Source organism: Pinus tabuliformis, chromosome 9, assembly GCF_031772625.1.
Source record: "Pinus tabuliformis cultivar Carrire ecotype Pingquan chromosome 9, CPIR1, whole genome shotgun sequence".
NCBI lineage: Eukaryota > Viridiplantae > Streptophyta > Pinopsida > Pinales > Pinaceae > Pinus > Pinus tabuliformis.
In genome coordinates this window covers 1,411,471,810-1,411,543,898 of record NC_142307.1, presented here as the reverse complement: position 1 = coordinate 1,411,543,898, position 72,089 = coordinate 1,411,471,810, and the positions used below count along the sequence as shown (strand labels likewise).

At 37.7% G+C, this 72,089-nt stretch overlaps 1 protein-coding gene across 3 annotated transcripts; it reads right to left on the bottom strand.

Annotated features, from left to right (window-relative positions):
- Nucleotides 1-27,140: 27,140 nt before the first annotated feature.
- Nucleotides 27,141-61,899, bottom strand: LOC149153833 (protein CYTOSOLIC ABA RECEPTOR KINASE 7-like). Of its 3 annotated transcripts, XM_089440964.1 has the most exons (10): nt 61,647-61,899; nt 61,391-61,550; nt 61,171-61,229; nt 58,565-58,668; nt 35,383-35,636; nt 35,060-35,186; nt 34,678-34,951; nt 27,984-28,116; nt 27,810-27,896; nt 27,141-27,645 (listed from the first exon to the last, which is right to left on the bottom strand). In XM_089440964.1, the coding sequence occupies exons 4-10, from the start codon at nt 58,656-58,658 to the stop codon at nt 27,514-27,516; spliced, it is 1,101 nt and encodes a 366-aa protein (XP_089297090.1). In that variant the 5' UTR covers nt 58,659-58,668; nt 61,171-61,229; nt 61,391-61,550; nt 61,647-61,899; the 3' UTR covers nt 27,141-27,513. The 3 variants fall into 3 exon arrangements, with proteins under 3 accessions (XP_089297090.1, XP_089297089.1, XP_089297088.1); XM_089440963.1 differs by having other exon boundaries at nt 61,391-61,899; XM_089440962.1 differs by lacking the exons at nt 61,171-61,229; nt 61,391-61,550; nt 61,647-61,899 and having other exon boundaries at nt 58,565-58,676.
- Between the last annotated feature and the right edge of the window lie 10,190 nt (nt 61,900-72,089).

The following is a 72,089-nucleotide window of genomic DNA, read 5'->3' as shown; positions in this document are numbered from 1 at the left end:
TCCTCTTAGCATACTTTGTGGAACAAAAGAAAATCGTACTTCGTGGCCTCCGGTAAATCCCTGTCAATTATGGGGAATTGACTATCCTCCGGCGATTCCCCAGCCATGAGAACTATGGACAGTAGAAGCCATGCATAGTGGAACATTTTTCCCTATTCCTGAGCTTTGCGACAATTTTCTAAAAACTCCTTATAGAGGAATTCGGACTAGTTAAACTGGACCCCCTCCGCACACTGCTCAACCAGTGCTACCACCAGCGCGGGTACTTCATCTGCGTGGCACTTGCGCATAACCTTTCCTACCAGGGTTTGGGTCACCACGCATACTGCTTTCTCCTTTATGCTGGAGATGGTGTAACCCCTCTTCTTCTTTTCTAGCTTTTACTTTTTCTTCATGGCCTTCGTGATGGCCAAGTCATTGCCCTTCCCTTCCGAGATGTTCGCAAGGTCCTCTCCTTTTCATGGAAGCTAGGAGATGCAGTGAATCAAGTTTGCCATGATGGGGATGGGCTCCTCTAGCCACAAACACCCATCATGCACCAGGTAGAGTAGCTGCCTAATGATGAAAATCATTATTGGGATGCGGTGGAAGTGCAACACCTAGATTAGGTTCAGTATCCCATCTTTTTCCACTCCGCACAACCACTTTTGCGGCTCTAGCTCTGTAACCCCCACCGCGGTGTTCTACTTGGGCTTCATAAGGTTCCTGGTCTCAAGGTGAGGGAACTTCTCTTGGTCAGCGAGGTCCCAATATTTGAATTTCAAGCTTGGCATGCGTCCCAGGTGTGTGTCCTCAAACATAAGGTTGTCGGGGAGGAGCGGGATTTGGAGCGAGCTCTTGGTCTCATCTAGGTCCTTGGGCACTTTAGCCTTCCCTTTTCGCGGGGGGACATAGGCGGGAAATTTTTTCATGAGGTTCATAGGTTGAGTGTCCTCCTCCATGCCTTCATCCTCATCCTCGATGATGATAAGATCCTCCAGATATTCTTCTTCATTGGTTTCTATGGTGACAACTTTCCCCTTCTCCTCCATAGACAGCTTGGTGCACAGCGGGTTCTGTGGGGACACATGTACGGGAACCATTGCTTGCTTTTCCTTCTTAGGTCTTGGCATGCACGATGATTTCTAGATTTCTGCCACAATCCCGACACCTTCCAAAGCATCCTCCACAGTCAGGGCCTGTGTGCCATCCTTGGTGGTTCTTTATGTTATCTCCATAACATCCTTAGCTATTTCCATTGTATCTATCCAGACATCTATCACTCGCAATCTCAGGGGCTCAATCAATGCTCGACACTCAACAATCAGGGCTCTACTCAATAACTCAATTCAAAAATGACCAAGTGTTGTTTGTTGGATAGCCCTTTGTAATTTATAGCACTTTTTGAATTTGAATTCAACTATTCCCCCCAAATCCGGTTCATTAATGCTCCCTTGGCGACAGATTTTCCCAAATATTTCCCATAAATTGCATCTTAAATGCCTGTCGCCCGCTCCATTTGGCCTCAAGTCAAGCATCCCATTTTGAATAGTGACTTCAATGGTCACTTTCTAGTCAACCCGTGCGGCAGCACAGCCCACCATGCAGTCATAAACCTTGTGACTCTTTGCTTCTGCATGTAGTTCCAACATCGTGCAACTCCCAAGAAAAATAGTTTATAGTCCCACGCTCCCTTTCAACTGCCAGGGGCACTAAGACTATTCCTTCCTTGGCTAGTCAGGTGACCGCGCCACCTGTGTGCTGTTTCCTCTCGTCATCCAACATTCTTCGTAGGAAATACCTACCTTTTACCATTATTGGCAGCATCAAGCACCTTATCATTTGCAGTGCATCACCCTGGTTGATTCTCTTAGCAATATGCGGTCCAAGCCAAGGCATCAGACTGATCAATTCACGTCGATAGTGCTCAAACTTGTAAGCGTGATTGTGCACACCCTGTTTTATCATCCTGTTCTTCTTATTGATAAAATCGTCCCTTATATCATCTTCCAGCTTCTTGACTTCCACTTCTACCAAAGTGCTTTTCTTCCTTAATCGCACCCTTTCTTTTTCAAGTTCTTGGAGCCTTAAATTTCCCTATTGGATTTTTGCTTCCAAGGTTCTGTGAACTGTCGTAGCTATTGGTGCGATCATGCACGGTTTAAGTTCTCCAGGTATTATAGGGCTTACTTCAGTTGCTTCATACTCCAGCCTTGGCGGTGCTTGTGCGGTCAGGGTTTTGCACACGGTCCTATATGCCCAGAGAACTACTGGTACGCGCAGGTCCTAGTCAGCCCGCTTCACATGGTGGACCGTGTTCAGTGCTTTGCGTACTTTGTCAAAAGCTTCTACTTGAATATTTTTTTGTGCACTTGGTCTTTCCATACTTCTTGGTCCTAAACAGAAGGGTCGTTCGTATCATTGTCTTGCCCACACCTGCATCTCAATCATGTCTCCTACCGCAAGTACTGTGTGTATTCTTGCAAGTTTCGTGCCATATGCTTGTACCCACTTGGAAAGGTGGGCGTGTGGGCCGTTTCATCCGTCATACTTGTCTTTTAACCACCTCTGAGGCTTCCCAATTCATAGGCACATCATCCTTCGGCAGTCATGTTAGTCCTCAAAACTCTTCTGGTGCATACCCCACCACTTTGCAGGTGTAGCGTGTAGTACCCATTTCAAAGTGTCCAAACGCTATTGTTCCGACACTTATTTTTCAAATTTGTTCAGGAACTCCTCAACTTCACCTAACTCATTGTACGTAGGCAGATCTCTTACCTCTGTTGTTACATATCACAATGACATTGTCATCATGTTACAATTGAGCGTGGTTACCTTGTGTAACCAGTTCTGCCATCATTCTATCTCCTCTTCATAATCTGATGTACAGGAGCTTTCGCGCTCCCATGAGATTCGGCCATCTGCAGTTAGATTTACCCAGTCTTGCTTGCGTGCAGTTATCTTATAGATATAGTCTAGATCGTCGTTGCTGTCATAGTCATGTACTAGCTCTATGTGTCACGATCCTTCCACAGGGTCTAAAGGTACCACTATGCGTAATGACCTTTTCTCAAAAATCATCTTGCGCTTCTTGAGATTTATCACTCCATTCATGTCAGTGGCCCAATCTATTCTCAGTAGCGCAGGATAGGGATTGTTGTCATTAACAATCTCTATCACTTTGAAATCTGCTAGCGTGCTCACACCTTCGATATCTACTGTGATTCCGTGCAATCTCCCTATAGGTAGGATCTTTTGTTGGTTCACCATTCGCAATTGGATAGGAAACCATTGCAGTGCAGGCCTGCCCAAGCGCTCACATGTCTACTTTGGCAAGACATTTGCATCCGATTCTAGATTTAGAATCACTTGATCCATTTCATATTCCTCGATCCACGTGGTCAATCTCATCTCCCTTCCTATTCACGTCATGTGCTTCTCGAGCTTCCATACTATGCGCGTTTCTCCTAGTGCGGTCCCAGCGCATCTAGTAATGAGTTCTTGCATCCCCTTTACAACCTTGCTGTCGTGCAACAGCTTCATGTATGTTTCCTAGAATGTAGTGAGCATCGATGGGTCCATTTCCGGCTCCAGTCTATCTTTACTTCCTGAAGTGGAGGCATCAACAAAGCTCCTCTTAGCTTCCATGAAGGGCCCCTTAGTGCTCTCCAAATCAAATTCTGGTTCCTTTGTTGGAGCCTCGTGAACCCTGGTACTTTCTTCAGTCTACTTACCTTTGTCATCCCCTATCGTAATACCACTTCGAAGCACGATATTTACATTAGGGTCTTCCTCATGCGGCTCAGACCTCATCATTTGTAGGCTCTGAGTTGGGGGAGGTTGGAGTGCTCCTTTATTGTTCAACCTCGCTATCAGTGTTGGATAGTCCTCTATCTCATGATCAAACTGTGTACAATATAAGCAGGATGGCCTCGTTGGATTTGTACAATCACGGGCATAATGCCCCAGTCCTTCGTAATTGTAACATATTAGCTGTCTGCGACCTCTTCCTGACCCCATTCCACCTCGGCCTCGTCTGTGCCCCTGAAATCCAGTGTGTGTCATTCCTGCATTTTGATCGAGGGCCTGCATTTCAACCTGAACTATGTAGGTAGGAGTCTGTTCCATCATCAATTCATAACTTCTATAGGTGCGCTCATCATGTCCTACTAACCTACAGAAATTACAAAAAAATTGTTGGGAATTCTGTGTATACTTCTGTAATAGATGGAAATTATCTGTAGCATGCTTCCCTCATATTTGACAAATCGCGCACCACAATGCAGGTATCGTGTTTGGTCCTGATTGTGCCTCCAGTCTCAATGGCATTGGTCCTCCTCCTGCGAGGTAATTCATGAACACCAGGCGGTGGTCCTTATCATGCCCCTGGCCCTTGCACTTTACGCACCATACCTTGTCGTGCACTTCTGGACGAGTTGTCCTATCTTGTTTCAAACTCTGCATCTCAAGGCACAAGTTTTTCAACTGCGCGTGAATCTGTTGGACTCCCAGGTTAGGATCTTATATCGAAGTCTCGTGCAATATCATCGCGACCTCCAAAGCCTCAGCATGAGTGGTTAGCCTTTGTTGCGACAACGTGTTCTGTAGATGCGGTGTTAACGAGGCCACAAACCATTCACGGTGTTTCCCATCTGTTAAGGTCATGTCCACTTCGTGAATTGTGCACTTCAGTCTTTGATCCAACTCCCACGGGATTTCACCTGGTAGCATTGATATTTCCTTGAATCTAATGATTGATTGTGCCTCCGACTTTGGCTTGATAAATTCTTTGTTTAGCATAGTCTGGATATCCGCTATCCCCAGATTTTGATTGTCATTGGAATGCTTAATGTACAAAGTCAGCGTGCGATCCTGCAGAGCACTAACCAATGTTGCCTTCCTTATATTATCGTCTGTGACACCCTATGCTTCCCATACAACTTTTATCACGAACCAAAATTGGTTCGGATCTTCATTCTATACTCCCTTAAACACTGGTAGCTTTATCACGCTGGCCATATTGCTTCGCGATGGTGGCGGAGGTGGTATGAGTGAAATTGGGGGTGAAGATGGTGAAATTGGTGGTGGTGTGGGTGGGGGTGGTATGTGCGAAATTCTCTGCCTTATCAGATTGATCACACTTCTTGGCGAAACCTTCGCAAGCTCTTCTTCGCCCCCTCGCGGAGGTGATATCAAGGGGATAGTTTCTAGTTCTATGCTACTTTCATTTCTATAGATTCTCCCACTCCCCGTAGCCCCGAACATCAATTTATTTGCATAACCTACTTTTCACACAATAGCATTTAAATCCAAGTGTTCAAAGATTTAATGTACTTACCACATGGTCCCTTGAGGAAGCGTCATTCTACCTCCCTATAGCTAACTGAAGTATCTACCATGAATTCAATGATGAATCCCCATATGATTCAATCCAACCAGTGATTGGCAACATGCATGATCTTATCTTACAATGCTTCCAGTCTGTGCACCAATTCTGCAGTCCACACAATAGTTTTGTCAAGTCTACACCTTCCTTGGCTATTTGCTAGCTTCGCGATCCACTCGTACAACTAAGTAGGGAAGGACGCAAATAAAATTTCATAGATATTCGTATACAAGTAGCAATCTAACCACTCTTCGTTTGATAGTTGCATATTCCTGTTTTCTTGCACCGCGGACTCGTGAATCTTTCTGTCCAACCACTCTTTAATTCCTTTCTTGGTCGGATTCCAGTGATACGACATCAGACATCTCTATATATTAATCATCAAAGTCACTTGTCATTACAATACGATCTTGTTCTTCAGAATCACACTTCTGTAAATTAAAATTACAATCCAAGTAAAAGAAGATAAGTCTCCTCCTCTCTATTCTCTCCCTATTCTCCAATTCTCCCCATATTATCCTCCTCTCTCTTTGATCTCTGTTCTCATTTAAATACACAGAGAGCAAAGAGAAGTTACAAAAAATCTGATTATAAAATTATTTCCATTACAAATTTGGATTTTGCAGAACAAATTGATCAACAAGATCATATCTGAAAGATCTTTCCATCAACATTCAACAAGAACAAGTCGAATTTGGTATTGCAACTGGAATAATTTGGAAAACGGCCGCAACAGAAAATCTAAGAAAATCATCTTCGAAGAACCTTCATTTTCTCTTAATACAGACAGAATTTTGGAAAACTACACATCACAAAACTAATTCGGTCCGTTTTGGACAAAACCCATGTTTCGGATTTTCTAGATTCACCTTCATTTTTCTGAAACGTCCAATGCAAAACCATCACTTCTTATTCCATCGAATTTCTGATTTGGAATATTTAATTGTGGGTTGGAGATTAAATTTGCAATCTAGAAAAAATCTTGGAGGCTAAAATCATGAGTGATGCTACAACAAAACCATTAATAAATCATCATTGGTAAAATCATGCATAATAATCATCAATTTATTAAAAATAAAGAGAAAAATAATATTTATCCATATGAGCATAAATAATTATAAAATGGAACTACATGATAAATTATGATAAATGAGGTGATAAAGAATGGTATAAATGGGTGAAATATGCGTCAAAAAGTGATAATAATAATGACAAAGTAGCGGCCCAACAGTCGCATTGGACCCCAATTCATAATGGGGCAGCAACGCCGCCTGTAAAATATTTGCTGCAAGGCGGGTCCAGGGGGGATAGTTGTGACATTTAGGAGCCCCCCCCCCCTAGTGGGGGGATCGGGGGCAGCACCCCCCGAAGCTAAAAATAGATGTAAAATTGCCTTCTAAAATGTTGTAATTTCGTAGTCAATCTGGGTCGTTCATTAGGCGGAGATATGACGGTAGAATTATGTTTAATTTAGGGTCTTTTACCCTAAAGGCAACCCCCTCGCTATATATGAGGTAATTGTATTGCGTCTATGTAGATATGTATTCTGAGTGAGGATGAGAGAGGAGATTGAGAGTGAAGAGAGAATTACAGTGAATCTGTTGTAGATTGTATCTCTTCAGTTTGCTGGATAATATAAAAGGAAGGACTAGTTGTTTCTCCGTGGATGTAGCCCAAACTAGCTGAACCACGTATATCTGTGTCTCTCTTGTTTTATGCGTTTACTGTGTTTATATTTCTACAATATTTTATGTGTTCCATTGCTGTGTAATATATAATTTTCTAACAACTAGTATCAGAGTCGAAGGTGTATTTGGCTGATAAACTCGCAGGAGAGAAGGGTTCCTAGTTCGAGTGGGAGCAATGGTGGAAGAAGGTAGGTTTAGGGTCAAAAAATTTAACGGCCAAAACTACCAGCAATGGAAGATGCAGATGGAATATTATTTGTATTAGAGAGATCTCTACCAATTATTGAGCGAAAAGGCAAAGAAGTCGATGAGTATGATAGACACATAATGGGATATTCTCGACAGAAAGGCACTTGGAACAATACGATTGTGCCTAGTGGCGTCAGCAGTGTTTAATATTTCAAAGGAAACGACAATAGAGGGTTTAATGTCGACATTGGCCAAACTATATGAAAAACCCTCGGCCTCAAATAAGGTATTTCTTATGAAGCGTTTATTTAATATGAAAAAGTCAAAAGGTGGATCTATTGCTGATCATTTAAATGAATTTAATACAGTTACCAGTCGGTTAAGTTTTGTAGGGGTAACTTTTGATGATGAAGTTAGGGCTCTATTATTTCTGTGCTCATTGCCAGAAAGTTGGAATGGTTTAGTTAAGGCCATTAGTAACTCTGTCTCTGGATCTATTACTTTAAAGTTTGATGATGTTGTTGGTGTAATCCTTAGTGAGGAAATGTGTCAAAAAAGCTCTAGTGAGACATCAGGTAATGCTTTGACTGCAGAGACTAGGGGAAGAAAAATGGAAAGAGGAAAGAGCCCAGGATATCGCAATAAGTCAAGGAAAGGCAGATCCAAGTCCAAATCAGGAATAGTGTAGTATACCTAGGGGGGATAATATTGGGTACAAAGGGAGGTACCTAAGGGAATAATGTAATAATGGGATGGGCCATAGTAATAAATAAGGTGGTTAACCTGTATCATGTAAGGGACCACAAGTAGTTAGTAATAATGTAATGGGCCTATGGTATTAGATAGATGGTATTGAGGGAACCATGGTAATGACCCATGGTATTGTATGTATGAGGCCTATATAGAGGCTAGAGACTCCCCATTGAGAGATGTCAAGGAATATTGTATGAACAGGCATATGGCTTGTGGAGTGTTCTCTTTCCTTAAGGAGTGAATATATGGTGTTGCCCTACCTTAAAGGTTTGATTAATAAAGTGAAGAATTTTCTATATTTCATATCGTATTATTTCTGGGTTTGTTTCTATTGTCTTATATTTCCAAATCAGATCTATAACAAAAATACCACTCAAACCTCCATGCAAGCACTAGAGTACGTGCAACCATCAACCCACGTCCAACTGCCAACCTGTTGAAGTTGTTGAACTTCCAGACCACACTTCAGTCACGTACGCTTCCTACAAACCGTGCACAGTGGCCCATCAATCCGTTCAGAGCTAAAACCAGGTATTTACCCAAAATCACTGAGAAACCCTGTTTAATTCCCAAACCTTTAGTCAATTGCTTTAAGTTATTAAGTAATTAAGTAAAACAATTACCCAACAACTCCAACCATTCTGAATTAAACCAATTTCGCTGAAAACCTTTGCCCCCGTCCTTGAATCCACAAGAACTAAGGATGGTTGCTCCAGTTGCATTGAATGTCCTACCAATTTCTATTCCCCACAAGGATTTAGACCATCTCTCGTTGGCAAACAAAGACTTTCAAATCAAAGACACCTCTACCCAAGAATCCCCACTAAATCTATACTGCAGGTACAGAGACCAATACTTAAACCACGCAGTCAAAATAGGTCTTTGGGAATCAGATTTTCCCAAGTACCAATTCCCTAGAGTTCATATCTTCCCAGAGACAGTCCACTATTATGATATGAACTACAGTCCCAGCCAAAGAGAAGTAATGACTCCTAACCATACTGTATTATTTACCATCACTGTTGAATCCATCAATGAAATGTTGCAGTTGCAACCAGGCCAAAACCTTACCCCCCTTTCTGTTGGAGACCTGCTTAACATATTCCCTACAGTCACCTCCATCAAATTTGCTCAATTATTCTAGACCTTCATTAGGGAAGAACATTACATTCCAAAGGACCCTCCCCCATACATGTGGACCATATTCTCTGAACTTGGTCGAGACATCATAGCAATGTTATCCAGTGTGTTAGACCAGACTACAAGTGAATTTGTTGATGATATTATTATAGCCTTCATGTCCATTTACACTCCTGGACAGCCCCCTGCCATCATGTTTGATTATGCTAAGTTCATTGCAGATAAGATCCATGATCAATTCATGAGAATGGACAATGAAAGAGTATTCAAATATTCATCAATTTTATATCATCTTTTCCTGTACTATCAAGTTGACAAATTCTCATTTACACTCCAAAAGCTTGATACCAGAGGCAACCCTAGATCAGTAGTCTTCTAGACTTCATTAATCCATCAACATGACTCTCCATATACTTATACAGATTTCATAAATCTCTTTGTGCACCCAGTGGCAACTATGTTGTTAGGAAGTCCTCCCCCTAGAATCAGTGCAAATATCAGGAGGGTCCTACAGTTGTCCAAACAATACAGAGTGGGAGATTAGTACTTGTACCACAATCACACTAAAATTGAAACATATGGTTTTGAGTTAGCACCCTACAAACTACCAAGATGCCTCCCTATGAGATTGTTTGCTCTGGAATACTACAGGCAAATGATTAATCCAGATGAGGTACATTTTGTGAAGGCCAAGAATAAAGCTCAACTCAGAATAAAAGACCAGCTTGGCCCCTTTATATGCAACAGTAGGGAAGTTGGAAAGGAAGTAGAAGAAATCCTTCAAAGGTTGAAAATGAAACAAATTTTCATATGGAGATATGACCCTTTAGATTTCATCTGCAATAGAAGACAAAAGAACAAATTATCTCCCTATATCCACCACAGAATTCCTGAAATAAAACAATATGCAAATCAACTAGAATGGGTGGAGAACACTTTAGTAGACTGAGATAGCACAGAAGTTGTTGTCAATAATGTGTTGATTGATCTAGAAAGAAGACTTGATGAAGATTCCTTTGTACAGGTGCCAGGAGAATCATAATCCCAAAGGGAAACACAAGAACACAGTGAGCAACTAGCAAAAGAAGGACCTCAAGAGCAAGAAGAATCAGAGCAACCAGACATATCAGAAGAGCTGGCTCAGCCAGAACACATCATGAGTAATCCTCCTATTGTACAAACTCCTCTAAATGAGGAGAAGAATCCCAAAAGAGATATAGAGGAGGCCACTCTTTCTAGCAGACCTGTTGCACAGACTTATGTCAAGAAGCAAAGGTTAAATCGTTTTTCAGAACAAGAGTTAATAGAGGAAACAGTTGGAACCACAGGTACAGAAAGAGCAGAAAGTAGGCATACCACTCCCTCTGGAGGTACACAAGAACCTTCCACTTCATAGGCTCAAATGCTAGAGAGACAACAGAGCGTGGAAGTATCCTCATTCAGGGCTCCAACTGGCCAGAACCAGGACATTAGAGAGAAATACAAAGAAATAAAGGCCAGAAATGAAATATTGAAGGCCCAAAGCTATGCACAATACCTTAAAATGGCTCCCACTAATCAAACAAGGCTAATGTCAGCCTTTGATGTAAAAGAAGGTAAGATGCAAATGACTTTCATGAAGCCTACCACACAATAGCCCAGGTCTATAGCAGATTACTTGAAGACAGATTTTGAGGTGTTGGTGAAGGATATACATCCTATCGACCAAATATAATTACACAAACAGACCAGGGAAATGGTCTATTCCACATTGACCAGCAAGGCCATTGCAGCACATCAATTCCTAAATTTGTTGAATAATATATCAACGCAATTCCAATTAGAGAAAGCCTCTTCACAGGCCAAGGATACCAGGATAAAGTCCTTAGAGGACTTAATCATAGAGATGAGGCATGAGCCCAAGGATGTAAAGGCTGCAGAAAAGCTAATGAAAAAGAAAAATGATGACATAGTTGCCTTCAAAAAGCAACTTCAAATCCCTCCTTTGCATCATCCACAAACCGTTGAAGTATTAGAAACTCGAAAGGAAGAGGAGCTTATGGACTTAGTCCTTAAGCTGAATGATAAACTAAAAGAAATAGAGAAAGAGCTAGATAACTTGATACAGTGTAGACAGAGTGAGTTAGCCACCACTCCACAGACTATCATTCCTACAATCTCTACAGCAATGCCCTCCACATTGGCTGCTTCCTTAACACCAACAGTTCCACCAACTACAGTTATGTCAGTCACAGGTACATCTACAAGCACGGGTACATCCACAGAAAATACAACTGAATTAGTAAAAGCCATGGAGGAAACGACCATCCAGGCTATTGAGCTTAAAAAGCTTAAAGAAAAAGTGTCAAGTTTGATAAACTGATTACAAACTTGCACAAATACAACAGAAAGAAGAAGCTCAGAAGAGTCAAAGAATGGGAGAAAGGATAAAAGTCCTTGAAAAGGACTTGACATTGCAACAACCACTAGGAGATATAAAGGAAATGCTCTGGGCCAACATCATTGACTCTGCCAATGATGTTTGGCCATCTATTCAAGTAATTTTTTAGCAAACTAAACTGGTGAAAGTGGCCACTGAAGCAATTCATAAGACAAGAGAAGAGTTGGGAGACAAGCCTGAAGAGGCCAACCAATTGATAGCACTCTTGAATAGAAAGAACAGGTATCAACTAGATGAACTAGGCATAGAAGATAGGATAGGGACCATCATAGAAATCAAGAAGATTCTTACCAAAAGGAACCTTATGCTCAATCTTGAGAAAAAATGCCAAAGCATCCAAGCTGATATTGATAGATTTATGACAAAGTTTGGTATTTTAAGGGAAAAAGGACTCCCCAGTCCTATGGTAATCCATGACAAGCTTATGACCCAAGATGACTACGTTGAAAGACTAAACAAGTTGGCCAGCAGCCAAGCTAGTACTTCAAGGGTAAAAGCTCTACCCACGAGAAAGGTATTATATGATAATCTGGAAAATCTGTTTTTTCTAAAGCATGAGATAAAGCACCTGTTCATCAACAAGCCAAATTTTTCCAAGTACACCGAAGCTGATGAGATATATAGAAAGATGCTAAAGATGAAATTACCTGAAGGTGAATGGTGGATGAAATTAACAGATTTACTATAAAGTTACTGCAGTAAATCTATATGGCAGCCAGGTAAAACAGATGAAACAAAGTCAAAGTGTAGCAGGTAAAGAGTATCAGTAGATTGAAGACATAAAGTGATTCCAACACACAGGTATCAAGCAACTGAAAGAGCCAAATCCGAATTACAACAGCCAGCACAATCACAATAAAAGGGACAGCAAGAAGGCAGTTCTCCATCTGTCTCTATCTTCATGCTTGAAGATATTTTTGGTTTCCTAGAATAATTCTCATATTGTTATGAGATATTTTGTAACATTTTTTGTATAAATACTTCACATTTTGAAGTAATTAGGGTGGATTAAAATACATTTATGTAGACATTTTATATCAAGCTAAGGAGTTATTGTATTCAAGACTGGACTGGTTTTGTTGGGTCATGAAATAAAGCTAAAGACATTTCACTGGATTCTTGTGCACAGTTGGAACCAAATAAGTATTATCTCTTCATGTTTAATTATTGTTTTCTCGTCATGTTATAAATATTCACATGTTTTCTCTATGAAATCTGAATAGTAAACAAGGAATGATATTTCAGAATTAGCTTTAATGCTCTCTGTCTTGACTGTTTACTTTCTCATTGTTTTCTGCTAAACTATCTTGGTCTGGGAATTCTTAATTGCTCCCTTACTTCCGTAGTTCCCCCCCTTAGGTCCATAGTAAAGGATTCTTAGTTGCCCTTTGCTATTGATCTCCTTCTCTTCTTTATCTTGATCTCGGTTTAAGGATTCTTCCTTGCCCTTTTACCCTGGTTAGGACTACCTCATCCATTTGACCCTGTAAATTTACTTTTTGTTGTGCTAGCCTGCCCCGTGAACTCCTCCTTTAGTAACTGATCTGACCCAGTTAAGCCACTCTTTGATTGACTCCATAGCCCAATGGCCTGAATACTTGATCTGTCCATCTGTTCCCTTAAATCCACCACCCAATCAAACCAAAACATCATGAGCATTAAGAACTAGCCTGAAATCCTACCTAAAACAAAGTTAAATTATAAAGAGAGAGCCCTCTCTAGACTTAGGTTGGCTAGAACCTGAGTCTCAAAGATTAGATTTGTGGTTACCTCGAATTATTCCTTCTTTTTATAACTTCTAGGGAAGACTTTTGAGTGATAACACGGTGTTAAGCCCAATGTATTCAATTATGGCATTTCAAGAGTTGTTAAGTTGAAAGCCTCCTATTCAAGTTTCAACCAGTGCGATTGGATTTTCCATTTTCTCTTTGCATTTCCAACATTAAATTTTCTAGCTCATTAAACGAATTCATTTAATTAACATTGGTTAATTGGTAAAATATATTATTAATCCTAAATGAAGTGTTGGATCCTTTATAGCCAATTTGATATTAACAAGATATCAAGATCGTAATTAATATAGTGGTTTTGCAGCTCCTATGATCATCTCTCATGCTACCAAAGCTTCCCAATTTAACCCTAAAATCGAGTAACAACTTCATTGTCATCTTTCTCTCTCTTAATAATGTGTGCGCTTATATGGTTTTCTATCCCTATCCTTGCATTACATGAGGTAGTACTTCATTTATCAACTACAAGTAAATTAATAATGGTATATTTAATTATCCAATAAATTATCTTACACATTTTTAGCACATATATATTATACGTATAAATTTTAATAGCCATAAAACCCATTCTTACTACTTACATCAAAATGTAAGTCTACATAAATTTATGGTCAAATTAGTGAGTTTACCTAAATTTATGGTCAAATTAGCGATATAAATATCTGCATTTTAGCTATTAGCCACAAGCATCTCAATAGTAAGTTAAGAAGGCATCACCAGGTTTAAAGTATCTTACATTGCAAATCATTCTTTTATAAAGCTTTTATTATATAGCATATGATCAATAAACCAAGATTCAAATTAGGGTCATTTGATTTGCTAGAATTTTTTTCAAAACAATCTTGTTATTTGATGTTACTCTTCTCACCCAGTTGTGACATGTTTGTCTCTTGTGAGCTAATTTATTTGGTCAAACAAAATAATACCTCAAAGGGTTAGCTGGCTGATATTTTTTATAATTAGTTAATTAATTAATTACTTTTCTGAGAAAAAAGTCTACAATTGATTTGTAAACACAAAATTATAATATAGTAAATGTTGTATCTATTTAAAAGAGCATTTTCAACTTATTTATAATTTTGTTATTGAGCCATTTTATCCTACTCTATATATATTTTTCCAAAAACAAAAGTTTTTCACAAAAATAACTAAAAATATATCATTTCAATATATTATTTTCTAGAATTGTTTTCTTTACAATAAATAGAAAAATATAATGAAATATACAAAACTATATCTAAGACTCATGTTCATATTCTAGAGTGTGTAATTCCTATTGAATAGTTACTAATCAAATTCTTCAATTCAACTCTACACCAGTTTTAAATAGTTCATCAATATCATGTTGTTATCCTTGTATATGAGTGAAAAGATATGTGTGAGAAAGTTGGCAACAATACTTCATTAAACATGAGTGATAATTGTTCCTCCTGAGGTTGAAAATATGCATGCAATATGTTTAAAGTCTATACAACACATTTTAATGGTGAAGTCTCTTTACCTTCAAATAGTTTTAGGTTCCTAGCCAACCAAACTCTCTACACATAGTTTAAGGGAATATCTCTAATACTTTATGTATCCATGTTAGCATAGCATGACCTTAGCCACTTCAACATCCTCACCCTAAAATTTTGGATCCCTATCATCCTCTCCATTTCTTTCCATATTCCTTTGTAAAAGTGTAAGTCATAATGATACATGCATATGTTTCTTTTGCTTTGTGACATTAATTGCAACAATGGTCCTTTTATCTACTATCTCACATGGAGGACCCCTATTGTTAATACCAACCACAAAAATATTGATTTGGTTGGATATTTCAGTTTCCATATTATTTTCCACACCATTCATGTTGTTTCTCTATTCCTTTCTCATCTATTGCTTTACAACCTACTTTAGGGACATAATCCCTTGAAAATTTTATAGATCATAATAGGTGATCATCCTTCTCTTTTATCCTAACATTGTTGTCTTTCAAAAAAGTTGTGTCATGTTTCCATTCAACAACAAACTATTCCTCAAAAGCTAATTCCCTCCAAGCCATCCATTTATGCATTCATATGTTTGATCTAATTTCCCTTTTGGACACCTATCTTATCATATAGTAACCTATGTCCTTAACTCTAAAATTAGTTGTAATGATAATAACTCTCCATTTACTACCTACTCATGGATCTATTCCTATTTGCACTCTATCATCTTTGTCGACTTGCCATACCATTGACTTTCCCACCAAATGGAAAGCAAAGATTCATGCTTTCCACATTGTTGAGACATTTTGTGCTCACTTTGTAGGTTTTCTAACCCATTCCTTCAATATAACCAATGCAAAGTATTTGGATTTGATTACTTGAACCCATAGATAGTTCCTTGAATTAACCTCCAAATATTTGTTTGCTCAATGCTTTTGAGAAGACAAATTGTTTTTTAAACTCCATTCACCATTTGCTTTTGGAATAGCTAGTTTCTTCCATCAGGCAAAAGCAAAACCTCTTTTCTCAATGTTCTTAGACCATATGTATCATAATCCCTCTTAGGATCCATGCCATAGACATCCAAGAAACATGTATTGCTTCTTGCATAGTGTTTACCAGTACCAGGCATCCTCTTGAGAGATCTACCTATTACATGATGTGTTTATCCTCTTTTCCACATTTGTTCTTCAACACTAGTAGTCTCTTTTTTAATAGTTGTTTGGCTTCAAATGGAAGCCCAAGTTCTTCAATTCCATGTCTTGGTCTGCATTTGAAAGGAACAATTCGCAAAATATAATTCATTTCCTACTCAAGAATACTCCACATTAAGAGGGTTAATTCCTCTATATTTATTTTCATTCCTGTTGTCTTTTACAATAAATCCATTAAGAACTTGAATCTCACAAAAAATAAGGATGACATCAATAAAAATATGCATCATGTTACAAGATTGACCAATAATACACTCTTTGAAGCTAACGTCTAAAGCCTCCTTTACTAACTTGCTCAAACCTTCAACAATCAAGAGGAAATGGAGAGGGGATAGCGAGCATCCTCATCTTAAGCCTCTTCCTAGCTTGAAGGAGGGTGTTGCAACCCCATTAATCATCAGAGCAAAAGAGGCAAATATTAAACAATTCATTATAAATACCTCAACTAATGACAAAATCCTAAATGAATAAGAATAAATCTAAAATAAATCTAACTTAACTTGTCATATGATTTGGAAAGGTCCATTTTCACCTTCATCAACTTTTGGTTCCTAATTTTAATGGAATAAATCCCTTCCTAAGAAATGCCCACTATCATGAATTTGTCTTCCTTCTAAGAACGCAAATTGTTCATGAAAAAAATCCCTTGCCAAAACCTTCTTTAGTCACATTGCAATTATCTTGGACACGATTTTCTAAATATAGTTGCATAAGGAAATTGATATGAATTTGTCAAAGGATGAAGGATTATCATCTTTTGGAATCAGTACAAGAATCACAGTATTTTAGGCTCCAAGCATCTTTCATAATATTCTAGAAGCCACAACCACCCTTATTAAATCTTCTCCTATATACTCAAAGCACGCATAAAAAATTTGACAAGTAGGCCATTTGTTCCTGAGCTTTTATCCTTCAAGAAAATTTGAAGAATCATATATCATTATTTCCCAACTTCCTTCATCAATGCTGAATTGTCCTCAACATTTACAAATCTTAGGGATGAATATGACAATTACATAACCTCAATATGGTGAGTTAAGTGTCCTCTTTGAAGAGAGATGAAAAGCAATATACCCCTTCCTTTGCTATCTCCTTAAAATTGGCTGCGGTGTACCATCTTCCCTTTCTATTTTCCAAATTGAGTTAATATTCTTCCTACAGTTTGCATATCTATGGAAAAACTTGGTGTTGTCATCTCCTGCTCGAAGCCATAAGACTACTTTTTAGCCTCCATCCCTTTTCAAAAATCAATTTCCTCTATTTATCCTCCAACCTTTTTACCTCTATCTTTTCTTCCTTTGTTAAATATCCAAAATCTACATCACTATAGCATACTTCCAAAGCTTCCTCCACATCCCTATGTGTTTTTTCAGCCTTCCCTTTTCTATCTTTTGCTTGGGCTTATAGCTCTCTTATACCCGTTTTTAGATTTTGATGGAACTTATTGGGAGGAAATTCTCTGAAGTTTCCACCAAATATAGCACCATAACTCTTTTAACTTATTTATGAACTCATTTTACTTTATCTATTCTAAATTCAATTTGGAAAGGGTAGCAGGATTCTCCTATACAAGGGTTATTTCCAACGTGATTGAATGATGGTTTGAGTCCCCTCTTGAGGAGATCCATTCTTTAATTATGGTTGCTTCATCAAGGAAAGACTCAAAAATCAATAAATGGTCAAGTCCCTTTGCTATACAAACCTCTCTAATACTTTTATTGGTCTAGGTAGCGGTTAACTTTGCAAGTTTGCAAGTTCCACATCTAATAGACCTACTTCTTCTACATTTTAAAAAGTATCCCAAGGGACCATCCTCTTGAGCTATTGGTCTCAAAATTTCTAAAACTTGCAATGTAAACCTTACATCTCTTCCCACTACCACTAAACCAAAGGGTAACCAATTGAAGAATCTATCCCAATAATCCACTTTGTCCATGTACAATCCACATATAATCAAAATTGACTCTTTCTTTTCCAAGATCCCAGAAAACAAAGTTATCCCTAGTCCAAAAGTAAAACCCCTAGAATTTGAAAGGATAAAAGGACACTTCTCCCACCTAGTAATATTCCCTCTGACTTCCCTATAGCATCAATATAGCTAAATCCCAAATTTGTAAATCAATTTAATAGCACCTTTTTAAGGACCAGTATTTTTGAGAGGTTGGCCAACCCTCAACAATTTTAGGTCGTCATAATCATTTTAAGGACATAAACAACTTCCTTCCTTGTGAGGGAATTTTGCATTGATTCATGTGACCCAATCCCCCTTTCACTTTCCCTATGAAATCTAGGGTTCCTTTAACCCTCCATCTAAGATATATTTCAATAATTTGATTGAAGGGAGGTTTCTATTGCCCTCCATACTTTGTAAAATTTTGCCACTCATAGTCAAGGGCCTTAACCCTAAGGTCCCTTCTTCCAAGCCCTCTTCTACCCCATGAACAATGACAAGTGGAGGTTTCTATTGCTCTCCATGAATAATTCCTCTATATTTATTTTCATTCCTATTGTCTTTTACAACAAATCCATGAATAATAGCCACTCATGAGATTAAAATCCAAATGATTTCACATGAAACCTATATGTGCCACTCGAAAAAGGTGTCCAAGTGATAAAACTATACAACACTATCATTACTCTCTTCTGGAGTTAATGTGTCATCAAAAAACATTCACCACTTTCCTCAAATCCCCATACTCTCCAAGTTATTGGGTCCATGCCCAAATGCCCTCCAAATATGGCTTGGCATAGTTCTTAATAGGCTTTCCTAACCAACATTTATGATTCACGATGAATACATCTCTTGAAACCATAACCCCATCCTTCATCAATTCTCCAATGCATGCAGCAAAATCGGACAAGGATTGTGCAAATCCTCAATAATAGTGAGTCTCTCCTTACAATAGATTAGACCCTGAAGGGCTTTCGTGGATCTGGCCGATATCAGGATGGTTTAGTTTTGAGTTGGGCCCATATTTGTTAACCCTGCAACGGGTCATTCAAATAATCTATAACTTCCCCTAGAATCAAAATGGAGATAGTATCCCTAACCTCCAATCACCCTCACCGCTATTGAAAGATGTATGTAATGGAAACCTTATTCCTCCATCCATAGGGGTTGCTCCTCCCCTCAACTGAGTTTTGTTGGTCTGCATTGAGAGGTATGACATCCAACCACTTCATGAATCTACTTTACATAGGTTGAAATATTTTCACTCAATTTAAAGTGCCTACAAACTTCTTGTATTGACATCACATTAAGTAATGGCCATTTTATTCCATCATCAAATCCATCAAGCAAACATGAATATGATAATTTAACTCAATGTTGAAACCATGGCAAATTCACTATAATAGCTTTAACTACAAATAAGATAGCATGTGTCACAATTTCACAACATAATATGCCATGGAATGTTTGTGACCTCTCGACTTCTTGTGATGATCATTCAAAATGAATATTTAGGGTGTAGCAACTAAGGAAACCCTAGCCATAAAGCATATTATTTGGACCATAATAAAGGCTTTATCTCTATGTTGGTCCTTGGAACCTCACCCAAATGTCTTGCCCCTTGTTATAATCATAAGGGCACCCAAACATCTTGCCCCTTGCTATAATCCTAATAGCACCCAAACTTCTCGCCACTTGCTAGAATTCTAATTTCCTTTTGTTACAGTTCTCTTCTCAAACACCCATTGCCCTTGTTGATTTGCCCTAGTTGCTTCCAACATATAGCCTAGATCCCATTCTCATTCTACAATGCTATCACTTCCACTTCAGTGTTGCATAGCTTGCACATGTTGGCGTAAAATTCCATGCAGATTACACTGTGTGCATGTGATACCTATTCTAAGTACTATGTTCCAAGTTAAGCCTCTCCTAACTCAATCAATTTTACCAAATTATTGGACATTTTGTTAGTTTCATCTTAACAAGGCCCTGATTCAAAACACTCTAGATAAGACAAACTATTCCACGCAGCTGGTTTTACTAAATGGCATTCACAAATATTGAGTAACATTATTGACACTCTAGATGTGTGTCGCAAAAAAAAAACACGCCAATGATTTATTAACTATCTTAACATTATACCACTAAAACACATCATATAAAGCAAAAGTGTAAAGCATATTACACCCAAAGCTTTAAGCAAAGTTTGGCACCTAAAACTTGTTAATCCATCTCAAGACATCATATATACATAATTTATCAAATTTGTCTTTATCAAATTCCCATGAAATTAGCGCTAGCGCTATCAAGAAGCAAGAATCATACCTCACTTACAACCCCTTGTCATCATTTCATATACCTCACTTACAACCCCTTATTATCATTCCATATGAAGACATAATATGTCTTGGCTAGCATCTTGAATATCCATGATACTCCATAAATTTTCCAATCATAAAACAGTGCGTTCATTAAAAGAGATTTTACGTCTCCAACCTCTGGAAAATGAAAAGAAATGAATATATATTTGGTGTGTGAATTTGATGATTTTGATGGGTGGTTGGATGTGTATTTCTTTGTGGGTTGTGAAAGTTTTGTGCGGGGAATTGGGGTTTCGGATTGGACATAATACTTTATAATAGATATTAAAAACATCATCTGAGTCTGTATTCAAATTAAATCTGTACCATGTGATTCCATTAACCAAAGCGTATGTCTGTAACTTTCACAACCCACAAAGAAATACAGATCCAACTACCCAGCAAAATGCAACAAATTCACACACCAACTAAATAATATAAGTTCAAGCATTTCAACCTTTTGATGTAATATCTGTCTTCGTTATATTGCCTCAATATAATACAATTAGGCTTTTCCGATCTGAAAAAAAAGTATAGAAAGACCCTCAATAAGCGTATGGATACAATTAAGTTGTTGCAAAGAGAAAATTCATACTTGAAATCCTCTGTTCAAGGCTACTTAACTTCCTAACAAGAGAAACTTTCCATGCCCACGGGAATTGAGGTCTAGTAATTTAGATTTGACATGCGATTTGTAGTCCATAAGAAAAGATATTGGTTCCTTTCAATCTGGTTTTAAATAGAACTCAATGCTAACAACTTCCAGTATATTAACAGAATTTGAAAGAATAGAAGCCTGAGCTTCATTGCATAAAAAAGATACAAAAGTAGAATAAATATTTCTCTATAGCATGTTCAGCCCAACAACAACGGTGCTTTTGGAATTCCATTTAAAGGCTTCATATCATCAAATGTTAGCATTTGTTCACATTGGACTAGTACAGATCCATCTTAACTCTGGAGTTATCAAACACTGAGTAAAATCAAATACCTATAGATGTAAACCTTCTCTAAAGTTGTTGGTTCATAAAATTTGGTATCAAAGCAAAACTATTTCTGGTTTCCACACTTACCAGCTATACTTTGTATGGTTTTATACATACTCTTTGCTCGTAAAACTAAAAATAAAGAGGGTTCAATAGAGCACACTGACCATTTTTCAGTCCAAATTGCATAAGCAACGGCACAGTGGTCTCCGAGTGCAATGCATACAAAGTATTCTGTTCAATGTTCCACCCAAGACTCCGGAACGGGAGACGCACAAGGGGACGTGTGGGAGTACCCTCAAATTTTAAGGAAAATTATGGGAGATGGGAGGATGTCGGGGTATATAATTTCAAATTCATATTCAATAATGAAAGCATAAATACAATGATACATACTTAATTGAATTAAATAATGATAATATATTGATCCATATTCATCATCCTTACTATTAGATACATGATTCATCCATAGACAACGAGATTCAATAAAATACTCTTATCTACATTCATCATTCATTATTCACCATTCTAGAATCTACATTGATTTAAAAATTAAATTCATCATTATAGATTCTAAATTGATTTAAAATTGAAATCTGTTATTCATCATTCTAGAATCTAATTAGTACTAAGCAAAATAGACCATAACAGATGCTGAAATATGAACACTGGAATAATAAATTGATATAACTAAAACTCACAAACAGTGGATTGATGAGTCTAAAAGTCACTCTAAAGTACACAGAGGGCTTGGTGCTCTTGATTAAATACTAATTCCATACCCTTGTACATGAAAAAATGCAATGGAAGCACTACAATCCATCGAATCCTGAATTCCTAAAAAATTGTTAACTCCGTTGGATTTTGAGTGAGATCTAAAATTCTACTTTCTCCATATGAAATCCAATGAGGTCGGAACCACTCTCAAACATCTTGAGTCACTTCATGGTAATATTAAAAATTTAAGTAAAAGGATGAAAATGAAAGATAAAGGAGAATGTCACTTTTACTTTAAGAATTTAACATTACCATGAATCGCATAATATTAGTAGGGCAATATGGTCATATACTACGTTTCCCATGTCATAAATCATTGTCTACAAGCAAATTTAAGGGGGGCGCATAGCCCATTTTGAGGGACGCAAAAGCATCCCCCTTTTGGGGAGTCGTGTCCCCCACACTAGGGAAACGTCCTCCCTGTGTCTCCCCGTGTCTCCCCAAAAGGGGGACGTGGGGAAACGTTTCCCCAGATATTCCCCTGTCCCGCGTGCATGGGGTGCGAGGGGTGTGCACACCCGACCCTGGGGGCACGTCCTCGTGGAACACTGGTTTTGTTCAACCCTGAAACCAGGCTATTTGAAGTTTTCGATGTCCATTTGAAGTGAGACCAAAGCCATTCAAAAAGGCCACAGCAGGCTATCACACGTCCAAATATCAGAGGTTAGCGCGAATGGAGAAATTCTTATGTCTTTAGTAGTACAACTTTGCTCTCCAGAGAAGGATCAAAATCTTCCATTTTCAAGGAAAGTGGCCAAAACTTCTCACTGGCAACTCCAGAGTCCAAATCATGGTTGCTTGGAGCAGCAACAGAGAGCGACATTTGCAAAAACTAGGTCAAGAGCGAATGGGAGTGGATTTTTATATAATATATATTTTTATATATTTTGATGCATATATGTCAACAAAAGCATGTAGAATAATAAATTAGATATAAAAAGTATAAAAACATGGATTAAACCATATAACATCAATCATCTAGAAGTTATAATCTTCATCAACCACATGTCCACAAGTTACAAGTTCTCATTTATATAGCATGTAAGGTTGCACATAACCAACATAGTATTGAGTGCAATCCATCTCTGAACCAAAATAAATCAACAAATAGGCTCTAGATGGCCTCTAACATCCAAAAAAATCATGCTACAATAAATACCTACATATCATCGAAATCATTGCCTATCTTGGGATTTTTGTTATTAATATCACCCTCTAAGCATCAACATAAAATAGAAAAAACGTAACATGTCAAGTCAAGATTTTGCTTGAGTGATAGGTATATCCTAGTAAGGTCATGACTATCTTGGAATCTTTGTTATTAATATCACCCTCTACGCATTAACATAAGATAAAGAAAACGTAGCATGTCAAGTCAAGATTTTGCTCGAGTGATGGGCACATTTTTAGTAGGGTCATGATAGAAGAGTTTGACAATCAATGTCGCTAACATCACGGCACATAGAAGGCTTGGTGCTCTTGATTATATACAAGTTCCATACCCTATCACATGACAAAATCCAATGAAAACATTGCAATCCCTCAAACCTGAAATCCTGAAAATTTGATAAGTCTGTTAGATTTTAAGTGATCTAAAATTCTATTTTTGTTATATGAAATCCAATGAGGTCAGAACCACTCTCAAACATCCGAGTAATTTCATGGTAATGTTAAAAATTTAAGTAAAACTAACATTCTAAAGGAGAATGTCACTTTTACTTTAAGAATTAAAAATTACCATGAATTGCATATCAATACTAAAGCCATAGCCTTAAATATTAGACTGCTTCACTCAAACACTTATTTCTTTGAAAAAAATTGTGTTTGGAACATTCGCTCCACTCAAAACGCGCTTCGAGGGGAGAAGGTGCTCCCCCACAACCCTACTCCAATTTGAGTGAAACCTATCACATTGTGGAGGAAACATATTATGTCTTGAATCAAAATTTGAAACCAAGTGGCAGAAATATATATTAAAAATACAAAAATAAAATAAATAAATTAAAAAAATATAAGAAAACAAAACAAAAACCCGTCAGTCCAAGTTTGACCTGCAACACAAGGGACCAAAGAACGGCTTAAAACATATATTTAAATTGAAATTTGCATCGATTTTGATTGAAGCTCTAGTTGAGGCGATTATAAGTTGTTCGAAAGAAGAAATAGGAAATAATATATCAATAAAATGCTTGAACAATTTATGATTAATATTTGGAAGAGATAGAAGTTGGAGGTTAAGGGTTTTGACGACAACCCAAGCATACGAGGGAAAAGATGTCGATACCATCTTGTTTTTTTTTGTGGCAGGCGCGGTGGCTAGGTGTGGGGTTCATCCAATAACATGAGCTAATAGTATAAAGGAAAATTGTAAAACTCATTGGTATTCAATTAATTGCGGTGGCTAGGTGTGGGGTTCATCCAATAACATGATCTAATAGTATAAAGGAAAATTGTAAAACTCATTGGTATTCAATTAATTACTTAGCTTTACGGGTTAAGGTTAGAATCAATGGAATACTCTTGATAAGGGCTTTAGACTGTTGCACAAAACTTCTGGGAACCTGGCATTTCGGAACGTACTCATACTCGAAACTCGACTGAAACTCGACCATAATGTAATCATCTATGAGAGTTAATATAGACTTGGTTTTCCTTCTAAATTGTCATCTATGGATCTTATTCCAATAATGTGTTATTCACATGTTTATAAATTTGTTTTTATATATATAAACATATATAATGTCTCAATTGACGTTTCTGCTAACGTTTCCATTTTTGGGAGGTGATGTTTTTAAACGTACTCGTCTTGAAAATTCCAAAATGTTTCAGCGCTTCATGCAACTTAGGCCCTAAATGATCAAGTGAGCAGAATTTCAAAACCATGAAATGGATTTAGGGATATGCAGAAAACCATGAGGCAGATATAAAGAACTTTCCAAATAAGAAAGACAATGAAAAACTAAAAAAACAGCTCACTAAGAAGGAAAATGAGTTCTCCAAGATGCAGGACCACCTCATTAAGGTGGTTAAGAATAAGAAGGAAAATGAGTTGTCTAAGATGCAAGACCTACTCATTAAGGTGGTGAAGAACTTGAAGCAAGGAAAGATGACAAAAATGATAATTCAAAAGAAAATTTGGAAAAGGACAAAAATGATAATTCAAAAGAAAATTTGGAAAAGGAAAATGAAGATATCTACAGATTACAAAACCATAATCAAGCACTTCTAAACATAAACAAGAAAAGAAGCAATGTCAAAATCAAGACAATGCAAAGATCTCAAATGAAGAAACTACCAAAATAGTTGAAATGGAAGGATTGGATCTCTCAATGCCAAATAGATTGGAGAATAGCATGGATATGAAATGGAAGGATAGATTGGAGAATAGGATGGATATGAAATAGAAGGATTGGATCACTCTCACTGCCTAATAGATTGGAGAATAGGATGGATATAAGTTGGTGTAAATAACCATAATCAAGCACTTCTAAACATAAACAAGAAAAGAAGCAATGTCAAAATCAAGACAATGCAAAGATCTCAAATGAAGAAACTACCAAAATAGTTGAAATGGAAGGATTGGATCTCTCAATGCCAAATAGATTGGAGAATAGCATGGATATGAAATGGAAGGATAGATTGGAGAATAGGATGGATATGAAATAGAAGGATTGGATCACTCTCACTGCCTAATAGATTGGAGAATAGGATGGATATAAGTTGGTGTTGTTATTTACAGAAATAATATTTTTAGGATATAAGCTGGTGTTGTTATTTACAAAAATAATATTTTTAGGATATAAGCTGGTGTTGTTATTAACAAAAATAATATTTTTAGGATATAAGCAGGTGTTGTTATGTACAAAAATAATATTTTTAGGATATAGGCAGGTGTTGTTACGTACAAAAATAATATTTTTACGATATAAGCAGATGTTATTTTTTAAAAATAATAAAATAATAGAATAATTTTAGCATATTTATACCATGTAAGCATATATTTATACCATGTAAGCATTATAAACATGACACATTTCTATCAATTGGGTCGACTTGGCTGGTTAAGAGAAGTTATCCTTCCCACCTAGGTTCAAATCCCACTTGTGGCATGCTTGCCATGCTTGCCCCTCAGCTGAATGGCACTAGCAAGATACTAACAAACCCACTCTCAATTGCTTCAAGGTGGGATGAGAGTTTCCAAACATTTTAGCCCACTCTCAATTGCTTCAAGGTGGGATGAGAGTTTCCAAACATTTTAGCCCACGGGATTAACTCAATGGATCATCACTAATGTTGCCAGACATTTGGCTAGATTTGCACCAGCAAGTGCCAGGTTTGAATCCCCTTCGGTGAGGCACACTAGCATATGTCTAGATTTGCACCAGCAAGTGCCAGGTTTGAATCCCCTTCGGTGAGGCACACTAGCATATACACTAGCATATGTCAACGGTTAACTAGGGATGCCATCCACGAATGTAAGGAAGCATCCCGTGGGCTACCACACAAGGTCCCTCACAGCAAAACAAGTTTGAATAAGAAAATTGTCAACATGCACCACATATGCATTACAGATGTGACACGTGTAACTGAGATGTAGAAAGCCCCTTTCAGTGCTAAGATTTACTTGGCCTGTAGAAATCCCCTCTCGGCAAAATAGATTTTAAATTGTTTTAACCGACATGTGCCCTGTAAGCATTACAGATATGACATATATACCTGAAGTTGTAAAAAACACCTCTCTGCACAACTATTTTACAAACTTCACCTCAGCAGCTCTAAAAATGAGCACAAGTTATTCTTCAAACCAAACTTCCTTATCAGTAATCAGCTAAGTTCTTTCTCGATAGATAAATATGACTCTACAGACATTACATACCGTTCCAACATTTCAAGAAACAAAGCTTAACCGCTATTGTTATGACATTGCATAAGTTCATGAAGAAAACAGTGCGCATAATCCCAAACTTTTCAACGTGATATCTATATACATGAACTATGTGAAAGTAGAAATCATAGAAAACCAAAACACAAGTACATCCTTGTCCGCCAGTATTAAAAAATAATGCTAGAACTGTAAACAAAACACATAAGTTATAAGAACTATTACAAACAAATGATATGTTGCTTGGATCCGACTCAAGTGACCTCGAGATTACAGTACAAGTAGAAAATTCCTCGTAGGGAATGAAAGAATGGGAAATCAAAAAGAACTTAAAAATGTGAAGCACATATTCCCAACTCGTGGAAAAACCTGGAGGATGGAATAATATTATGGCTGGCTTAATCTTGGAATGCAATCTCTTCAAATACTGCACTCACAGTATTCCACTGCACACTTTAACCCGACTCTGAACGAAATTTTACAGAGGTCTGCTAGATGAAAGGTCATCAGGTCTGAGGCTCAGATGCTGGAATTGCTGGTCTTGGAGTTAGTAACGGTTGAAGTGCTTTCACAACTATACTCATATTGGGACGGAAATCTGCTTCATACTGTACACATAGAGCTGCAACTGCAGCTAACTGCCATCAAACAAAAAATTGATTGAATTAGGCTATAAAACACATGATCTTCCAATTAAGTGCCACCTAAACAACATATATAAGCCTAGCATTTTCTCTCATAACTTTTTGCAAGTGACCTGGATTAAACATTTTCTACATAGACAAGGGAAAAATCCTGGCACCTTAGCTACAGCTTTGGGAGGATACTCCCCCTTGAGTTTTGGATCTACACACTGCTTTACTTTATCTTCACTCAATCTTGGAGTTGCCTGTATACAAGACAAAAATGAGGATATGCAACGAAATGTTACAAAATCTATGACAAGAAAATCAGAACCAAAGCTTGAGATCATTACCCAAGTAACAAGACTCTGTTGTCCCCGAGGCATTGTGTGATCTACAGGTTTTCTACCTGTCAGGAGTTCAAGTAGAACTACCCCAAAGCTATATACATCACTCTTTTGAGTCAACTGTCCAGTCATGGCATACCTAAACAGGCATCAGACAATAATATTAATAAGATTTCAAGATGAAATCTCAAATGTCACAAAAATTGAAGAAACGAAATAACAGAAGCAGCCAATATGAAGATTAGTGTTATCCAGAAACACTACCCTCATGGACCAAACTCTGACATGCAAAATAATACTACCTAGTGGATAAGCAAGGTAACTTTTAGAAAACTAACAAATACAAATTATGCTGAATTTGATTTTCGTATGAAAAACAGTGCAGAGAAACTGTTAATAGAGGAGAGTGAAACTGAAAAAATTAAACAGATTTCACAAACGTGAGCTGCATCTTAACTCAGGGTCTTAACTTATAGATATATCATATACTATCTTGCAAAGTAATTTTATGTCCCAATTATTTTGAGTCTCTCTGTGCATTCCTTGGACTGTTCTTCGTATCAAAAAAATTCCATAACACTGTTTGATTGAATTTTTATATATTTTAGTCTGTTTTGGTGCATTTCTGTTTTCATGATGTAACGAATAAAATATATAAATAATATAATGATTGAATTTTTATATATTTTAGTCTGTTTTGGTGCATTTCTGTTTTCATGATGTAACGAATAAAATATATAAATAATATAAATATAATGTAAAAGATAATAATCATAAATAATAGTTAGTTAAGCTAGTAATTAAGTTGAAGAGGCATGTCTAATAGGACATGACTCTTCATGAAGAGACATTTGCTTGGTATATAAGCAAGCCTCTCGTTTTCATTTGTAAATCATTCATTCATTCTTATTCTTATTCATATTTAATATATAATATTTGTATCCTCATAGATATCTTTATATTTCAAGTCGTTTGGAGCAATTAGAAGGAATTTTGTTCGCTTCATTTGGTAACAGAGCCACGTTTGGCTTATCGCCAGACCTTTGGCTATCAACCTATCATCAACCTTGTTGCTGTCATAATTGAAGCGTTTCTCCACATATTGGGAGATTCTCCATTTTTTAGGTCTTTGGCCATTATTTAAAAAAAATTAATAAAAAATAAAGAAGAAGGGTATATAAAAAAAAAAAAAGAGGAAAGGAAATAATATGGTTTGAACAAACAAACAAAAAAGGTGAAAAATATATATATATAAAAAAAGGTTTTACATTATTGATAAAAAGTGCATAATAAAGATAAGCGGGAATCTTTTCAAGTATATTTAAGACTTTTTAAGTGGTAATTGCCCGTGGTTTTAGAAACCAGTGGTAATTTTTTGTATATTTAAGACTTTTGAAGTGGTAATTGCCCGTGGTTTTAGAAACCAGTGGTAAGTTTTACATTTTATGTGAAGAACATTAACCGAGGTTTTAGAAACTAGTGGTAAGTTTTACATTTTACGTGGAGAACATTAACCAAGGTTTTAGAAACAACCCATGGTAATTAACCATGGTATTTTAAAAACCAATGGTAATTGCCCGTGGTTTTAGAAACCAGTGGTAAGTTTTACATTTTACGTGGATAACATTAACCTAGGTTTTAGAAACAACCCATGGTAATTGCCCATGGTATTTTAAAAGTAAAAGATATTTTGATAACATTGGAGAAAAAATGTGTGATCTAAAATGGTTTTAATTGTTCAAATCTAAAGATTGTGAGCGTACCAAGAGTCACATATATATTAGATTTTTATTAGATTTTTATAAGAGAGAAGTCGAAATATATTTTATAGAAAAAAAGAGAAGAAAAAAAATTATAGATATATTAAAAAAAATTATATAGAAAACAAAAAAAAAGCTATATATAAAATAAAAAGAGAGATAAAAAATAATATATAAAATAAAAAATCCCAAGTTCATCTTAACAAAGTAAAAATGGAGTCAACTGTTGACGATAAAGAAATTGAGTGTAGTTCAAAAATGAAAGAGAGAAGATTTTCTAAAACCTTTAATAAATGTGTTGATACACTATTTAAAATCAAAGGATCACTCGTAGGAAGAGATATCATAATCTCTATCAGTCCTGTTGAAAAAAATAATTATGTTACTCCTAAATGTGCTAACCAATTGGTGATTCCTGAATCAAATATAGTTGAAACGAATATTTATGGCAAATATGACAAACAATATGAGATAAGCAATCTACAACTAAGTATTGGAGATTACACTTTTACCTCGCAATTCACCGTGAAAACCTTATTTTTTGATGATAGTGACATTGTTTTGGGATCACCCTAGATGGAAACTATAGGATTTGTCATCTTAAATATGAAGAAAAAGTTTTTAACATTTTCTTACAAGAAGAAGAAAATAACGCTCCAAGATTTTACACTAAAACCAAATTCAGTGACACAAGAAGATATCTCAAATATTTCAAAAGTAATGTCTCAAGAAGGTAAAAAGGTATTACAAAATATGCAACAACAAAAAAAGTTGACAAAATCAATGTTGACAAAAATGAAGAAGTTTCTCGATTTAAAAACCATAGCGCAAAATTACTGTCACAAATTAAGAAACTTAAGAAGGATAAGAATTCATTAGAAAACAAGGTACAACAACTTATCGAGAAAGACACATCAAATTTAGGAATTCAAGTTGATGACAAAACAACAAATACCGATTCAGTGAATGTCACAGCTCAGGAAGAAGACAAGCAAGTTGAAGAAAAGACGCGCTTGGATGTTGCAGTTCAGACAATGAACTTCCCAAGAGAATGTTCCATAACCAAATCAACATCTTTATCAGAAGAAAATATAAAAATTGCTACATGCCCAATAAGGGAAAGTCAAACCAAAAAGGTTCCATATCAACATTCGAATCACGAGAGTAAACAACTCAATCAAGCTACGTATATGTACTTTTCAGAACCGAAACAACAAACTGATGTTCCAAATAATAGTGATGTAACCTCAATCCAGTGTTATGCTAACAAGTCATTACAAAAATTCCAGTGATCAGAATACTATACAGAAGATTAATCTACGACGGTCTGACCCCTTCTCAGTGCGACAATTCTGTTTGTCACTAAGAAGATCATATCGGCTTGTATCGACGAAGATGACTGTTCCAAGACAGAAAGACGTTCAAAGCCGAAAAAGAGATCAAGCCTTTTTCATCAACAAACTTTAAGGACAAAGCTTTTTGAGAAAGAAGGCAATGTAACGAATAAAATATATAAATAATATGAATAAAATATATAAATAATATAAATATAATGTAAACGATAATAATCATAAATAATAGTTAGTTAAGCTAGTAATTAGGTTGAAGAGGCATGTCTAATAGGACATGACTCTTCATGAAGAGACGCTTGGTATATAAGCAAGCCTCTCGTTTTCATTTGTAAATCATTCATTTATTCTTATTCTTATTCATATTTAATATATAATATTTGTATCCTCATGGATATCTTTATATTCCAAGTCGTTTGGAGTAATTAGAAGGAACTTTGTTCGCTTCACACGAAAATTTCAAATTCAAGTTGATTGGTCAACTTAACTCAAAATATACAACAATGCAAAAGGTGAACTAAAATAAATAGTTAACACATAAAAATTCTTCTTGATGGGGATTGATTAAGTGTTCACGATCATAATTTCACAAGTAAAAACTTAGCGAAGTCAAGATTTTAAAAATCACTTGCCTCTTATCAACTGTTGTAATGTCCCAAAGAGATTAATTGCCCAGAGAGACGAAGTAGCTTATCCATTCCCATAGGGTACACTCTTGGATAAAGGGAAAACCCAAAAATTCCCAATGTTTGGGCAACAAGGGGCGAGTTTTGGGGCAGCTGGGGCAAAAAAGCCCAAAGTTGAGGGTTACCATGAATCCCTCTTAATTAATTAAGGAGGAAAATCCCATCATGGAAATCTATAAATATAAGAGGGCATCAATGGATTGGAGCAATTTGTCTCTATTTTTCTGAGCCTGAGGCTCTGGAGGGTTTTAACCTTTAAGACCCCGCTTCTCTTTTGATCAGTTTCAGTGGGAGGTGATCCCACCCTACATAGTCACCTTTCTTCTTGTTCTGACAACATGGAACTAACTATCTGAAGAAGCAACAAAGACATTTGTGGGAATTCTGAGGCAATTCAACCTAATTCTTGAAGAACTAGGAATCTGTACCGAGGCAGAAAATCAAATAATTCTGAGGCTAAGTCCATGCAAATTCATTCTGAGGCAGGAACAGAACAACCCTTCTGAAGCAGTTCAAGACATCTTCCAAGAGTCTAAGACTAGACATCATCCTCTAAGCAACTTCTGGGTTGTTCTAATGCTATTGTTCGAGATGCTGGTTATAGTTTGCATCAGGCCCGAAGTCATCCTGAGGCCCTATAATACCCCTGAGATAACTGCGGGAGGGTTTCATGAGCCCACTGTTTCACTCTGTGACCAGATCTGAAATTTCCTGAGGAAGTTGTGCCACTGTAACAGAGATTTGGGAGGGTTTCTAAGGCTCCACAGGAAAGTTATTTTTACTCTGTAACAAGTCCACAGTCACTAAGGAGACTCATGCATCTGAACAGAACTCGGAAAGGGCTCCCTGAGGCAGAATGAAGGCAAGAATTGAGCTCACAATGTGACAGGGTTCAGATCACTTACTGCTTTAGCTTGATTATCATCCTGTAACAGAATTCAGAGGAGTTTTCTGAGGGAGGTTGGAGGCAGATCCTGAGGCTATTCAGGTATCACTTCTGGTCAAGGAATTTGTTCAAAGTCTGCAGATTAGTCTAGAACAGTTCAGGTCTCTGGTTAGGGTACAGTCACTTATTAATAAAGCTCTTGAATCTTCAGATCGTACTGGAACTATTGAATGGCTGAGTTATAGCATTGTATTGAATGGCTTACTGTGTTGATTGAGAGAGCAGTGCCACTTACTGATTGTCATATTACTTACTCATATGTGTAATATTGAATGATCTAATTGTGTTATTTTTGAACGAAAAGGGAATTTTGTGGGAAACCCTAGTTACTTAAGAAACCCTAGGGAAAAATTTTCCCTAGGATATTACAACTGTATAGTCCAGGTATCCTAAAAACTTTCTATATTTTGGCAGGAAATAGTGTTTTATTGTTAGGTACCTACCACCTAAATTTTATTGATGGTATCTTTCAACAAATCAAGGTGATTTTGAGGAGGTGGATGGATAGACCAGTCACTAGAAATAAAAGTGAAGTCGTCCAACCAATTTCAACTGAGGTTCTGGACAGATGGATGCTAAACTATACTTTGTTTTAAATGCCCAATAGGCATTCTCTATATTTCCTACATGCATTTCTTGGATTTCCTCAATATTCCCTTTTCTATAATAGCTCTCGTTTTTACACCAAGTGGGAGATGCCACAGGTAGCGGGTGCAATATAAATAGATAAGATGCTGAAGTTTGTAAATTGACTCTTCATTTCAATTCACACCAAGACCGACAACATATATACAAACTTTCACAAATCAAAGCCCACTGAATATATACAAACTTTCACAAATCAAAGCCCACCGAATACAAGCAAGTGGCTAAAAAGTTTGAAGACTACTCTTGAATATGATGAAATAAAGGTACTCATTGTGCAGTTACAAACATGATTCAAGGGAAATCTGAACTAGGGGCATGGAAGTCTGAACCCTTTTCCTTAGGGAATCTACCCCAAACCACATTAAAGCACCAGTGGCGCTAAAGGTAGGGTCATAGGGATGGTTTCATTGTGCCAAGAAGACATTCATTAGTAGGTACATGACAATATACCCACATGTAAAGCAGTTATAAACCTTTAGAAAGCGAAATATGTTCCACCGTTCACGTTTGAGCCCCAGCTTTGGGTTGCTTCCTAATGCTTGACAATTTAATCATATTGCAAATAAGTTTTTTAAGTTTTCATTGAAGTTTTCTTATCAATTTAGCTTCAGGTGGCTTCCTAATGTTTATAAAGTTAATCATCTTGAAAATAAATTTTTGAAAGTTTTCATTATGTTTAAACTTTAAAGTTTTCTTATCATGTTCCTATTTCCATTTAACCAAGCCTTTCAGCTACAAGGCTTCACTGAGTTGTTATTAGCAGATTTATGACCTGGCACAGTCACACAAGGGCATCAGAAAGCATATGTTGTTGAAAGTCCAGAAAACATTATGGGTTGTCCTCTGGAGTCTGACATCCTCCTGACCTTCAATTGTGTGAAGCATTATGAGACATCATGGCCTTTGGAATAAGATCATCCTTGGTGCAATACTCTCTCCTTTTGGCTAGAGAAAAGGATAGAAGAGGGACAATTTAAAATTATTAGTATGCACCTTTTCTGCCTCCACAAAATGAAAGTGGTGATATTTGTTTTTGGAAATATACATCATATATTACATTATGGAACAACGAGATGCATCATGGAAATAAAAGAGTTAGAACAACCTAACAACAGGATTAGAAGGAAAATCCCATCCACCATAAATGATAGCATATGAGCCCGAATCCCCAATAGGAAGTGAAGTGGTACTTTTGCTACCAACAATGATACTAAAATTATAAAATTCCATATCAAATAGCTATTATTCTAATGAGTGACTTTGATCAAGCAATAAAGACCAAATGTTAATCTTTTAAGTCAGAAAAATTACTCTGGAGCATGATAGCCAAAGGTTCCCAGGACACGTGTTGAATGCAGGCGAGCAGCCATGTCTGGAGCTTGATTTGAAAGATTGAAATCTGCAATTTTTGCTTTGAAGTCATCAAAAAGCAAAACATTGCTAGACCTAATATCACGATGAATAATATGGGGCTGCACTTTCTCATGAAGGTACTCGAGACCCTTTGCTGCACCAACAGCAATTTTCACCCTTTGCATCCAATCCAGAACTGGACCTGGTTGAGCCCCCTGCACTCCTTTCCGTCCTGCATACAAATCAAGTTTAGTTTCATACTAAGAGAGGGTAAAAATTAATTGGTAAATCCCAAATATTGATTTTCTGCAAATAAAAATCGTATATATTACAGTGATACCATGTAAAATGTCATGTAAAGAGCCCATTGTTGCAAACTCATAAGCCAATACACGGAGAGTTCCCTCAACACAGTAACCCACCAGCTCAACTATATGGTCATGCTTCAGCCTTGAGACCATTGAAACCTATATACCAAGACAGTGTCCAAAGAAGCACATAAGGAATTAGAGATATAAAGCCAAAGCATCAGGTTATCCTAAAATGTTATTAGAACAAATATTACTTATATAATATTTCAATTACCAAATACTACGAAAACTTAATAAATAGCATTGTTAAAACTGTCTTGCCATTTGCGGGCCATTTTTGAATATATAATACCTGAGCTAAGAATTCGGAATTTGCCTCTGGCTGGCTGTTGACATCCAATTTCTTAATTGCTGCAGGTTGACCATCACTTAACATTGCATAGTAAACTCTTCCGTAGGACCCCTCCCCAATCAAAGCCTTTGCCCCAAAGTTATCAGTTGCTTCCTTCAGTTCTTCTAATGACAAAGCAGGTGCTTCAATAGGTGCTATTTTCTGTGGCGGACCACTCCTTGCACCCTCAGACATCTTATAGTCTCCCTGGAACCCTGGTAGACAAAACAGCTTAGAACTATGAAACATGTTCTACTGAAGTACTACATACTTGAAAATTTCAGAGCACTGCAGTTAATATGAAATATTACAATCGATAAAGAAAAAGATCAGACTAGTACTAAAGTAGCTTTAGAGTTTTTGAACTGTCGTGTGATTTATTCCAGTGCTTGTATATTGGACATACTAATAAGCTGTCCAAAACCATGGTTCATGTTTGTCAAATAGATATTAGAAGGTAGAAAATTGGCCATAAACAGAGATTATATAAAAGCACAAATGTTATGGTAACACACAAGCACTGAAATCAAAAGATTACATGACTTGATCAATTGAGTAGATAGGAATATGTGACAATAGAAGCAGCTCAAATGATTTTAAAATGGTCTGTACTCACGAGATGGTATGGGATTATAAAGAGCGAAAATGAAACCCGCCAGTCAAAACAGTAGGTAACTCAAACAAATGATATTGGCTCAAAAGAAGAGTGAAAATAAAGCGAGACTCCCTGAAAACTAGATAAACCTTCCACTAAAGTTGTAATGGAGATTGAAACTGAGTTGCATAAGCAATGAAAATTTGTTTAGTACAACCCACCCAAAGTTAAAATTTTAAAGCAATAAAGAGACAGTGCATGCTTAAAAGAATGAAATAATGAAAACATCATTCAAAAAATGCAGGAATTACAATGAAGCTCCTCTTCAACTCATAGTCTATTTACATCATCATACATGCATTATAAAAGGAGATGGAGGGGATGCACAATAAACATAGAGAACACCTCCACCCATGACAATAACCTAAATCAAGATAGGCAGGCCTCTTTGTACACAGAGGATCATGTACACAATAGTAAAGGAACAAACCATTCACTCAACTAATTTGGACTTCCTTACTGGGACTTCCTATTGAGGGCTTTACCAGCCTAGATCCATCTAACTCTGGATCTATCATGCGCCGAGAGAGATCAAATCCTTCAAACCTTCTTTCTGGAGTGTAGAATTTGAGGAAAGGTTTGCACCTCAAGGGATTTGATCCCTCTCGGCACATGATAGATCCAGAGTTAGATGGATCTAGGCTGGTTTATTTATACAATTATTTAAATTTTTCGTACAAACTTACGCATCATACTAGGCTATGGAATGCCTTCATGATAAGACTTCCATCAACGATGTCATTAAAAACAAAATATGAAGTGACCTACTTGTAGCTAACAAACATCTCAACTCTAGCCTCAAATAGAGAAATGGAGTCAACAGTGACCTGTCAGGTCAGTGAGTAGGGTGGTGTTTTCACCCCCACCTCATGCTTGCTAAAGCAGGTGCAGGCCTTTGGCAAACTTTGGCAGAATAGATACCCCTCACTCGTGACCTCTTAGCTGAACAAGACTCATGTAGTGTGGCAGAATGTTTCTGTCCCAATGTTAAATCTAGAATAAAGCAGTTGTCACTTTGCTTGTGTGGACCAAAAGCTTCATTCTTGAAAACTCTGCCACAAATTATGTGAATAGTGGAAGACGTCATTAGCACTTTAATGCAATTTCAAGGTTAGAAATGCATATAGGCTTCCTAAATCTACAGACAATGCAAAGATGTCGCAATTATCCAGATTCAAGGGCAATCTTTCCACAAAAGGCCATCTGCTGTTGTATCTTCATAAATGAGATAAACATATTGCACATATATATAGGTTCTGCAGTAAAGCAATATACTGCATCCCAAAAGATGTCATAGCTACGACTTGCAACAAAGGAAAATCCTTTAATTATACTTTGTACATCCTGCAACTCTCTTAATTATCTCTCGCACAGAACGTTAACATTACCCATGCTGACCTGTTCTACAAAAACAAGATTTTCAACCTGGATTCCAGCTTAAAAAATCTTAACAATAATGATAATATTGCTTCTTGAAGGTTTAATTATATCCCCAGGACTTCCCTAGTCCAATCAACATTGTTTGCAGCATTCCCTCAGGTTTTCTTGCAATAACACTCCTTCAGTAATGCAGCTTCCTTCAGCAAAGATACAATCTCACTGCCCCATTGAAGAATATAATACTGAGTCAGCACCTTAACCAAGAAGAATCACAAACCCAAGAATGATGGACGCATAAAAGCCACAACGGATCATGAGTGAGTTTGTTCTCAACATTTATTGCAAGAATTGGGACAGAAATTTGTGGTCGAGGGGCAAAGTAGAAAAATCATCTAACACAAGTCTCAAGTTACATCCTCACTGGAAACAGTGATGCACTTGCAACAGCAGTTAGTTATGCCTGGAACCTACTACCAGCTACTACCAGCACCTAGAATCTATCCTTATATTAACTTTATTGCATTAAATAATGATTACATGAATGTTTCACTTTAAATTTCATTGTTTTCACCTTAATTCAAATTTCCTTTTTTATACTTTTTTAATTTGACAAGGTCAAACCTCTCACAGCCCCAAACTTCCTCCTAGGCTCCTATATAAATATGTCACTGCATCTTCTATCAATATTATTTAGACTACAAGCTTTCTCACCCTAATGATGGGTAACAGTCAATATTATCAGAACTACATCTATCATTGAAACCGGTCAACCCCAAAAGAAATAAAATGAGAGAGAGAGAGAGAGAAAGATTCATGTGCATCCCATGTGAATCCAAATCATCATACACAGATATTCAAAGTTTCTCATGTATATAGAATGTAAAGTTGCATATAACCAAAATCTCATATCATGCAATCCATATCTGAACCAAAATACATCAAGAAAGAGACTCTAAATGGCCTCTAGTGTCCAAAAAACAGCTCTATACCAGGCCAGGAAATTCTGAAAATAAACCCTATCAGTTTCAAACCAGCCCAACAAATTCTAAAAATAAACCCTTGAATCAGCTCCAGCTCAGCCCAAGAAACACAGCTCAAAATCTTTCCAAATCCACCCTTCAATCAGCTCCCCAAATCAGCCCAAGAAACTCTAGCTCAAAATTTCCAAATTGCTCAAATCGTGTGAGTGAAATAAAGGGTAGAGACTTCTTTAAATAGCAATAGGATGCACCTAGGGTTAGGTTTAGTGTAGTAACTTTTTTATTTTATTGATTTTTTTCAAATTGTGTAAGTTGTCCCCATCATCAGCAGTATGGTTCCATGTGAAACCGTCCAGTTTGGGCATTTATGGCCAATACAAGATGAACCAGCGGTTTTCCAGTTTGTTATCTTTCAACTGGACTGGTATGGCCCCCAAAACCAGATGGATGAGCCAATTTTGCCAGACCCAGTCCAATTCTAATAACATTAGTATTAGTAACACCTGAAACGCAGCTCAAAACCAAAACACTTTGGATAATAACCTTCATCTTTAAATACCTTTAAATAGCTATGGATTTCAATTGAATAAATATTTTGAATAGAGACAACTCTTCACATGCTCTCAATATCTACTAGCCTCTTCTTCATAGTGACCCAGCTTTAAATATAATATTACTTGATACCAAGTAGACATTTTGTTCACGTTTGGCTAGTGATTTTCAGTTACAAATAGAAGAATTATTTTGAAAAAGCTTACCATTAGTTATATTGTCTTTTGAGAATACTAGAAGCCAAATTGTAAATCGATTTTTTTTTGTTGAAATGAATTATATATTAAAAATCCATTTGCATGTATATTAATATCACCATGTCATGGTGCCATTGAGGGATCACCCCATAGCCCTGTTTGTATATACAGAGGTAACCATGGGCAACATCCAAGATGTTACCTCTTTATCCTTTGGTGGAAAATCATTGTAGAACTTGTTACCTGCTCATATGCACATGGCAGGGAATGAGGTCCCCATTGCCCAATGGAGGCACCTAGAAAAATTTTAAAGATTAGGAGTCCAGAAGGACATTTTGCCCCTTTTTCTCTCTATTTTCTCTCATCTCTTCTTTTGCAATAATCGATTTCCCTCTAGCTTGCTGGTTGAAATAGTAAATTAGGGACCCTCTTTCCCCTAAGGCTTCTTATTCTGAGATCGGGGCCCCTACGAGGATAAGGCCTGGGGAAGGAGTTCAATTGCAACTTGTTTCAATCTTGCAACTAACTAATTCGCAATCTAACTTATCTTTAAAATAAACCAAGAACACATTCAATTTTATTTATCTTGCAGCATTGGTACTTGAATTCTTGTATCATTTTCCCTCCTATTTAATGAAGTTTATCTATTTTGGGTGATTGTCATTACTTCAAGTACATATTTTTCATTTACAAAGCATCTTGTTCCAAGTATTTACATTTCTAAGCACTTCATATTGAGCATTCTTGTACTTGCTTATCTTTTATTGTCATATTTACTTTTAAAGCATTTACAATTTGGGCATTTATCTTTTCAGTATCTACTTCCAAGCATTACTTTCAAGTCATCTTCTTCACTTGGAATGTTTACTTTTGCAAGTACTTTATATTTGGCACTGGTCTATTTTTACTTCATCTTGTCAATTACTGCAAATATATCTATTTGTAGATGGTTATTGTAATTATGCTCATGAAATTGATGCTTTGAATTCATTTGCTGCAATTTATATATTGATTTGATTTGATGTATCTTTGATCATTATAATTAACTCGTAGAACTTCACTTATTTAGTATAGATTTGTTAAACCTTAGTTATTTTGTAGGGTCCACCCCACTTGGCTTCACTGGGAGTTAGCCTAAACAAGGAGTAAGAATCCCATCCAACGAAAGTGCCTTGATTGCTGCAATTTTGTTTGAGATTGCAGATGTTGCAAAGGTTGATGATCGGTGTGAATAATGGTTTCCTTTCCCATCAAGCAATTGCTTCCATTTCTTCACACTTTGCACCAATGCATAAAGCTCTTTATCATATGTAGGATAGTTAATAACAACACCATTAAAAATCTCAAAATGAAATGAAATGGGCTTACCATGCTATAAAAGCACTGCACCCATGGCGTAGTCACTTGCATTTGTTTGTATTTCAAATGGTTGTTTCAAATCCGGCAATGCTAAAACTACGGCCATACTGATCTTTTGTTTTAAAGCATCGAATTCTTTTTGTTATTTGCCTCCCCACTGGAAGACAACCTTCACGCTGGTCAAAGCATGTAATGGAGCTGCTATGGAAGAGAAATTGGCAATGAACTTCCTCCAGTACTACGCTGCTCCCAGAAAACTCCTTCCTTTCGTGACTGATTTGGGTATTGGCCAATTCATAATGATCGAAACTTTAGAGGGGTCAATCTTCAGCTCACCTCCTCCAACTATGTGGCCCAAATACACTAAGGAATTTTTCCCGAATTCACATTTAGACATCTTCAGAAATAGTTGTTATTTTTTCAAGACATCCAACACTTTCCTCACACGATTGACATGCTCTTCTCGTGATTTGTTGAATATCAAAATATCATCTAAATAGACAATTACAAACTCATCAAGAAAGGATCTTAAAACATCATTCATAAATCTCATGAATGTAGTGGAGCGTTGCAAAGACCGAAAGGCATAACCAGCCACTCAAACAATCCCTGTTTGGTTTTAAAAGCAATCTTCCAAATATCCTCCTCAGCTATTCTAACTTGATGATATCCACTTCTCATGTCTAATTTAGTGAAATATTTTGCATTCTTCCATTGAGCTAGTAAATCATTTATTCTGGGCAGTGGGTATCGATTCTTTATGGTAATTTTATTCAAAACTTGATAATCTACACACATGCACTAGGTTCCATCTTTCTTGGGTACCAAAACAATTGGTGAACCACATGGCGAAGTAGAGGGACGAATTACACCTTTATCTAACAATTCCTGGAATTGGTTTTTAATTTCTAAACTTTTTAGAATTGACATTCGATACATACCGATATTTGGGAGTGGACAGTCTTGATATAGTTGAATTTCGTGTTAAATTCCCCTTTTTGGTGGCAATCCCTTTGGTTCTTGAAACACATCTCCATATTGATTGACTACATCAACCAATTCGGCTTTCAGCTTCACGTCACAGCCTACAAAGGATTCACACTCCGTGTCATTCTTCTGCTTGATCATAAGGAGCACAAGATTCTTGCTGGAATTGACCAGTCGCTTCATTTGCCCTGCACTTGCTAAAGACAGATTAAGCTTTCTACGATGGGCTCTCACAATATACTCCACTCCATCTTTGAACAAATGATATTTGTTCTCAAATCTATGGAAAACGGCTTTCCAGTCATACAAATACGGGCTTCCCAACACAATTCCAGAAATATCCAGCGGCACTACATCTAATTCGACTTCATCAACGAAATTGGCAGTAATAGCAAACTTGAAAACGCATTTCCTTGTGACCTGAAGATTTGCATCCTTGGTTATCCAACCCAACAGATACGGTTTATGATGAGGCACGGTTTCCAGATTCAACTTCTTGACCAAGTCTGTAGAAATTAAATTTGCCTGGGATCCACTGTCAAATAGCATATCAATATTGGTGTGTTTGGAAATAACTTTGATATGGAACAGCTCAATTATGTTTTCCTCATTTGAAGCGTTGTTGGAGTTATTTGTTGCACTAATGCTTGCCACAGCTTCTTCTTTTCTTGTTTTTGCCACGACTTTTCTTTTAGTGATTGTCGCTGCAATCTTTGTTTCATCACCTAAGTCAGAGCCCAAGTCCAGATGTACAGCAGTGTTTGTCTTCTGTTTCCCTTTATTGTTAAATTTCTTTGGTCTTAATTCAGGATGAAGCTTCCAACAATGCGCTTCATCATGGCCCTCTTTGGAACAATTCTTGCACACGGGTTTCTCCCCTTCTTTCTTAACAGAAGCATTTTTCTTTTGCTTTCCTTTAGATTTCTTTCCTTTTTCACCACTCTGGAATGGCTTCTTCTTACCACCTTCTTGTACATTTTTCTCTCTTGCTTCGAGGTGTGTAGCTTGAACACAGGCCTCATCAAGATTCGTGGGATTAAACATAAGAATGGTGTGTCGAAGATAGCTATGCAAACCTCCTATGTATTTTAGCAAAGTATCTTGTGAATGCAAGTCTACTCCTAGCATAAGAGCTCTTCTCCTAAACTCCTGAGTATACTCTTGCACATTTTGACCTTTTAATTGTCTGAAATTTTGCCAATTCATGATACCTTTTTGCATGAGCTAAAGGATAGAATTGTCTTTCTATAGCAGCGATGAAATCAGACTAGGTAATAGAGATCTTACCATGTTTTTTGATCTCGTCTTGAGTCCTTGCTTCCCACCAAATGAGTGTTGCGCCCTCCATTTTCAATGAAGCCAACTGAATTTTGATATCATCCTCTTGAAGGTTTTGAATCCTACAATAGACCTCCAACTAGCGAAGTCAATTATCAAGCTTCTTTGCATTCACTTCACCATTATACATGGGTAACTCGAATTTAACATCAAGTTTTAGAAAAGGTGATTTACTAGTTTCTTTTGAAGAATGATGATGAGTATGAGTGAGGGTTGTATTAGTGGAAGAGTGTGAAGATGATGGTGATGAGGATGATGGTGGTGTGGATGGTGGCTTGTCACCATCTCCATGACCTCCTCTTGCTGGAGAACCCTCTCCTCTTGGAGGCCTGGAACTTTCTCCTCGCAATCTTCTATTCCTCTCTTCATAGAGGACCTTAACCATCTTAGTCATATCGAAAAAAACCTTGTTGAATGCTCTTTCATCATCCGGCATGGTAGGTTCTCCTTCATGAGACATGGTCTCCGAAGACTCAACTACAACTTCTGCAACTTGAGAATGTACTAGCGTAGAAGACTTTGGCAACTTTGCTCTTCTTCCACTTGAGCCAACTACAGGGCTTTCAACCAGCTTCCCTTCTCCTCTTTTGATTTTTTGTTTGAATTTCTAAGTCTAACCGCTAGAAATTCTTCCTGTATTCCTATATTGTCTGATTTATTTCTTCCTATTTGCTCAGTTACTTAACAAGTTATTTACCATGTAAATATTGATCATAACATACAGATCATAAACTGAAAGAAGCAAGCACATAAGCGACACCGTTGTTTTTGGACTAATGTCCTCGGAAAAACCCAATGCGAGAAAATCAGTGCAGCTATTTAGATGGTTTTATTATTATGTAGTTTCAGAATACAACCAGGGTGCCAGAAATGGCTTACCCAACAGAGAATGACCTCGGCAGTAGTACCTCTCAGTCAGAGATAGATATTCCGGCTAAATCACTAAATGAACGATCCCACAGCAACAATGCAACTTCTGCTGCTCTGCGTCACCCTATCCAGCTCTAGGGCATCTTATACGTTGCCCTAGCAAACAATACTCCTTTGCACAAGCAAATCTAGTAAGCAAAAACCAATGCTCTGATACCAACTTGATCTGAAATGGAGCAGATTAGTAATGTTGTGCTAATTCCCCATTCAGAATAAAACCCAAGATGCTTATCATTTGCTTATCAAGTGCTTAAGGATTCACCATTTTTGCTTAATTAACTAATTCCCATGAGAGTTTCTTATGTAAATGTTATCAACAATTTAACATAAAATATGTTGAATAGCAGCAAAATAATAGCAAAGAACATCAAAATATAACACACAACACAAAGATTTGATGAGCAGTTCGCCCCTCCTGGGCTACGTCTCCTTGGTCCAACTTCCAATACTTGGGCCTCTATTATGCTCCAAATTACAACAAAATTGTGTTTACAATGCTCAAATGCCTCTAAAACTTGTCTCAATGAGTCCAAAACACTCAAAAATGGCTATCTAGCCTCTTTTTGCAACCAATTTGGTTAAGAACTGAAGAAGTTGTGACTTCTCCTAGTTCTCCCATTATTCATTCCACAAATTGCTCCACATCCGGCATGATCCTACAAATTAGCCCCAAAAACTGCTAACTGGGCGAAAATTTCGCTACGCGGTAAGCCATATTATGTCAGCGGAATCGCAAATCGCAATCGGCGAAGTCTGGCGGGTTAAGGTCTGTGAACAAGGCACCGATGTTGCGATTGCGATGTGGCGAACCCGACAAGAGTATTAACCGGAATCCAAAAACAAATCGCATCGACGGATAACCAAGGGTCTTGGATATGCGGGACTTGTGTGACATTGGGATCTACGATATCTTATCGCAACCCAAACCAGTCGAGGTTGATTCTATAACTCCGATATGCTTCCTTGTTGCGATGTGAGATGTGCGATATGTGATTTATCGCATCACAACCCTGATTTGTCGAGGCTGATTCTGTAACGCCTTTCCGCCTGCGACTGCAATTTGCGATATGCAAGGGCCAATGGCAATTTGCAACTTGGCGCCTCCTTACTCATTGAAGGGCTTTGCCACGTCATCCAATCCTGCCATGTAGACAAGTCAAACTTGAACTTTGATTTTCTCTAACTTCTTCATATGAGCTCAGATTTGAGTGTCGTTCGCATTGTTGGATTCAAAATGACAAGCTCTTTGATCTGAAGCTAAGTCTAACACTTTATTTTTGAGCACCTGATCATTAGGGAGGTATCCACTGTTATATCCTATGCATCATGCTCTCATCCCCTGGAGCCCCAAGCAATTAACAAAAGAAAAATCAATAAAAGGCAAAAGGCATATGAATAAGGGTGGAAACACACAGGTTAGGATAACTCATGTACCACGATTGCTCCCTCCTACATGCATATACGCAAGTGTGGGATTCCCTTATCTTAGCTAGCCTTGGTACCATGGCATGTGGCTCGAGCTTTCGCTTCATGCCCCATTCCATTCTATCACTATATCATGTGCCACCTACCATTTGAAGGATGTAACAGTCACCCCCTTTAGAAGTAGAAACTACCTAATAGGGTCCTTGGTTAACCTCCCTTTGAGCTTGGAGTCACCTATATATGTCGAAGCCCACTATGGAAGGGCATGCCACTATGAAGTGCCCACTTGTTTTCCATGATTTGTACAAATGTAAGCTCTTTTACTTGATTACTATAACGATTTGTTGAACTAGAAGGCGAATGGTCGCATTAAATATTATGCAGGATGGAAGGTGGGTCTCCATTTGGGGTTTGGTCTCCCTATACGAGGTCCAAGCCCTCCAGAGGGTCACATTAGCACTTGCAATGTGAGCGTAGAGAGCCATGGGCCTCCACCATAGCAAACAGCACTTCATGGATCCCCAGCACCATTCAGTGATTGTTCGTATTCCACCTTTTGGATGTGGATGATGCACTTGGATCACCATGCCCAGTGGGATCCACACTTGTACCATACACTTGGTAGAAGTTCCAAGGTCCATATGAGGATGTGTCTCATTACAGGAGACAAAGGGAGGGCTTATGTCATCATCCTAGCCCTTACAAATGGTTTACAGGCATTATCGATCCACTTGGAGACCCATGAAGATGTCATTGTGCCCCCACACCCACTTGGGAGCACCACTTGAAACATGCTTGGAAAACAAGGGGCCAACCCCTTGTCCACTATGTTTTGGAGCCTCTTCACTCAACTTGGCACATTTGGATTCCATTATGCCTTCTCAATGGCCCAACGACTCATCATGTTCATTATTTTTCCCTCTTGAGAGGCTTTTCATTGCATTATTGAGCTATCTTGGTGGGCTTGTCACCAAGTCATATCATTATTGTACATTATTTTATTATTAGGCCAATTAGGCAAATCGAATCCCCTTTGGACTTGAATAAATAGATGAAAGGTGATTCATTTTCTCTCATCATCACTTGGATTTGGAATTAGTAGCTATTTGGAGAATTTTGCATTCCCCTTTGGAGGACAAGTTTGGTTTCATGGATAAATTTTCATGTTTGGATACTATTCTCTCGGTCTTGGAGCTTCATTATCGGCATGATTTGATGATTAGATATACTGATTATACATGTAAGTGATTTCCTTTTCACGTTTATTCTTGTATTTATCATATCACATGAATGTTCCTAGGATTTTCGCTATCTAGGTCTGAAATTCACTATTACTCTATGCGAAATGGTGAAATTTTGATCTATTGAAGTGTTGCATACATTACATGTGTCATGTATGAATGGATGAATGTTCCTAGAGGTTATCTTTGTTGAAAATACCTTGATAAGTCATCAATCATTGCATATCGAAGTATAAAGTCCTTGGGTTGCTGCTCTTATGCCATAATTGCCATGTGAAGTTGCCTAGAGGCCTCCTTGATTGGGTTAATTCTCTCCAAATCATAAATTCATTCAACTCAATCTCTCCCAAAGGTAAGGCATTGATCCATCCACTGGTGGTCACCTAAACAATTATTTTTCTCTGCCTAGCCCTAATAGGTCACCCAGGGCATCAATCGAATTCTTTTCTAGCCATCCAATCACCTTGATTTTTGGTCCACTCCTGCGTTGGGGTTTTGTCTAAAGGTCCTCCAAGTTTGAAGCAAATCCGACAATGGAATCCCAAGACATAGCAAGCCTTAACCATATGACCAATTCTTGCCCTAGATTGACTTTGGTTAGTGTCCTCATTGGGATCACTGCATTCAAATCTCAAAAGAAAATTAGTCCTTTAATCCTTTTCCCTACCCTAATTAGGTCAAGCCCTTCATTGATTGATCAACTCCATACCCTTGACCTAGTTTTGGGTCCACCTGCCTCTTTTTGGTCCCGCAATTTTGTAACTCTAAATCTATAAATATCACATAGAAGCCTCTTATCCATAAGGATCCTTAGGTCTAGGAACTTAGGAAGCCCCTTGTTAAGGCATAGCCTCCAAACCTAGGCTCAAGAGTCCTCTTAGCCCTTCCTAAAGAGCCTATCACTTTGCTTCTCAAGCAAGCAAGCCATCTAGTTGAGCCTCTCTTGTGAATAGGCCTTAGGAATCACTCTCTATCCATTCATAGATCCACTCTTCCTAGTGATTCCTCCTAGATTGGGTCTCCTCCCATCGGTGAAAGTCCATAAAGAGCAAGGAGCGTTAGCTGAGGTGACAGTGGGCTATCGCTCCATTGTTGTCCCTTGACCTAGTAGTTGCTCTATAGGATCCCCTCCTAGGACCACTACTAGTTTGAGCGGTAACATTTTAGGCGCCATTGTCGGGGACATGAGACATGTGTTTTGTTTACCTTACGACGTCATTGACATATCATTCTTGGCGACTCCATTGGAAGAACAAAGCCCTAGTTCTTCATTGAACTTCAAAGTCAATGCTTGAGGTGAAGCAAGCATCTATCAAGGCAAAGTTAATTCATCCTGACGAGTCCATTTTAATCCTAAAAAGCAAAATCATGAAAAAAGGAATATTGTCAAGAAGACAATACCATGTTAGATTTTAAATTCATGTGGTCTTTGTTTTGAAAAGGATAGTTCAGATTCTCCACAGTATAGTTTGAATCTTGTCGACGTTTCAAATCCTAAAGGGGATCCATCTTCAGGACTATGAATGAAGATCCCTTGGCTCTCCATTTGCAAAACTCAATGATCAAGACCTTCAAGAACTACAAAAAGATGTGGACCAATATATTGAGTTTTATAAAGATTTATTGGAGAACATGGATAAAGAATTCATGTTCAGGTCTCATGGGACAACAAAAAAACAACTCTACATAACAATGTGTGCCTATGAGAAGGACCCCAGTCGTCTCTTTGAATTTGCTAGCCAAACCTGCACTTTTACTATCCTGACTAACCTTCTCAATGAAAAATATTATAATCAATTGCAAAGCCCCACAAAATGTAATCAACTGGATGATCAAGGTGACCTTGAAGAAAATTCAAGCGCGGAGGACCATCATGAAAGTGAGGGTATATGGAAAGAATGGGATCCATCTGAAGAAGATCGTGATGGCCAAAATGCCATAGAGGGCCTTCAAGATGCAAATTTAAGGATTGAGAATGTGCATGGCATGTGTGAGAGCCCCATTGAAGACCATGAGGATGAACACAATGAAGTGTGCAATTTCATTCAAGAAAGGTCATTTGAAGATGAGTATTGTAGCTTCACAACATTTCTCATTTCTTGTGCATTAATAAGGGAAAATGGGATGTGGGCAACCATCATTTTGACGATGACCCTATTTATGACACTAACACAAAAAATGAGGTTGAAAATTATTCTCCTTTTCCCCAAGACATTGCTCATGAAGATATCCCTATTCACACTATCCAAAGGGAGGATTGTGGTTTTCCCACACATGAAGAAGGTTTATTAGAAATAGTGGGCCCCAATTTTGACATCGATGATGACACCAATAGAGGCCTTGCTTTCCCATGCCTACTTTAGCATCCCAATAGTATAGCTACATTATCCACGAGCACTCGCTTTGCGTATTCTCATATTATCACCATCATTGATGATCCCTCTTCCCCTCCTAGGTATGATGTTGAGGAAGAACCATTCACTAGAAGCATCCCTCCTTCCCCCTCATACCCTCCGAATTATGAATATAATTATTCCATTGAGCAACCAATTTGTTGTCCCCTTTCATGTCCCGAGTCCCCTTTTCCTTCCCATCATAACCCTATGGCATCCATGAGGCATAACTTTACAGAAAAGGGTTGTGATAGGGAGTTCTTGAGCGTGATCATTCATTTTTGCATCTTCTGCTTGGAAGGAAAGCTTCGCACTACTAGATTGACTTATTTTCCTTCTTCTAGGACTTCTTTTACCTCAAATGGATATCATATTTTCCCACCTCCCACCTGCATCATCCTCCATGTCATTATCTCAGCATTCGCTTTGGGATTTGCTACATGAGTAATCATATAGGCAGGAATATTTATATTAATCTAATGATATGTTGGTTGCACTGGCTTTATGATTACTTTTAGTATTACCCTTGTACCATATGCATGTTAGGGTAGGATGCAATGCATATTGATTTTTGCATTAGAAGTAACATCATATGATATTTTCGTGTTAGGGTAGGATGCATTGCATATTGATTTTTAGTGGCCTAATATAAGCATGTGCGATCATGAGACGCCACAAAAGCATGTTGCCCCGTGTGTTTGATTTGTGATGTGTCGGTGACAGGTCCGCGAACACGAGATTGTTGGAGTTCTCATGACCTCCGAGTTCAAGTACATTTGTGCACTCTCTAGAGAGATAATGTCCCAGTTGCAACCAAATGTTACCCACCACTTTGTGGGTGATATCCCTAGAAGAAAAGAAATTTCCAAGATGGTCCTAAGCTGACAGTTAGCAAACCCTTGCAGCCACCAGATAGATCATGTGTTCCCTCGCCCATCTATCATGATTATATGTTTGAAGGTGGGCATCCCAACCCCGAAGATATGGCTTATCATTGGGTAATGAGTAATTTTGTTTACTTCTCATGGACACTTTTGAGCATGGATTAGTGGGGAATTTGGCAGAAAGAGTGGACTAGGTTTCTACTCTTGTCTCCTTTGTCCCTTTGGGTGGCTAACCTTGTATTCTAGTCAAGTGGGATCTCTTTTACTGGCTACTAGGCTTTAGGGATGGCATTGCATGGGAAACCCCGATTACAGTTGCATGGTCCCACTTCTCAATACCATATATATCAGTCCCATTCCACTCATTAAAACCCCATTCATCATCTCTCCCATCTAGGTCCACATTTGTCCATTGGGTCCACAAGGGGTTAACCACCCCTTGCCCTTGCCCACACCTTGGGTCGGGCCTGGAACGATGCCCTAGAGGTTAATGCAGCTAAAAGGAAAAAGAAAAAAGCATATTTGGCCACTCTCAACAGGTAATTGTACCATAAAATGAAAAGATGGTTAGGACATACACATTTAGCACATGGGCAAAAGTCGAACATCAACTGTACCCCCTATCAATCGCCATCACCCTGGTTCCTATGGGCCCTTTATGAGCCTCCTCCATCATTAAAGAACACATGATTGTCCCAACCCCTTGTGGGCAATGAAATTCCCCACCTTAAGGGGGTATCCACTGTTACATCCTACGCATCATGCTCTCATCCCCTGGAACCCCAAGCAATTAACAAAAGAAAATCAATAAAAGGTAAAAAGCATAAGATGAATAAGGGTGGAGAAACAAAGGTTGGGGTGACTATGAAGAGGATGAAGAAGTGGGTTTTGGTGGATTTGATGAAAACCTTGGAGAGGAGGAGTACCTTGGTGAGGAGGAAGAGGAGAGTGGAGATGATGAGGGCACAAAAACGAAACCAGACCAAACCCCATTGTGGAAATATGTTTCTAGGCCTGAAGCAGGGAAAGGGGGTGGAACCACTAAATTTACATGCCTCCATTGCAAAAACACTTACACAGGTTCATACACTCGTGCCAGAAGGCACCTTTGTGGGAAAAGGCCATGGGATGGAGATAAACAAATAGGAATCAAAACTTGTTTAAGTGTGTCAGCACCACAAAGAGCCAAATACATAAGGGAAGAGGAGGAAGCCCAATACATATCTAAAAGATCAAAGGGTGTCTTTAAACATGATAGCCCACAATCACATGCACAAAGAACTCCATCAACATCCTCCCATGGCAATGGATATGGAGGCACGGGAACAAACATCCCTTTAAGGCGTAGAACCATATCAGATTGCTTAATGAAGGATGTAGGAATGATGTGGATTCAAAAATTTACCTGTTTTCTATGCATGTGGGATACCATTCAATGTTCTTTGTTCACTTTATTGGAATGAAATGGTTTTTGCCATTAATGATCTCCCCAAAGGATACAAGGGCCCTGGGTATGACAAGGGTAGAACCATGGGACTTGATCATGAAAAAGCAAAAATAACACATTCTTTGGGTAAAATGACAAATTCTTGGAATGAGCATAGGGTATCCATTGTATCTGATGGATGGACAAATGTAAAAGGCAAGCCATTGATAAGTGTTCTTCTTGTGTCTAATAATGGTGCAATCTTCCTTTTAGCATACGATCACTCAGAAAAGTTCAAGACCGCCATCAACATTGCAGAGCCATTACTTGAAACAATTGAACGTATTGGGCCATGCAATGTCATCCAAGTCATCATTGATAATGATTCCAATTGCAAGGCAGTGGGAGCAATTATTGGGGATAGATCCCCAACATATTTTGGTCTGAGTGTTTGGTTCACACAATGAACCTTTATTATTAAAAACAAACAACCTTAATACATTTGGATTTGGTGATTTGTACAAGAGAGGCAAGAGAATGATAAAATTTATTACCAATCATAGCAATACCCATGGGCTTTTCTGCAGTCACTCAAGTTTGGAGTTGTTGAAGATTGCGAAGACTAGATTTGCTAGCTATTACCTCACCTTCAGGCGCCTTTTGAAGGTAAGAGAGTCATTGGCTAGCATGGTATCAAGTCAACATTGGCAGGTATTAAAGGACAAGGCTCCAACCGCAATTGACAGGCAAGGTTTTGAAGAGGTGGAGGAGACCGCTCTTGATGGTCTGTTTTGGGCACGTGTGAGGGAAGTTTTGCAATTCACCAAGCCCATTTATAGCATGATTTGTTTTGCAAATATAGATAAACCAGTGATTGAGGAGGTGTATGAGCAGATGGATAGCATGTTGGGGCAAATAAAAGATATTGTTCAGAAAAAAGTAAAAAAATCCCCAACTTGTTTACAATGATTCACAATTGTATGTGTGCATGGTGGAATAAAATTAATGTTCCAATACATGCCTTGCCGTATATCCTTATGTCAAAATATTACTCTCCATCTTGGTTGGGCCAACCTTCACCTGGGGGTGGGGTTAGGATCAAACCCCATACAGATCTAGAGGTACAAGATGGATATACGAAAGCATTAGACAAGTTGGTCCCTGACAAGGAGTGTGCTAATCTACGTCTTGAATTAAGCAGATACTTCAGTTGCACTGGAATGTTTGGTTCTTTCCATGCAAGGGAAGATAAGGACAGATTTGATGCCATCACATGGTGGGAAGCATATGGCGGCCAGGGATTTTTATCAAAATTGGTAAAAAAAAGTGCTCTCACAGGTTGTAAATATTTCTGCAGAGAGAGGTGTTGGAGCACCTACAACTTCATCCATAATGTGAGAATAAACAGACTCAATGAAAACCTGGCAAAAGCTTGGTTTTATGTGCACTACAACTTGAGGTTGTTGAGTCATTATTGTGATCGGGCTTATGAGGATACGATTTTCCTTTCATTTCAGACACTAAGCCACTTTAAATTGTTGGGTCGAGTTCTGGTCACTAGAAGGCTCAGTCGTATTGCTGAGTGTGTAAACCAGTAACCAAATGAGCTTCCTGTAGCATATGCATGTCTGTAGCAAAAGTTGTTGACTGGAAAATGAAGGGCTCAAATTCCTGTAGCTTCCATTGTTGATATTCCTCAAGGCACTGAGCGTTGAAGATAAGATTCACTGCTGCATTTTACATCAGGTTCCTCTGTTATATTCCTTGCTATGTATTTCATTTACTGAATCTGTGTAAAGACTCTACATTCCCAGCTTTGATGATAATGTACACATTTATCAGTAAAGACCATTATTTCTGAATATTGTATGGTGTGATAAGTGATGGTTAAAGTTTGTTTGCACACTGTGTATTTTCGTTCCAAGATAAACAAATGAAAATTACACCTACAGCACTACAAAACTCAGAAGACCTCACTAAAAAATCAGAAATTTGTTGAGAAATTTAAGGTACTTCCTAAGGGATACACAGAAGATTTGTGACTCAGATATTTCTCTTCAGCAAAGAGTCAGATTCTTCGCAAAGCTTTGCAATTCTTGCAGACTGAATTCTCTCTTTTTCTCTGAGGTCGAGAGTCTCCTTATTTCCAGGCCAAGATTCATCCTGTAGCATTTCACTTGGAGCCAGAACATGAATGCAGCTTCGAGACTATACCAGATCAGCTTCAGGAATGGTATACCAGTGAACTGAAGATATGCCTTTTTAGTGTTGTAGATCAGTGACACAGATATATTATACTGCTTCTATAAGCTGACTTATGATGCATATGCCTGTCATTGTTGATGCTATATGGCTAAGTGATTCATGCTGCCATCTAATTTGCTGTTGCTACTGAAATTAAATATATTGTTGTATTGACATTGCAAGAAGTATATTGCTGGTGTAGTGTTTGGTTGAGAGCATAGCTGCTGTCAGAGTATATCCTGATGTATGTTGTCTATGTAGTCTACGCTGGAGTTTGTATGTCTAGATTTTAGGTATACTACTAGTATCCTGTACGGTCCATGACAGGGTGTATGTGGAGTGTGACATTGAGTACACTTGTTGAGTTGTTGTGCCAGCTGCATAATTATGTATGAGTGAAAGAAGTCGTGTAATGATTGTATTGGTCCTATTGTCTAGATTTCATAAACAGTGAGCATTCGTGAGTGTCTATGATAAAGTTAATGCCTTGTATCACATATGAAACCTTGTAAATTTGTGGGGGCCAAGGTCATAATCATAAGGTATAATCAGCTTAGTCCATTACCAGATCTATTTATCATAAGTAGAGTATTGTCACCATTGTTGGATTGAAATATGGATGAGTCATTGAGGTTGTTCGTAGCCCATTGTGCTGAACCTCGTCAGAAGAAATTTGATGAGGAGAATTTTTGATGGGCTTATATCTGGAAAGGATGAGGAGCCAAAGCAAAAGCAGTTTCCTGAACTCCTAAGGAAGAGCAGAAATCAAATGAAAAGAGAGCAAATATGTTTCACATGTCAGGAAGCATGGGCACCAGATCACAAAAGTAAAGTTAAAGGGGAAAACAAAGGAGTTAAGACTGCAAAAACTGAACCTCGTCAGAAGAAATTTGATGAGGAGAATTTTTGATGGGCTTATATCTGGAAAGGATGAGGAGCCAAAGCAAAAGCAGTTTCCTGAACTCCTAAGGAAGATCAGAAATCAAATGAAAAGAGAGCAAATATGTTTCACATGTCAGGAAGCATGGGCACCAGATCACAAAAGTAAAGTTAAAGGGGAAAACAAAGGAGTTAAGACTGCAAAAATTGAAAAATAGCCAGAAGTGGCAAAGAACTCAAGTCAGCCGATTGAGGAAAGGGTTGAAGGATCCATGGTTGGACAGGAGTCTACTATAGATGAGTACATTGGTTTTCATGAAGAAACCCTTGGAAGGCATGAACAATCATGTGGAGATGTTGAAAACAGCCCTGATGTGCATACATATTTAATGGATGAATGTGATGAGCAGTAGATTGTCTCCATATGTGAAGAAGATCGAGGAGGCGACATTCAGGGAGATGAGCAACTAGTGATGATCAGCGGGGAGAGCGCATAGAGGAGCATGAGTCAGACGAAGATGTTATGCAGGATGAGCTATCTGTGCAGAGATAGAAAGAGGTTCATGTTATAGCCATGAAAAAGGAGGACGAACAGCCATCTTTGGAGCCAACCAATGACGAGGAGCAGAAAAATGCACATGAAGCCAGCAGGGTTTCAGTTCTTTCAGACACCAATCGTCAAAAGGAGATGGAGCATATCAGGACAGACCTTATGGCAATGAAGAAGCAGATCCAGTCACTCTGAGGCATTATCTTACAGGAGGTCAGTACACTCAAGGAGCTTCAAGTGGCATGTGGCAGGTCAGGGACCAAGCTATCTAGCATTGGGGACCAGTTAACATCCCTAACTAGGTAACCAATGGCGTATATTCCAGATTTTCAGAGTAGCCCTCTTCAAGGGTACAAAGATAAAGCTTGCAGTTTTGTCAGCTCACCTTTATACATTGGAGGGAAAGGGACAGAGTCACCCTTATTAGTTGTCCAAGCATAGCAGCATAGGTGAAGCATGGAGCAGCATCAGGATGATAGACTTGTTCCATGTACAGGCATACAAGCAATTGATCCTTCCCACGAGATGGATTGGAGGGAGATTATGAGTTGGTATCCTATTGATGGAGGGATACTTGAGAGGATATATTTCGCCAAGGGCACAGAACAACGGGAGCCCTTAGGTGTGAGTGATGATGATTGGACATGGTGGCATTGGGATCTAGGTGGATCCATTGATGGCAGATTGAGTTGAAGGTTTGTTTGGAATCCAGGTATTAAGGGATCCATTTATACTTTGGTGGCATGAAGGCATGGTTTAGCCCAATGGTTCATATGGGATCCTAGTATCAATGTGTGGATGCCTCTGTTGTTAACAGATATGGATTGCTTGAAGGCAAGCAATCTTGGGGCAGGAGGACTTGTAAATTTGTAATGTCCCCAATTTGAGTTTCCTCTGTAACACCACCAGGATGGGTTTCCAAGGTATGTGATGGCCAAGCCACAGGAGCAAGATTACATCATGGGTCTCGAAGGGGTTTTGAGAGGTTTTATGGGATCCGACAACATTCGCTTGGCATATTCCATCATCAAGGCCAATTCCACACAGTTTGTTTTTGGTTCCGTTGCATTTTGATAAATCCCGTAAACAGGGTTATTATTGAGCCTAACTTAATTAATTACACTTAAGGTGGCATTCGAGGAGGAATATTTGATGGAAGCGGAGCGAGAAGATCTACGGGATGGGATGATGAGTAGTGACTTCCAGCGGCTAGAGGAAGTATGGTGGGCGATTTACCATTTTCCCGGATTAAAAGTGACCTTAATTAGTCACTTAATTAAATATAAGGGGAAAATGGTTAATTGAAAGAAAAAGGGCCAAAAGTGACTTAAGCAAGATAAAATTAAATTAAAAGTCACTTAATCAATTTTCCCGGATTAAAAGTGACTTTAATTAGTCACTTAATTAAATAGAAGAAGGGGGAAATGGTTAATTGTAGGAAAAAGGGCCAAAAGTGACTCAAGTAAAAAGTAAAAAGACATCACAAGTAGTTATCAAGTTTAAGAGAAATCATCCTAATTATAGCCCTATAAATTTCTCAACAATTTTCATATTTTCCACATGCTTCTGTGAATTTTGTGGGTCCTCTCCATACTCCCGACCACACCAGTTCTAAGCCTCGGGCCTCATCTCTGCATTGTGGCACTATGGATTTGCTGCACTGGGAAACTATGACTGCATATGTGTGGCAACGGGCAACAGGTGACAATTGCAACTTGTTACAACTTGTTGCTGGCCACAGTGACATTGCCGAACAGGGCACAAAAAGACAAAAGGATATACTTCCTTAGGTGATCTGACTATCTTGTGTCCAACTCTAAATTTAAGGAGAGAGTTTAATTAAATCTTTGAGACCTATTACAACATAGGTAAATTATTTTGGAAGGGACTTCAAGAAGATGGGAAAATATTTGTTGATTCATGTGAAACCTGTCAAATGAATAAAACAAAGAATATAAAAGTCCAGGACTGTTACAGACCTTCCCCATTCCCAATCAAGTCAGAATCCATTCCCATGGACTTCATTGCAAGGTTTCCTCAAGTGGGAGGGAAAAATAGCATTTTGATGGTAATTGATCATTTGACTAACCATGCTGGTTTTACTTCAATGGATACTATTTCCAAAGCCAAAAAGGTTGTTGAATTGCTTATGCCTTATATCTTTGAGTTGCATGGACTACCAAAGAATATTGTTATTAATCATGAATGTTCTCTGCAACTTCTGGACGGAGTTCTTTAGACTTGTTGGTTAGGTACCACCTTAATGCCGAATATTACCTATCATCCTCAAACAAATGAACTTATAGAGATCACGAACAAGTGTATAGAAGAAGGGTACTTGAGGGAAACTGTTTGGAAAAACCACAAGCTTCTTGGCCAAAATGGTTGCACTTGGTAGAGAATTGGTACAATACAACATAACACGCAGCCATTGGACTGTCACCATTTAAAGCCCTTTATAGTTATGAACCTCCCTTGTTGAACGATTTGACCACTAAATAACACCAGCAGATACCAAAGCACCTAAAGGGGAACCTCAGATTGGCCCAAAATAGGATTAAATCCCAGCAGGACCAGCACTGCTTTGAGCAGGAATTTGAATTTGGAGATCGGGTCTTTTGAGGCTACAACACTTTATCAAAAAAGGTAAACGGGTGGAAAAGCATGAGCCTAGATATATAAAGTTCCAGTAAGGGTGGGACAGGTTGCATGTACTCTTGAGCTGCCAACAAAGTCACAAGGGCATAACTTCTTTCATGTCTCATGCTTGTGGAAAGTGGTAGGCTAAAATGTTAAATTTTCAAATATCTTGCCTCCCCTAATTATGAAGGACACATTCTAGTGGGCTAAAGTACTGTCAAAATACCTCATTCACTGGAAGGATTTTCCATTGGAGGCTCTTACAATGTATACAGACAACCCACTTCTATGATTAGCTATTAATATTTTGTGCTAACCTTCTTCGGTGATTAGCTATTGATACATGGTGAAGATCATTTAAATTTTTTGGAGGGTTCATTTATAAGTTTCTGTTGGTTCATGAACTTTATGTTATGATTAAATGTTACTTGGTTGAAATTTCTATTAGTTAACAGAGTTCTATGTAAACTGTAGTTATCCCACATGCAAAAGACAAAGAAGCTTAAAGGTATTTTTTTGAAATGTATTAATGCAGGTAATCTGGAAGACACTATTTGGGGCCAAGATCAGCACCCATGCCACCTATGATTTGGCCTAGGTTGGAGTCTATAACTTCTCAACAAAGTTTCTATTCAATTATCAATATACATATTCTCTAGGTTATATGATATTCTGCCACAAACATTCCTGCTAAGATTTTCTTTTGTTCTTCAATTTATATTCAGTTTTAAGAGTTCTGACTGAGACCTCAGGTATTTGGCTGCTGTTACAATTGCTAAATTCTCTGTTGTTACAATGCTCGCATTCTAAAATCTGTTGAAAATTTTACTGTTGTTAGTTCCCTGTTAGTTTTGAAATTGAATTTGTTTAGACTTCAGATCTTTCCCAGCTCCACTTCCAGATTTCAGCTATAATCGGTGTATTCTGGTTTGGCTCATGACAACTTATAGCTACAAGAAAAGTGCATTTCAATCCATTACATCAAATAACAGCAAATCAGAGTGGAAGTCTACATACAAGTCTAACAAATTATTTTTTAAGAGTCTTTTAAGCCTACAAGAGGTGTGCAACAGAAGAGCCTACCGTTTCCATTGTTCTTAGCTGCGTTCAAGAAATGGGCCTCAGGTTGTTCAGGAGCACCCTCTGTTGAGCAAGTACAGCAAAAAAACCGACGCATGTTGTATTCCCTGCACATTTCACTTGCTTGTGTTATAGAAGGATTATGCAATCATAAGAAAAATTATAACCAAGATCATAAACCAACAAAATAGAAACAAATTCAATGCCATTTTAACCAGAAACAATTTATCAAGAAGAAGAATTCACAATTCAAAGCCAGTTAAATACCAATCCATGTCAAACCAGAGATTTCTTGTAAAACAATTATCAGCCATGGCAATCCCCCCCCCTTCTCTCTCTCTTTCTGAGTGTGCGGACATCAAAATGACCATCGCAGGTAAACAAATTCAAGGGATTGGTACATCGAATAAGTTGGATGATCAAAGTTGAACAGGTCAATCCAGGTTCCATGCTAGTGAGACCAAGTCAGGACATGCCCTTGCCATGCTGAATCGAAGTTTCACAGAATCAGTTATCCTCACTTATTGTCTTTGAGACTTGACTGTTAGGGACCTCTTCAGTTAATGCATTGATGATTAATCATTTGATTGTGCATGTGTGGGTGTTATTTAATTTGTAAATGATTATGATGAAAGTCACCAAAGTCAACTTATTTTTGCTGAAGAGTGAAACTTGGTTCAGGCTCGGCAAAAACTCTTCAGTCAACTAAACAATGATTCAATGCCATAAAATATGAAAATATAGATTTAATTTAATAAAAATAAAAGATAATAGTCATAAGATATTACACTGAATATGATGCAAATACATAGAATATAATGCCAAAATAACATATCCCATAGCCAAGTATGTCATATGATCCCAATCAATCATAATCACCATTCATCCATCAAGAATCAAAACCACCATGGGCCATGGCGTGAAGATTGAAATTAAGATTCATGAACCAAAATAAACGAAGGTACTCAAACATTAAACTGTCCAATGTCAAGAATCTAGAATCAAGAGTCAAACCTGAAATCATAACTCAGTAGTTTTATGTTTGAGTGAAATTTCTGCCAAGAATCAGCAGATTTAGGAGGGGTTAGGTAGCTTCAGGAGGGTCAATCTTGCTCTGGGGCAGACTGCCGGGTCTGGCTCAAACCAACTCATCTAGGGTGGAGAATCACGTAGACTCAGTGACTCGAGAGTCTAAGCGAAGAGTCATGTAACTATATAGGTTTTGTTCCAAACAAACTCATTCTTTGTAAGGTTGAGCCCAGAAACCCATTCTCATTACTTGAGTTACAGAAAGCCTTTATGTCGCTTCAATCCATGCCTCGTTGTAGCTCATTCTTTTGTGTGAGCAATAAATGTACTGCTGGGCAATTCCTTAGTGTTATGGTTTGTTCTATCGCTTGGAATTATTCCTTAGTTTCCTATTGTGTGATAAAGTGTTGATGTGTTTCCCCTTCTTCACTTGAGATCATCAGCACACTGTATTTGGTTATTTACTGATCTACAACTTCACTGGTTAATCTTTGCAATACTCAGAACTGCCACCGCACTCTTATTGATCATCGTATGCTTCTGCTGGGCTCAATTGCTGCTTACAGTAACTGCCCCTGTGTTGCACCGATCCATTAGGGTCCACTTGTTTTCCTTTCACCTAGGGCTGAGCAAGATGATTCCGCCGCACTGGTAATATCCAGTAAAATTAATCGCATGGCTCAAAATATATGTAACAACGCCGAATTCCCGATTTCTGTGCCCAATTTCTACAAATTCCACTTTGGACAGACGGATGTGCGCTTAAACTAATCCACGGTAACTCCAGAGGAACAATTCAATCACCAGAGAAAAAATAATTGTGAATCCCCTCAGTTGTTCATTCCATGCGGCACTCAATTTTAAGAAGAAAAAAAGGCAAAAAAAGAACAAGATAGTGAATGCATACAAAAATCCACTGAACAGACTGACATGAGAACTGGAAATCTTTGATAGACCTTCTTTTGAGGTTTAACATAAACGTGAGTCATTGTCTAAAGTCATCCATTTCAGTCATGTGTCCTCAGGTTCATTTTAGAGGGTACCAACGTTAAAAATTCAAATTGATGTGAATGAAATAACAGAGAATCACCTATGGCCTTTGCTGCAAAAATAAGTCTCAGCAATTCGTTAATCGCGGGGACAGAAATCAAATACAGAATCAAACAAGCCACAAACATAAAATAGGACATGTCCGTGACGTAAACCAAGACGCACACTGCAAAGTAGAGATTAAAAGGCCGCAAAAAGGAAGCATTTCTGTCGATTCTCCAGTCCGAACCCCGCAAAAACAAGTCTCACGAATTCGCCTGACAAGCGATTGCGGAGACAGACATCAAAGACAGAAACAAGCAAGCCTTCAGAGACATAAAAACGGACATGTCTGTGACATCAACCATGGCGCACACTGAAAAATAAAGATTAAACGGCCGCAGAAAAGAAGCATTTCTGTCGATTGTCTAGTCCGAACCCCGAAAACAGAAGAAACTGAAGATCGGCCCATGCATTCAATTCAAACACAATTTCACAGAAAACACAAGACAGCAAATTAACGTCAGCTGAAGAGAATTCCAGACACTTACCGTTTAGACGATAATTCACTTCACTGAAATCGAGCTCTGTCAAACCCTCAACGGCAAGCCTGCAGTCGATTAACAGAAAGAAGATGACAATTATCAGAGTACCAACACAGTATTAAAGAAAGCAACTCCAGTCGATTAACAGAAAGAGGGAAAACAAGTATCAGAGTGCCGACACAGTATTAAAGAAAGCTGAAGTTTGCTTCAAAGAGACGGTCCGAACCTAACGGAAAATTCCCGCTCCAAACCCCGCTTATCGCAGAAGAGAAGAAGCGCCGACGCGGAAGACCACGGCAGGGCAGAGGGCGTTCGGAGTCACCGGATTCCGGCAGGCAGACGACTCCTCGCTAGAATCCGTCAGGGTAATCTGCAGGCGAGCGAGCCTGGGAAGAATCGGAAAAGAGTGAAATAATTAAGCAGCATGGAACAGAGATCGAGTAGATATAGCACGAATCACGGAGCTGTAGATTGGGAATTACCGTCGAATGCGCGCACGCGCTGGAGCCGACAATTAACAGAAAGGCGTATCAGTGGCAGAAGGGATGGTGGATAGTGGCAGCAGGGATGGTGGAGGTTTTTACAAAGTGCAGGTGTGTAAAATGAGGAGGCGAATTACAACAAGAGAGTACATTTTAGCATATTAATCCGCAACGAACGGGCCTTGTTCTAATGTTCAACTTTCCACCATTAGAGAGGGTCTCTCATGGCTTCTTCCTTTGCTTTACCAAAGAGGTTTGTAATGACGTGTGTGAGAGGATAACAGTCAAATATTAGTATAATATGCCACCATGGATACGTGCCTTCTTTTCTAGTCAAATGCGTGTGGTGGGGTGGAAATGAGGCGGCTACTTGGTTGGGGAGCACAAGAAAATAGGATAAATTGGTTGAGCATGCACTATTAACATCAAATCACATGTGTGAAAAGTCAAGGATATTTTCACTCTAAGAATATTTATAATTAAATCTAAATATCTTATTGTAATTTGTGTAATTTGAGTTTGAGTTAATGGGTTTTGGATCTACGATGAGTTGTTAAGGTATTCTTAAATATTAAGTTACTAATTTAATTGTCTACTCATTTTTTTTTTCACATTAACTACTCATTATTAAAAAAATCTAATTATAATCAGAAATTTTTTATAAATTAGGAAAAAAAATTAACCATAATCCAATACATTTTAAAGATTTTTTCCTCGAGATTCTTGGGACTTGGATGTCACTCGATATGGATTTTCCTTGTTTCGTTGGTTGACCCCTTTGACTAAATTGAAGTTATCTATGTAATCAAAATTGAAATACAATTTAAAGTATTTGTCCTTTCATGGGATGGGGCATGGACCATGCAATGAAATTAGAAACCCTTTCTTGGGATTGGGCATGGCCCATGCAATGAAATTAGAAACACATTTTGTTGGGATTAGCCTTGGAATATGCTCATTATGTCATCCAATCCACACCATTCTTAGGTTTGGAATAAGCTCATTATATCACCCATTCCACACATTGTTTTCTTAGGATTAGGTTGGGAATATGCTCATTGTTATTTGTCACTGATTGAAGGTGATTTTTTTAATGTTAAAATGAGATATTATTTTATTTTTATAAGGTTTTAATTTTTATAAATTTGACAAAATTATTTTATTTTTATAAAATGAGTGGTATAGTCTAATTTACATAATAAATGGTTTTTTCACGATAATTTTTTTGGTTAATTTTAATACATTTTTTAAATCTTGAGTTTAAGTTGCTTAATCGATAGAACTCAAGTGCCTCGGTTTTTAGATTGTTGAATTCATTTATGCATTCAAAAATATATTTTAAAAAATAAAAAATCACATTTTAGCTTTCGGATTAAAAAAAGTTATTTCGTGTATAAATTAGACTAGGTGATTTGATTTTTAAGCAAAGTCTTTTGGTAGAAATCACATAAGAGAAATTTTTGGCCGACACTTTTCGAACCAACAAGTATGGTTCATCATCAAGACCAAATGAAGAGGTACACCATGGCAAAGGCTTAAATAGATAGCAAAGTAGAGACACAATGTCAAGTAACAGCTATATTTGAAAAATAATATTTAAATTATGATATTAATTTATTAATATATTAAAAACAAATATTAATAAATTAATATCATAATTTAAATATTATTTTTCAAATATAGTCGTTACTTGAAATTGTGTCTCTACATTGCTCTTTATTTAAGCCTTTGCCATGGTCTGTCTCTTCATCTGGTATTAATGATGAACCACACTTGAAATTGTGTCTCTACATTGCTCTCTATTTAAGCCTTTGCCATGGTCTGCCTCTTCATCTGGTCCTGATGATGAACCACACTTATTGGTTCGAAACACTTGGAGCCAAAAATTTCTCTTATGTAATTTATACTGAAAGATTTTGCTTAATTCATTATAGAACACATAAGCCTCAATACAAAAATTACTACCACATTTTTATAAAATTATTTCCTAAAATGTAAAATGTGAATATTTTATATTTTTTTTTCCTATGATTAAAAATAAAATATTATCTTAATTTTTATAAAGTTATAATTATTACCCATAAATTTATAATTAGTTGTCATTTTAATTTTATAAGGTGTTATCTTAATTTTTACAAAATTTTAACTCTTATAAATTATTTCTATAAAGTTAGTTCTGAAGTGGAAAAATCATTACAATCATTAAGATAAGTGGTTTCATATTTTGAAAATAATGTTCTACTTTTCAGTAATGATTTTAAATTTTTTTAAATTTAAAATTTAAAAATGATTTCTCCAAAAACATTCTCAATCTATCCGTTTATATTTATCAAGAATCATTTAATGTAAAATTCAAACATGTGCAACATTTATTTTTATAAAGTTAGATTTGAAGTGGAAAAATCATTAAAATCATTGAGTTAAGTGGTTTCATATTTTAAAAATAATGTTTTGTTTGTAATGGTTATAAATTTTTAAATTAAAAATTTTAAATGATTTCTCTAAAAACAATTTTCAATCCATGAGTATATATTTATCCAGAATCATTTTAATGTAAAATTCAAACCTGGGCAGTGTTGACTATATTTCTCTATGAACTATCAATATGCTTTGAAATGAGGAAAGAGAATATGGTAGAGAATGGAGAGATGGTTATATTTTTCCATGGACTATTAGCATGTCTTAAAATGAGGAAAGAGAAAATGTTAGGGAATGGATAGATGGGTGCATTGTAAATGATGAAAGAATTTGATCCAAAATGCATTTACAAACAAACATTTCAGTTCTTAAAGCAAAAGCAATATTGACATTCTTCTATGGATTATTAGTATATTCCAAAATGAGAAAAAGAGAATATTGTAGGGAATGGAGAGGTGGGTATATGGTAAAAGATGAGAGGATTTGATTCAAAATGTATCTATGAGTAATGTTTGATTTGATAAAGTATGGCGATATTAATAGGATAGTAAGATTTAAAAGAGTTTTAAAACAAAATATGGGGAATAATATTATTGGGCTATATGTTATTAGCTTTTTTTATTTTGAGAAAATCATGATTTACAATCCATGACAAGTGTTTAGAGAGTGCCTAAGCAATGATACACATAGTTTGATACCACAAGTGCATGAGATAGAAAGAGTTATTGGTGGTGTCAAGCCTAAGAATGAATCATATGTCAAACTACTCCTTGCAGAGGGCCTCCTTTTGACCCTTGATGTCTTGGGATGTGTATTGTAAATAAGAGTTATTAGGGGTGTCAAGTTTAGGAATGAATCATATGTCAATCTCCTCATTACACGGGACCTCCTCTTGACCCCTGATGTATGGGGATGTCAATTGTAAATAAGAGATTTCATAGTAGTAATTGTTTTTTTGTTGCTCTGGTACCTCATGCGATGAACCTTAAACTCCAACATGGTGGAATCAAACATGAAAAAAGGCATTTTGTACAAATTTTATTGATGACGATCTTTTGATTTTATTTTCTTTGATGACCTTTCTCCTTTAAATGGAAACAAAGAAGGTATATGCTTCCAACGATACTAATAAAATCTTCAACTAATTTTGTAATACTATCATGTCATATTTGTGTAGAAATATGGTGATAAAATTGCAATTTGCTCAAGAAATTTAATCTGAAATCAAGAGACACAATTCTACTCTACTAATCTATGGAATTTAATTCACAATTTAGAACAACATTCGCAAACATGCAATAAGAAAAACCACACATGCATAGTATTTTTCTAGGGGAACCCAACTGAGAAAAACCCCTCAAGCCTATTTGCATTAATCAGATGAATAGAGAATGTATTACAATTGTTTGCCCACTCTGAGCACAACCTGCAAGTGAATAACCTATCTCTCTACTCAATGAGAAGCTTTGACCCAGACTTAGTCAATTTTTGCCTCAGCTTGAACCCCTATTTCCTTGCACAAATCCTGAGGAATTAGGCCCTATTCTATAGGATTTTTCCTCCAATTGATTGCACAATTCCCAAGGTTGGATCATTGATTGCATGCAACACCTGTAAACTCAAGACTAGTCTGCAACTAATGTTACACTGCCTTGGAATCTCCACCACAACTGGGGAACTCGAATTCTCTGCATGCATTATCTATTTTGAGTTGATTGATCAGTCAACTAGATGATCAATTAGTTACAATGTTGTCCCATTGCATAACTGACCTTCCACTAGTTCTATCAACAATTAGAACTAGTTTAACTTAAAACAACTTGAAATAACTAACCTTGATTGCTACAAATTAGCAATCATACAGGCTTAACTAAACTCCAAGCCCTCTAACTCGAATTTATTGAGCTAACTAAGTGACCAAAGCCATGTCACACAAGTTAATTGCCTCCAAGTTGTCTGTTGATGTGGAAATTCGAATTTTCCCAATTTGACCAAGGCAAAATCAAATTAAGCCTTTCTTGTTGCATTTTTCAACACTCCCTCTCAGCAAGAAAGGGATTATCAAACACCCCTATCCTGCACCTGTGGATTTTGAGCTTCCCTCTTGACAAAGCCTTTTTCAAGATATTAGCATCTTGTTCCTTTATCAGAATGTATTGTAGCAACATTATCTACCTCTGTACACAGTCCAGTAAATGATGATACCGAATATCTATATGCTTGGATCGATCGTGAAATACCAGATTCTTAGGAAGCTTAATGCAACTCTGATTATCACAGTAGATCACAGTTGGATCCATCATCTGATCAAATATTCCCACAAGTAACTTTTTCATCTAGATCGCCTCACATGATACTTGAATTGCAACCATGTATTTTTTTTTTGTCAAGCTTAGCACCACAAATCTTTGCATCCTGTTGTACCAGGAAACAGTTGCAGACCCAACACTGAAAATTCCACTTGATGTACTCTTTTGGTCAAATGGACTCCCTGCCCAATCTGCATCTGTGAAGCCACACAGCTTCACTCCCTTTGTCTGTCTGTACCATAATCCATACTAGGTAGTGCCTCTGAGGTACCGTAAAACATGCTTCACTGCCTTCCAATACAATTTGGTCGGTCTAACCATAACTTAGCTTAGCCGGTTGACTGCATAGCACATATCTGGTCATTTGTTCACAAGATACATTAGTGAACCAACTAGCTGTTGGTAAATGGTAGCATCAACGTCTTCACATGAAGTGGCATCCTCCTTCCTCCAGATGGTTGTTAGAGGTGTCTTCATGGGTTTACAACTCTTAATGTGAAATCTTTGCAGTATCTCGTTGGCATAATTGCCTTGAGACACAAACAATTCCCCATCACCTTGCCATACTTCCAACTTGAGGAAGTAGTGCATGAGACCCATGTCCTTCATTTCAAATTCCCTTGCAAGGTCCTCCTTATAACAACTGATCAGCTGCTCATCTCCTGTTAATATTAAATCATCAACATGTAAAACAATGATAAGCATTTTAACTTTTACCAAAATATGATAGAGTTTCAGATCCACTTCACTTTTGGTGAAGCCCAAACCAGTGAGATAATTTTCGATCCGAGTGTACCAAGCACGGGGAGCTTGTTTGAGACCGTACAACACTCGCTTGAGTTTTCACACATGAGACTCTCGATCAAATGTCTCAAAACCTTCTGATTGCTCGATGTACACCTCCTCATCAATAACACCATTGAGAAATGTTGTTTTTACATCCATTTGGCGGATATTCCACCCCATCTACATATCCAGTGAAAAAATTGATCGAATGGATGAATACCTTGCTACAAGACCAAAGGTTTCCTCATAGTTAATTCCATCAACTTGAGAGAATCCTTTGGCCAAAAATCTGGCCTTATACTTCTCTATGCTTTCATCTGCTGCATGCTTAACCTTGAAGATCCATCTCAAACCCACAACTGATTTATCTGTCAGTCTTGGGACCACTTCCCAAACATTTTTCTTTACAATGGATTCATATTCTTCCACCATTGCATCAACCCAAACAGGTTTCTCTACTACTTCCTCGAAAGAGGATGGCTCAGTCTCTACAAGCTCAATCATTAGAGCCATGTAGCCAGTGTACCTCTCAGGTGACCTCCTTTGCCTACGCAAATTTAAAGGAGCTCCCACATTCTCCCTCGCATCTTGCACCAATCTATCAACTTCCCTGGTTCTTTTTCTACCTTCTCTGGATGGTTTTGCATGAGCAAATGTCTCCACTCTACCTCCTCTCTTCTCCTTCTATTGCGGTTGCTCCACAACTTCCTGAGGCTCCTACTTTTGAGCTAAAAGCTCCTCTTCTGGTGGGATTTGAAGCTCCCTCTCAAGAGAGCACCTCATCACTTTATCCTCATTAAACTTTACATCCCATTCGCATGATTTTCATTCTGAGGGATGGTAAGTACACACGGTAATTGTGTGGAGTTTCAGTGTAACTCATGAAAACTCCTAACTCTATTGTCGGTTCAAGCTTCCTCCTTAAATCTTTGGAGACATGGAAGTAAACAGAGGTTCCAAAAACCCTGAAGTGAGACACATTTGGATTTCTCCCCTAGAAAGCCTCCTCCAGTGTAATCATACCAAGAATATGATGAGGACTCCAATTTTGCCAGTAGACTAGTGTGTTACATGCCTCTGCCCACAAATGCAGTGGCAGGCCTTGGTCATGTCGCATATCTCTCGTAGCTCCAACAATGCTATGGTTATTTCTCTCAACTACCCCATTCTGTTGTGGGTTGTGGGATGCTGTCAGCTCTCTTCGAATGCCTTCTTTTGCACAAAAATCCTTGAAGTCATCCCAAGCATACTCACCTCCATTGACGCTCCTGAGAGCCTTCACCTTCTTGTTAGTATCTTTCTCAACTAGTTCCTTGAATTCTACAAACTTGGAGAATGTCCCATCCTTCTTCCGCATGAAGAGGATCCAACATTTCCTTGAGAAATCATCAATAAAAACAACATTTTTTTATGTTTTCCAGTGGAGGATGTCGAGAAAGGTCCACAAACATCGGAGTGGGCTCTTTCTAAGACTACATGTGTTTTGTTGCCTCGACCATGGAATGTAGATTTTACATACTTCCCTAAGGTACAACCTTTGCATACATCATGCTACTCAAGTGATCCTTTGGGGAGGCCAATTTTTATTTGTTGCATAATATTTAAGGCACCATGATGCAAATGGCCTAATCTCCTATGCCAAAGTTCATTGAAATCGCGGCTCTACACTTTCTCTTCTTTACTTCTTAATGCAACACAATATTCCACATCAAGTTTACACAAGTTCTTCACACGAACCCCGATCTGCTTCACCTATATAGTGGCTATGTGTCTCAGGAATGCTTTCCCTTTGCTAAAGATCACATCATACCCACGGTCTTCCAAAAATATAACAGAGATGAGATTCTTCTTTAGGACTAGCACAAACATCACATATTTGTGGCAAAGAGGGGATTTCAACTTCCTTTGAAAGGATATTGTACCAATCCCGGTAGAACTGTACCTTCTGTCATCCCCAAACTCAATATGCATCTGGAGTTATTTCTCCTCTAGGTCACTGAAAAAATATTTACACCCTATCATGTGGAACGAGGCATCGAAGTCCAAGTACCACACACTCCTTATCATTGTGTTGGTTATGCATGTGATAAGGGTGAAGTCAAGCTCAAACTATGAAGCCAAAGATTCACCTTTTTCTCCTCCTAAGTTCTTCATGCTAGTATTTTCGTGTGGACACTTCATAGCATAGTGCCCAAATTCATGACAATTGAAGCATTTGATTTTGGACAAGTCTTTTTTCTTTCCGCCTTGGTTGGATTTTGGTTTGGTTTGAGACTTATTCCCTTTTCCCTTCTTTCCCTTTCCAACCAATGCAATATTTTCTTCATCCTCTGCTTTGGATGAAGTTCCATCCCGATTATTTCTCTTGAACTCTTCTTGAACCAAATCAAACCAAAACCTTTCCCACTTTGGTAAAGTTTCCCTTCCATTCACCGAGTCTTGGTAGCTATGCTAGCTTTTGGGAAGGCCTAGAAGAGTTAGGCTCACCAGGTCATTTTTTGCAACAGTCACACTAACCCCTTCAAGATCATCATGAACTTGTGTAAATCTACTAAGATACTATGGAATAATGTCATTATTTTGCATCTTGATATTTCGAAGTTTGCCTTTGAGGGCCAGTTTTCTATGGTCAATGTTATTCTCGAATAGCTCTGTCATTGCCTTCCACATTGGAAAAGGAGTTTCTTTCCCATGGAGATTTGAGATAATGTGGTCCTACACTCCCTCCAAGATTATTCTCCTTGCCTGGGCTACATATTTCTTCCATTGAGCTAGGTTTTGGGCATCAGCTGATCCTAGTTTTGCAATGTATATCTTGACATATTCTAGCAATTTGTTGTCATCAAGCACCACCTCCATGCGATCTTTCCATGCAATGAAATTCAAGCTTCCTTCTAAGACATACTCTAATCTCAGCCTATTGAAGGTCATCTTCTCAACTCTGAAGAGATACTTCTACACAGAAGTTGTAAATTCGAGCCTCCTAAGGAACAACTTTGAAATTCCTATTCTAACGTGAATCCGACTATAATACCATATAGAAATACGGGGATAGAATTGCAACTTCTCAAGAAATTTAACCTAAAATCAAGAGACACAATTCTACTCTACTAATTTGTGGAATTTAACTCACAATTTAGAACAACAATCACAAACATGCAATAAGAAAAAACACACATGCACAATATTTTTCTAGGGGAACCCAACCAATAAAAACCCCTCGAGCCTCTTTGCATTAATTAGATGAATAGAGAATGTATTGCAATTGCTTTCCCGCTCTGAGTACAACCTGCAAGTGAATAACCTATCTCTCTACTCAATGAGAAGCTCTGACCCAGACTTAGTCAATTTCTGCCTCAGCTTGAGCCCTTATTTCCTTGCACAAATCCCGAGGAATTAGGCCCTATTCTATAGGAATTTTCCTCCAATTGATTGTACAATTCCCAAGGTTAGATCATTGATTACATGCAACATATGTACAATCGAGACCAGTCTACAACTAATGTTACATTGCCTTGGAATCTCCACCACAGCTGGGGAACTCGAATTCTCTGCATGCACTAGCTATTTTGGGATGATTGATTAGTAAATTAGGTGATCGCTGAATTAAACTGTTGTCCCACTGCACAACTGACCTTCCACTAGTTCTATCAATAGTTAGAACTAGTTTAACTGAAAACAGCTTGAAATAACTAACCTTGATTGCTACAAATTAGCAATCACACATGCTTAACTGAACTCCAAGCCCTTTAACTTGAATTTACTAAGCTAACTGAGTGACAAGAGCCATGTCACATAAGTTAAGTGCCTCCAAGTTGTCTTATGATGCAAAAATTCAAATTTTCTCAATTTGACCAAGGTAAAATCAAATTGAGACTTTCTTGTTGCTTTTTTCAGCAATTTGTGGATTAATAAAGGCATTCTCTTCCTCTCTCTTTTCACTACCAACTTTTTTTTTATTATTATTATATTTTCATTTATATGTGTATCCATATAGTGGATATCAAACACTTTTACATCAATGGAAATTTAACATGAATCAATTTTTCAAATTGCAAAGTTTTTTTTTTCCTCCTAACAAGAATTGTGGAGATTTTATATTAAAATATCTTGAGCATAAAGCTTAGATTGTATATACAAAAATTGTTTGGAAAACCCTTCCCAAAGTTTCTCTTTCTAGCTTCATAAAATCTCTCTTTTCTAGAGGTTTCATTTTTGCACAGTCATTGGTAGTAATTCCATTACAACTCTTGTAATAATGCCAAAAACTATCTATTAAAAAACAAAAAATACAAGTCTTCAATTGAGATTAATTATAATACAAGTAACCGTGTGGGGACACTATCATCCTCAGGATTTTTCCGATGGAGCTTGTCCATTTGAGTATGCACCTCATCCATATGGGGGAGTATAACATTCACATGAATTCTCATACCGTAAGAAAAGGCTGGGTTGACTTCCTGTAGTAAAGAAGGAGCTCATCTATTGGGCAATATTGTTGAGATCTTCGTTATAATTGCTCCTAGAAATCTTGCTCCTTTAAGATGCTACTGAATTTTTTATACCATATATTGGTGTTGGCATTATGAGACAAGTGTTGTCCTTGATGGCAAATCACACAGATGACAGATCATAGTGTAGCAGGTCAGTAGCAAGGAATTGATGATCAGACTACAAGAATGAAGAGGAAAAAATATATATACGCAGGTTCATCATGACCAAGCCGCGTATACACGTGGGTTATACGTTCCAAAGACGCGTATGCGTATACACGCACTTTCACGCAAGGAAAAGCGCGTACATGTGGGAGAACTTATTTTTGGTCCGTGGTATTTAGTCCTTAGTACTTGAACCTATGGTTTTGGACCATGGTATCTCGTCAGAAGTATTGATCCCAAGTATTGGGTCCATGATATTGATTTGTTATGGT

Excerpts from the sequence above, each read along its gene's own strand:
- LOC149153833 (XM_089440962.1), bottom strand. The coding sequence starts at position 58,676 with ATGTGCAGGGAATACAACATGCGTCGGTTTTTTTGCTGTACTTGCTCA. Across the intron at positions 35,637-58,564 it reads AGCTAAGAACAATGGAAACG|GGTTCCAGGGAGACTATAAG; the intron begins GTAGGCTCTTCT and ends TTTGTCTACCAG. Across the intron at positions 27,897-27,983 it reads AACAGAGTCTTGTTACTTGG|GCAACTCCAAGATTGAGTGA; the intron begins GTAATGATCTCA and ends TCTTGTATACAG.